The following is a 72,089-nucleotide window of genomic DNA, read 5'->3' on the forward strand; positions in this document are numbered from 1 at the left end:
GAGAGTTAATACAGCCAGCTCTCAGGGACAATCAGCTCTATCGTGCACACTGAGGTAAACATAAGGTTCATGTGTTCACATCTATCTGGTGAATACTGCTACAGTTCAACTGTAGAAAAACTACAATCAAATCATAGGAAATCATGTTTCCTGGGTGAATAAATGCAAAGACACAGGCTAAAAAAAGATATGTTACAATACCATACAATACCACTTATATGTGGAATCTAAAATATGATACAAGTCAACATATCTATGAAACAGAAACAGTCTCACAGATATAGAGAACAGATTTGTGGTTACCAAGGGGGAGGGAGGGTAGGAGAGGGAAGGACTGGGAGTTTTAGATTAGCAGAGGCAAACTATTATATACAGGATGGATAAACAACAAGGTCCTACTGTATAGCACAGGGAACTATATTCACTATCCTGTGAGAAACCATAATGGAAAATAACATGAAAAAGACCATATATACGTATAACTGAGTCACTTCGCTGTACAGAAGAAATTAACACAACCTTGTAAATCAACTATACTTCAATAAAAATTTTTTAAAAAGATACGTTACAATGATTGGATTTTTTTTCCCCTTTCATAAATAAAAGCCTGTAGGAATCCCTCCTTGAGCATTTTTGCCCATTGTCATAGCATTCTTTTTTTGCTTTCACTCAAAAACAAAGGTAAATCTGAGTATCATCCAGCAGACATAAGCAGTTCAGATTCCTTTTAGAGGAACAATCCACTGATTTCTCTTGCATAGCCTGAGACCAGAGGGTTGTGGTAACATTTTCAGCAGACCCAGAATACTGGGTCATCACTCCAAACTAGTCCTCTTTTCTAGCTCATTCCTAAGAATCAACATTCTATTTTATTTTATTTTATTTACAAATAAGAAAAAGAGTTTATTTAGAGTCCTAAGAATTGCATTTCTGGAGACACCGATTCAAATGGCAACTCAAATGTACTCCGGGATAAATAGAAAATAGTGGGGGCTTACAAAGTCAACAAAGATATTCCTGAGAAATTACATAGGTTATCTTTAGAGAACTACAATTGCTGCTGGCAGGCATTTTCACCTGCTGGCAGCAGATTGGTTGTTAAGCCGTGGTCTCTAGGGAGTAAAAAAGACAAGTTCCAGGTGGTCTGAGGGTGGCTGCATCCAAACTCTATGCTGTGTTCAGGGGTGGACATGTGTTAAGTTCTACTTCCTCCCAGCTCCATCTTAGATCACTTTGACATAAGTGACCCCACTGTTAATTGATTTAAGGCACTGATACTTAAGCGATTTGTGTTACACTGCCTAGTACACTCAACTAACCCATCATTTATGGCCCCTCCCACATCCACTGTTCTCAGCCTTGGAGGCCTCTCCCTCCTCCTTCAGCTCCTGCCTCCAGAACACACAAAATCACAAATTCAGTCTTCCACAGACTCTGCCTTCTTAAGCAGCAATCAATGTGACTGCTGATCAGGGCCTGAAAAGGGGAAAGGTTACCTTGGACCCAGGTATGTCCACCAATCTTCAGCCCAATTTGATTTCAAAGGCTATCCCAGGTGCATCTCTCAATGAAGGAAAGGAAAGGAAAGGGGGCCTGAAAACAGAACAAGTCTGAGACTGCCTCTCACAGGGGACTCGGATTCAGATCATAGAGTCTTGGAGATTGTGGTAGTTGAGAGGGATCCTGAATTAGCTTCATCCATCAGATTAGGGCAAAAGCTGGGCCCTGTCTTTAGAACTTGTTGCAGAGAGGTGAGTCACGGCAGCCTCTAAAATTCACAGTAACATTGAGATTAAAGAGCTTCATAGGAACACATAGGCTGCTACAACCCTGGCATCCATAGGAAATGGTGTCACCTTCGTAGACCTTCCTAAGAAAGTGCTGCTGTCTGCCTGGAGTCTGGCAGAAGCTTTCCCCAGTCTCGCAAACCCCACTGGTGTTGACTCGACACTGGAAAGACTCACTGCCTGATGAACGTGCTGAAGGCTGGTGTGATTTTTGGTGTTTGGCTTATCCCTGGGAGGAGGCATATACGCCTCTAGGCGCAGGGTCTGCACCTGAGCACCGAGGGCTCTCTCCCTGCCCTCCCAGGGATGGACTGTGCTGCTGGAGGAAGAAAGTAAAGTCCGTCACTGCAGCTCCACTGACCCCACTTGCCAACCGATTATCACCCCAACACCAGGCGGACACCACTGAAAATGTCCTATGCGAATGGCATCTGCAGGAGCACAACAGGCAAACGGAGTTGTATAAGGAGTCAGCACTGCCCACTCCTGCTCTGTCCTGGCTGCAGCTTCACAAAGCCTCCCCTCGCCCTCCTTCTCACCCTCCACTCTCCCTTTTCATCTAAGGAGTCAGGCTCCGAGGAGAAGCCCAGGACTCAGCCTAAAGGGAGAGATGAAGGGGGCAGGGAGGGGACAGAAAGGATAGGTGGAAGGAAGGGGGACGGGAAGACAAAGAGAAGATCAGAAGAAAGAGAGTGAGGCAAGCCAGGGGGAGACTGAGGAAAGGAGAAGAGAGGGAGCTCTTTTAAAATTTTTAATATATCATGGTTTAAATATTTCAGGGACTTTTCCTACAAGTCTCCAGCAGTGATGCAAGAAATCTGAGACAGAAGAAGAAGGAAACAACGAACACATAAAGATTAACATTCAGCTAAAATAAGCTTCATTGAACGAACTTTGGGTTATAAATTGCTTTTATTCTCTGGGAGTACTTGTGACTGTTTGGATTTCGCTGATTTTTTTCCTTCGATTCTCATCAGGGTGACCTGGATAGTGTATGAGATGTTTAGCAAGTTGTTCAGTAGGTAGGAGGAAGTCACTAATTTATCCTCCCTACTTTACTGACTACCAAGCAAATCCACTTAGAGGTGAAGCTGCAGAAATGCCTTCTACATGACTGACCAGCAGTTTGACAATGTGGATTCTGGGACAGGATGATGTCAGCAGCCTGTCAGGCCTAAACTTTGCTAATGTTTCTCAACTTTGCATAAGTCATTTCAACCGTCTGTCTCGCTTTCTCTTAGTGGCCAGGGGAGGAAAAAGACAATGATTAAAATCTACTCCATGGGGCTTCCCTGGTGGCACAGTGGTGGTTAAGAATCTGCCTGCCAATGCAGGGGACATTGGTTTAAGCCCTAGTCCGGGAAGATCCCACATGCTGTGGAGCAACTAAGCCCATGCACCACAACTACTGAGCCTGTGCTCTAGAGCCCGTGAGCCACAACTACTGAGCCTGCCCACGCTCCACAACAGGAGAAGCCACTGCAATGAGAAGCCCGCGCACCACAATGAAGAGTAACCCCCGCTCGATGCAATTAAAGAAAGCCGACGTGCAGCAACAAAAATCCAGGGCAATCAAAAATAAATAAATAAATCTATTTTTAAAAAAAGAACTACTCCATGCATATTTATAAAACATTTTGAGAGTCTCCTAATGGAATTTTTCTACAAAGTGCATAATACTAAATTATATTAACCATCTTTAATGCTATGTCGAGGGGGAAAGTTATTTAACTATATTAAATTTGTTATATTATAAATTTATATTATATTAAATTTATAATATAACAAATTTAATATAGTTAAAGAGGCTATGTTGAGGGAGAAAATTTATATATAATATGCATGACACATATTATTTGATGCCAATTGAGACTTTCCTTAAAAAAAACCATAGTGTCTTAAACTTATCTTTTTTTTTTTTTTCTTAAACTTATCTTTAAGAAAGTGAGTCTACTTAGAAAGGGCATAAAGATTCATTGAGGTGGAGAATGTTTTGTAAATAAAATATGGTTCAGTGTGAAATTCCTAACAATTTGAACAAAAGTATAGGAAGGAACTCACGTGAAGACCTCAATTTCAACATCTTAAAGCACAAGTTTTTTTCAGTCAGTGCTTTTGGTTTTTCTTAAAGTGAGTGTGAAGTGATATGGAGGATAGTGTCTGCTGTCTGGCATAGGAATGGGTATTTACTTCTTTAAAGCTATGATAGTTTTGCTAGGATTTAACTTCTATGCAGAGTGGTCCCGTCCAACTCTAAGATTCTATTAATGGCTCTTTTCCTGCGTTTATTTGTATCTAACACCTCAATTTAAATGATGTGACTTTTCCCCAGGAAGTCACAGATTATCTGAAGATGAGGAGTTGTCTTTACAGTGACAGTGGCTTTTAGATAGTGAAACCCACTCTTTAGAACTACTTTGCTGCTGCTCGGTAACTGTTGTTTTGTACCATCCCCCTCCCCTGCTGAAATGTATACATTCCCTTTAGCCCTTTCCAGATGAGCTAAGATATGATTTTATTTCATTATCAATTCTAAAGGGACCATCTACTGATCCTTAAAGGAGCTGTCAAACTAGACTGAGTTTTCCTGTTAAAATCCTAGACCTCTTGCATACCTTTAAAAATAAAAATAACACAGAGGTGACTGGAAGATTGATCCCTCCTCCATAACAAGATTAAAGGTCACAGTTTTCAGAGAATGGATTCTATTTACTAATAAAATTTTATAGTAAGAGCCAGTGATATTCAATTGCCCTGTTGTGTGTCCAGTCACTTCTCATGATGAAACTTTTGTTTTATCCTCCACAAGAAAATGCAATTAGATCACAGTATAATCTCCTACATAAAACATTTTAATGCTCTGAATGCCCTATAGAATAGAATCAGAACTCCTTAGCATATAATATAAAAATCAAAAACATAAATGCTGTTGGGCTGGAGGTTGATGACTGTCCTGAGGGAGGACAGGCCTGAGGCAAACTGGGCAGTACACACGTCATGTGTGGTGCTGTGCTGGAACTAAAACAGTATTGCCAGACCCTCTAGATTTTCTAGAAAGCTTGGAATCCATATTTTTCCATGTAAAATATTCTAAATTTTAAATGTTGACACCTTATTTAAGAAAAATACTGAATGAGCCAAACAAAACCAATCTAATTTCCAAATTCAGGCCGCAGGGCCCGCTTTGCAAGGCTGGACTCTGATGTCTGCCACCTGTAGGGCTTCATCTCTCCTTAAGCACATACCCTGTCCTCTGGTCATAGTCTGAGAAGGGCACATACCCTGTCCTCTGGTCATAGTCTGAGAAGGGCAGCTCTGTAAATGCACTGCCTTCAGTCCCATGTTTGTAAGCCTCTTCTTGCGCCCTTTTCTTGCCTGCGAACATGGAAGTCATATTTCATGATTCAGCTCATTGGCCTTTCCTCAAGACATCCCTCACCCCTACTTAGGCCATACTCACCATACTGTGTCTTATACCCCTCTCTCCAAACTCTATATAACTTCTCAATTACATTTGTAATTTACTGCTCTTTTTTATTTACCTGACTCGTCCTAAGAGACTCTAAGCTCCCCAAAGACAGGGACAGTATTTTATCAATCTCTGTATTCTTAGTACCTAATGCAGTGCCTGGTACATCACCATCATCACTAACACATATAGTACTTAACTGCATTCCTAATGCCTGACAAGTATTAACTTGAACTCTCACACCAGACTGGTATTATCCTCCTCATTTTTCAGATGAGGAAACTGAAGCACAGGGTGTGACAAGATGCAACACCAAATACCCTGGAGTTAGAGGCCACACTTCTAGACCATATTTCCTCCCATATGGAGCAGTGTTATTTGCTGGAAATAAAATTAAATCTAAGTGTCATTTCCTAATAGTTGACCACTCTTTAGTATTTCTAATCCCTTTCTTATGTATCTTTCAGTTGCCAGTCAAATAGAAAAGCTGAGAGGCTATTTTGCCAAGAAGGCAAAACTTCATTAAAATAATGGTGTTTAAGGAATCTAAACTCACCTAGCCTTCTGAATTCATCTGCCCTTGATTCAGCCTTGGTGAAAAACAGAGTGCAGCCTGACCCGGTGATAACCCCATTAGGGAGTTTCTTTTGGTGCAAACAGCAATTTAAGCAAATATGCCCTTCTGTTTTTTCTAGTGCTCTTTGTTAGTGTAGTAAAATCCAAGTTGACTTTCATGTGGGAAATCAAAAAACCAACGACAGGGACCTTTCATTATATGCAGAAATGCAATAAATGCTTTTTATTCCCATTCAAGCCCTTATTATTTACCTGCACAGCTAAGGAATGGAAGGTCTAAAAATAAACTAAGTGCTAGACTGGCCTCTGCTCTTTTACCCAGATGGAAATTTCACAGGCCTGTCTGAAGTTTCAGGGTAAGTGCTGTCACTCTCAAAAACGAAACTGAGCTATTTGTAATGAGGTGGATGGACCTAGAGTCTGTCATACAGAGTGAAGTAAGTCAGAAAGAGAAAGACAAATACCGTATGCTAACACATATATATGGAATTTAAGAAAAAAAAATGTCATGAAGAACCTAGGGGTAAGACAGGAATAAAGACACAGACCTACTAGAGAATGGTCTTAAGGATATGGGGAGGGGGAAGGGTAAGCTGTGACAAAGCGAGAGAGTGGCATGGACATATATACACTACCAAACGTAAAATAGACAGCTAGTGGGAAGCAGCCGCACAGCACAGGGAGATCAGCTTGGTGGTTTGTGACCACCTAGGGGGTGGGAGGGAGGGAGACGCAAGAGGGAAGAGATATGGGAACATATGTATATGTATAACTGATTCACTTTGTTATAAAGCAGAAACTAACACACCATTGTAAAGCAATTATACTCCCATAAAGATGTAACAAAACAAAACAAAACAAAAAACCAGTAGGTCTGCATTTTCCTTTGCAGTTCAAGTACTCAAACTACAGACATTGTTACTGTTTTTAATCTGATTATAAATATTCCAACTAAAGTAGTTAAATGTTTAGAAAAGGTGAAGACACGGTAATACTAAGAGACTGAGGTACTTTGTTGACACTTAAATAAGGTAGCCAAGGACAACGTAGGAAGTCACTTAGTGCTATTAATCAGTAATCTAAAAGCATTGTGTCTACGGTGCATGTGTCTTTCTCTTGGCTAACATCTGTGAAAAGATCACTGAAAAATCTGATAAAGGAACATTGTAAAAGTACCCAGTAAAATCCAAATGATTGCCATCAATTACAGCTCACCTTTTGTAAGGCTCAAACTTGACATTTTAAAACATTTTAGTTATCACCTTGCTTCAAAATGAACAATGTACTCATGGTTAAAATTCTATCTTCCTTTCATCAAGATATTTGTGACTAGAAAATTCAATCCTCTAGTAAGTATTTATTTTACTTCTGTAATTTTTAAAATAAAGATTTCATGCCCTGTATATCTTTTTTCTCCAAAAAAAATGCTGTTCTATATTCCTGACCCATGAAAAGTGCTGCCATCTGCTGGCCATCTATATAAGAGTTTGGGGTCCTTGAGGAAAGAACTCTGAAAAACTCTGTGCGTTGTTCTACCAGCAACTGAAGCTGAGTACACTTGTCACTTTAGAATTGCCCTTTAAATTATAACACCTCTCTCACTCTCTTTCTCATATGTTGACTTGTAGGGTTAAAAACAAACAAAAAAAGGTAATGTTTGCTGCCCCCTGCTGTTCAAATTCCTTAGCATTTCCGAGCTTTTCTCTCTTGCTGACACTAAAAACATAATAATTAATGCATTTGTTCCTCCATTCATTCACTCATATAGCCGTTCACTCAGTTATTCATTCGATGAATGAATATAAGCCATCCTATGCACCTACAAACCATGACGTATGCAGATGACTGGGACACAAAACCGACCAATGTGACAAGGAAAGAACAAAGAAGAATTTCAAGGCAAACTTACATGAAATCTGTTTTTAAATGTCCCTAGAATCCATCAATTCAGTTGTAGAAAATCTGTGATGCCTGGGCTTCATAACAGTCTGAGGGCTTTTCTGGTGGCGCAGTGGTTGAGAGTCCGCCTGCTGATGCAGGGGATACGGGTTCGTGCCCCGGTCCGGGAGGATCCCACATGCCGCAGAGTGGCTGGGCCCGTGGGCCATGGCTGCTGGGCCTGCGCGTCCGGAGCCTGTGCTCCGCAACGGGAGAGAGCACAGCAGTGAGAGGCCCGCGTACCGCAAAAAAAAAACCTAATAAAATAGTTTAATTCATTCAGTTATTTACCACAACCAGGAGTGTTAAAGAACTTGGGGTGCAGATAAATCTTTTATATACTTACCAAGCTATACTAATTTTTAAAAAATAGAATGTTACCTTAAGGCTGGCCTAGTACATATTTGCATATCTTTTACTTCTTATCCTAATAAATACCAGGCACTGTTTCCTTTTAAGAACTGTTTTTTTCTTCTCGTGGCAGGGGAAAAAGAATTTAAGTATTTAGAGAACTGCCTATGGAAAAATTTCTCTGAACACAATTTTGTTAAGGTTTGTTGTGTCTATTTGACTTTTTTTTTCCCAATGACTATACTGTATGCAATGATGACATTGCAGTCTTTGAATCTGAATTTATACCAGTTGAGACATCTCTGGGGTCTTCATGGGCTTGCCTGACTGGGATTTGAAGGGGCAACAATTTTAAAAATTTATTATTATTACTATTGATTTTCTTACTGTCCTCTTAAGATTTTTTTTTTTTTTTTTTGCGGTACGCGGGCCTCTCACTGTTGTGGCCTCTCTCGTTGCGGAGCACAGGCTCCGGACGCGCAGGCCCAGTGGCCATGGCTCACGGGCCCAGCCGCTCCGCGGCATGTGGGATCTTCCCGGACTGGGGCACGAGCCCGTGTCCCCTGCATCGGCAGGCGGACTCTCAACCACTGTGCCACCAGGGAAGCACCCTCTTAAGATATTTTGTTATCAATGTTCTGCTACATCCAAAGTGGCTGCTTGCTAATACAATTTCACCTTTTTACCTAAGCTTCCAATGCCAAACTCTAATCCACTGACAAAAGTGGTGGCCAAAATGTCCCTACCCATAATATCTGTGACACAAAAACATTGTAAAAAGATCTGAGTCACACAGAATTGGGGATCTGCAAGGACACACTCAGGTTGTTCAGAATTTTTATTTCAGCAAATTTCTACAAGGTGGTGGGGAGTTATGTGAGTTGCTTCAGCCATGACAACTTGACAGCTTTAACATTCCCAGTTGAGGAAGGGTTACCACCAGCCTGGGTCTATTTTGTAGTACCCATCCAGCACTGACACACTGGTCAGTAGCAGAGATGTGACCTTCAGTGGGAAAGCTGATATGGTCAGCTGAGATGATATATTTCATGCATTTGTGTGAACATTTCTTCTTCAATATTTGATGCTCCTGGAATGATTTAGAAAAGTCTTTTAAATTAGCATGTAATTTAGTCATATTTAAAGACATAAATCATTGTAGGTTTTTCCCCGACAAGGGAACGTGGGACATGGAAGGACCATTGCTCAAGACCTGGTGTGGACAGCTATTGGCAACACCATCTCAGTACCTTGTTGGCTAGGTGATAGAAGCTGGCAAGGTATGTACAAGGGATTACATGAAAATAGAGAAAGCTATTGAAATATCCATGTAGTGCCATAATCAGAATTGTTGTAAGATGGCATCGGTACTTTTTTACAATTGTCTTCAGAAAGACAAGGGTACAGGTAAACAGTAGGAATTTATAGGCCAGAACAGTAGGGCAAGATGCTACTTTCATAGACAGACCCTTGAGACTCCTATTGTCTTGTTGAAGATTCTTTATACCAATCAAAAAGGGAGACCACTGATTATTAGAAATTTTGCCATACTTTGATTCTGGGGATTGTTAAGAAAAAATTATCTAAAACTTGGAAATAAGCCAAAAAGATTACTGTCTGCCTTTTCAAAGACATATTAAAGCATTGTTCAACAAGTCTGCCCAAAGGTCATCTGCTTCTGGGAGGGGAATGGCAAACAACAGCCCAAGCCCTGCTCAGCCAAACCAGCTCTCCACCTGTTTTTGCATAGCTTCAAATGAAGAATGGTTTTTACAATCTTAAGTGATTGGGAAAACATCTAAAGAAGATTAGTCGGGGTAGGAAGGTGGCGGAAGAGTAAGACGCGGAGATCACCTTCCTCCCCACAGATACACCAGAAATACATCTACACGTGGAACAACTCCTACAGAACACCTACTGAACGCTGGCAAAAGACCTCAAACCTCCCAAAAGGCAAGAAACTCCAAACGTACCTGGGTAGGGCAAAATAAAAAAGAATAAACAGAGACAAAAGGATAGGAACGGGTCCTGCACCAGTGGGAGGGAGCTATGAAGGAGGAAAGGCTTCCACACACTAGAAGCCCTTCGCGTGCTGAGGCTGCGGGTGGTGGAGTGGGGAAAGCTTCGGAGCCGCGGAGGAGAGTGCAGCAACAGGGGTGCGGAAGGCAAAGCAGAGAGATTCCCGCACAGAGGAGCGGGGCCGACCGGCACTCACCAGCCCGAGAGGCTTGTCTGCTCACCCGCCATTGCGGGCGAGGCTGGGAGCTGAGGCTCGGGCTTCGGTTGGAGCGAGCGCAGGGAGAGGACTGGGGTTGGCAGTGTAAACACAGCCTGAAGGAGTTAGTGCACCACAGCTAGCCAGGAGGGAGTCCAGGAAAAGGTATGGAGCTGCCGAAGAGGCAAGAGACTTTTTCTTCCCTCTTTGTTTCCTGGTGCGCAAGGAGAGGGTTGATTAAGAGCGCTGCTTAAATGAGCTCCAGAGACGGGTGCGAGCCGCGGCTAAAAGCACGGACCCCAGAGACGGGCATGAGACGCTAAGGCTGCTGCTGCCGCCACCAAGAAGCCTGTGTGCGAGCACAGATCACTATCCACACTCCCCTTCCGGGGAACCTGTGCAGCCCGCCACTGCCAGGGTCCCGGGATCCAGGGACAACTTCCCAGGGAGAACGCACGGCACGCCTCAGGCTGGTGCAACGTCACGCCGGCCTCTGCCACCGCAGGCCCGCCCTGCACTCCGTGCCCCTCCCTCCCGCTGGCCTGGGTGAGCCAGAGCCCCCGAATCAGCGGCTCCTTTAACCCCGTCCTGTCTGAGCGAAGAACAGACGCCCTCCGGCGACCTACACGCAGAGGAGGGGCCAAACCCAAAGCTGAACCCCGGGAGCTGTGAGAACAAAGAGAAAGGGAAATCCCTCCCAGCAGCCTCAGGAGCAGCGGATTAAAGCTCCACAATCAATTTGATATACTCTGCATCTGTGGAATACATGAATAGACAACGAATCATCCCAAATTGAGGAGGTGGACTTTGAGAGCAAGATTTATGATTTTTCCCCCTTTTCCTCTTTTTGTGAGTGTGTATGTGTATGCTTCTGTGTGAGATTTTGTCTCTACAGCTTTGCTTCCACCATTTGTCCTAGGGTTCTATCCGTCCGTTTTTGTTTTTTTTTAATTTTTTTCTTAATAATTATTTTTCATTTTAATAACTTTATTATATTTTATCTTACTTTATTTTACTTTATCTTCTTTCTTTCCTTCCTTCCCTCCTTCCCTCCTTCCTTCCTGCCTTCTTCCCTCCCTCCTTTCTTTCTTTCTACTTCTACTAATTATTTCTTTCTACTTTTTCTCCCTTTTATTCTGAGCCATGTGGATGAAAGGCTCTTGGTGCTACAGCCAGGAGTCAGTGCTGTGCCTCTGAGGTGGGAGAGCCAACTTCAGGACATTGGTCCACAAGAGACCTCCCAGATCCACATAATATCAAATGGTGAAAATCTCTCAGAGATCTCCATCTCAACACCAGCACCCAGCTTCACTCAACGAACAGCAAGCTACAGTGCTGGACACCCTATGCCAAACAACTAGCAAGACAAGAACACAACCCCACCCATTAGCAGAGAGGCTGCCTAAAATCATAATTAGTCCACAGACACCCCAAAACACACCACCAGACGTGGACCTACCCACCAGAAAGACAAGATCAAGCCTGATCCACCAGAATACGGGCACTAGTCCCCTCCACCAGGAAGCCTACACAACCCACTGAACCAACCTTAGCCACTGGGGACAGACACCAAAAGCAACGGGAACTACGAACCTGCAGCCTGCAAAAAGGAGACCCCAAACACAGTAAGATAAGCAAAATGAGAAGACATAAAAACACACAGCAGATGAAGGAGCAAGATAAAAACGCACCAGAGCTAAAAAATGAAGAGGAAATGGGCAGTCTACCTGAAAAAGAATTCAGAATAATGATAATAAAGATGATCCAAAATCATGGAAATAGAAGAGACAAAATGCAAGAAACATTTAACAAGGACCTAGAAGAACTAAAGATGAAACAAGCAATGATCACCAACACAATAAATGAAATTAAAAATACTCTAGATGGGATCAATAGCAGAATAACTGAGGCAGAAGAACGGATAAGTGACCTGGAAGATAAAATAGTGGAAATAACTACTGCAGAGCAGAATAAAGAATAAAGAATGAAAAGAACTGAGGACAGTCTCAGAGACCTCTGGGACAACATTAAACGCACCAACATTCGCATTAATTATAGGGGTCCCAGAAGAAGAAGAGAAAAAGAAAGGGACTGAGAAAATATTTGAAGAGATTATAGTTGAAAACTTCCCTAATATGGGAAAGGAAATAGTTAATCAAGTCCAGGAAGCACAGAGAGTCCCATACAGGATAAATCCAAGGGGAAATACACCAAGACACATATTAATCAAACTATCAAAAATTAAATACAAAGAAAACATATTAAAAGCAGCAAGGGAAAAACAACAAATAACACACAAGGGAATCCCCATAAGGTTAACAGCTGATCTTTCAACAGAAACTCTGCAAGCCAGAAGGGACTGGCAGGACATATTTAAAGTGATGAAGGAGAAAAACCTGCAAACAATATTACTCTACCCAGCAAGGATCTCATTCAGATTTGATGGAGATATTAAAACCTTTACAGACAAGCAAAAGCTGAGAGAGTTCAGCACCACCAAACCAGCTTTACAACAAATGCTAAAGGAACTTCTCTAGCCAAGAAACACAAGAGAAGGAAAACACCCACAATAACGAACCCAAAACAATTAAGAAAATCGGAATAGGAACATATATATCGATAATTACCTTAAATGTAAACGGACTAAATGCTCCCACCAAAAGACACAGATTGGCTGAATGCATACAAAAACAAGACCCATATATATGCTGCCTACCAAAGACCCACGTCAGACCTAGAGACACATACAGACTGAAAGTAAGGGGATGGAAAAAGATATTCCATGCAAATGGAAACCAAAAGAAACCTGGAGTAGCAATTCTCATATCAGACAAAATAGACTTTAAAATAAAGACTATTACAAGAGACAAAGAAGGACACTACATAATGATCAAGGGATCGATCCAAGAAGATATAACAATTGTAAATATTTATGCACCCAACATAGGAGCACCTCAATACATAAGGCAAATACTAACAGCCATAAAAGGGGAAATCGACAGTAACACATTCATAGTAGCGGACTTTAACACCCCACTTTCACCAATGGACAGATCATCGAAAATGATAATAAATAAGGAAACACAAGCTTTGAATCATACATTAAACAAGATGGACTTCATTGATATTTATAGGACATTCCATCCAAAAACAACAGAATACACATTTTTCTCAAGTGCTCATGGAACATTCTCCAGGATAGATTATATCTTGGGTCACAAATCAAGCCTTGGTAAATTTAAGAAAATTGAAATTGTCTCAAGTATCTTTTCCGACCACAAAGCTATGAGACTAGATATCAATTACAGGAAAAGATCTGTAAAAAATACAAACACATGGAGGCTAAACAATACACTACTTAATAATGAAGTGATCACTGAATAAATCAAAGAGGAAATCAAAAAATACCTAGAAACAAATGACAATGGAGACACGATGACCCAAAACCTATGGGATGCAGCAAAAGCAGTTCTAAGAGGGAAGTCTATAGCAATACAATCCTACCTTAAGAAACAGGAAACATCTCGAATAAACAACCTAACCTAGCACCTAAAGCAATTAGAGAAAAAAGGACAGAAAAACCCCAAAGTTAGCAGAAGGAAAGAAATCATAAAGATCAGATCAGAAATTAATGAAAAAGAAATGAAGGAAACGATAGCAAAGATCAATAAAACTAAAAGCTGCTTCTTTGAGAAGATAAACAAAATTGATAAACCATTAGCCAGACTCATCAAGAAAAAAAGGGAGAAGACTCAAATCAATAGAATTAGAAATGAAAAAGGAGAGGTAACAACTGACACTGCAGAAATACAAAAGATCATGAGAGATTACTACAAGCAATTCTATGCCAATAAAATGTACAACCTCGAATAAATGGACAAATTTTTAGAAATGCACAACCTCCCAAGACTGAATCAGGAAGAAATAGAAAATATGAACAGACCAATCACAAGCACTGAAATTGAAACTGTGATTAAAAATCTTCCAACAAACAAAAGCCCAGGACCAGATGGCTTCACAGGCTAATTCTATCAAACATTTAGAGAAGAGCTAACATCTATCCTTCTCAAATTCCTCCAAAATACAGCAGAGGGAGGAACACTCCCAAACTCATTCCACGAGGCCACCATCACCTTGATACCAAAACCAGGCAAGGATGTCACAAAGAAAGAAAACGACAGGCCAATATCACTGATGAACATAGATGCAAAAATCCTCAACAAAATACTAGCAAACAGAATCCAACAGCACATTAAAAGGATCATACACCATGATCCAGTGGGGTTTATTCCAGGAATGCAAGGATTCTTCAATATATGCACATCAATCAACGTGATATACCATATTAACAAACTGAAGGAGAAAAACCATATGATCATCTCAATAGATGCAGAGAAAGCTTTTGACAAAATTCAACACCCATTTATGATAAAAGCCCTACAAAAAGTAGGCATAGAGGGAACTTTCCTCCACATAATAAAGGCCATATATGACAAACCCACAGCCAACATCGTCCTCAATGGTGAAAAACTGAAAGCATTTCCACTAAGATCAGGAACAAGACAAGGTTGCCCACTCTCACCACTCTTATTCAACATAGTTTTGGAAGTTTTAGCCACAGCAATCAGAGAAGAAAAGGAAATAAAAGGAATCCAAATCAGAAAAGAAGAAGTAAAGCTGTCACTGTTTGCAGATGACATGATACTATACATAGAGAATCCTAAAGATGCTACCAGAAAACTCCTAGAGCTAATCAATGAATTTGGTAAAGTAGCAGGATACAAAATTAATGCACAGAAATCTCTGGCATTCCTATACACTAATGATGAAAAATCTGAAAGTGAAATCAAGAAAACACTCCCATTTACCACTGCAACAAAAAGAATAAAATATCTAGGAATAAACCTACCTAAGGAGACAAAAGACCTGTATGCAGAAAATTATAAGACACTGGTGAAAGAAATTAAAGATGATACAAATAGATGGAGAGATATACCATGTTCTTGGATTGGAAGAATCAACATTGTGAAAAAGACTCTACTACCCAAAGCAATCTATAGATTCAATGCAATCCCTATCAAAGTACCACTGGCATTTTTCACAGAACTAGAACAAAAAATTACACAATTTGTATGGAAACAAAAAAGACCCCGAATAGCCAAAGCAATCTTGAGAACGAAAAACGGAGCTGTAGGAATCAGGCTTCCTGACTTCAGACTATACTACAAAGCTACAGTAATCAAGACAGTATGGTACTGGCACAAAAACAGAAAGATCAATGGAACAGGATAGAAAGCCCAGAGATAAACCCACGCACATATGGTCACCTTATCTTTGATAAAGGAGGCAGGAATGTACAGTGGAGAAAGGCCAGCCTCTTCAATAAGTGGTGCTGGGAAAACTGGACAGGTACATGTAAAAGTATGAGATTAGATCACTCCCTAAGACCATACACAAAAATAAGCTCAAAATGGATTAAAGACCTAAATGTAAGGCCAGAAACTATCAAACTCTTAGAGGAAAACATAGGCAGAACACTCTATGACATAAATCACAGCAAGATCCTTTTTGACCCACCTCCTAGAGAAATGGAAATAAAAAGAAAAATAAACAAATGGGACCTAATGAAACTTCAAAGCTTTTGCACAGCAAAGGAAACCATAAACAAGACCAAAAGACAACCCTCAGAATGGGAGAAAATATTTGCAAATGAAGCAATGGACAAAGGATTAATCTCCAAAATTTATAAGCAGCTCATGTAGCTCAATAACAAAAAAACAAACAACCCAATCCAAAAATGGACAGAAGACCTAAATAGACATTTCTCCAAAGAAGATATACAGACTGCCAACAAACACATGAAAGAATGCTCAACATCATTAATCATTAGAGAAATGCAAATCAAAACTACAATGAGATATCACCTCACACCAGTCAGAATGGCCATCATCAAAAAATCTAGAAACAATAAATGCTGGAGAGGGTGTGGAGAAAAGGGAACCCTCTTGCACTGCTGGCGGGAATGTGAATTGGTACAGCCTCTATGGAGAACAGTATGGAGGTTCCTTAAAAAACTACAAATAGAACTACCATATGACCCAGCAATCCCACTACTGGGCATATACCCTGAGAAAACCATAATTCAAACCGAGTCATGTATCAAAATGTTCATTGCAGCTCTATTTACAATAGCCCGGAGATGGAAACAAGCTAAGTGTCCATCATCGGATGAATGGATAAAGAAGATGTGGCACATATATACAATGGAATATTACTCAGCCGTAAAAAGAAACAAAATTGAGCTATTTGTAATGAGGTGGATAGACCTAGAGTCTGTCATACAGAATGAAGTAAGTCAGAAAGAGAAAGACATACCGTATGCTAACACATATATATGGAACTTAAGAGAAAAGAAAATGTCATGAAGAACCTAGCGGTAAGACAGGAATAAAAACACAGACCTACTAGAGAATGGACTTGAGGATATGGGGAGGGGGAAGGGTAAACTGTGACAAAGTGAGAGAGCGACATGGACATTTATACAATACCAAATGTAAAATAGGTATCTATTGGGAAGCAGCCGCATAGCACAGGGAGATCAGCTCGGTGGTTTGTGACCACCTAGAGGGGTGGGACAAGGAGGGTGGGAGGGAGGGAGACGCAAGAGGGCAGAGATATGGCAACATATGTATATGTATAACTGATTCACTTTGTTATAAAGCAGAAACTAACACACCATTGTAAACTATACTCCAATAAAGATTTTAAAAAAATAATAAAGAAGATTAATATTTTGTCACATGTGAAAAGTATATGAAATTCAAATTTAAGCATCCATAAGGTTGTACTGGAATACAGCCAGGCTCATTCAATCAGATATTGTTTATGTTTTTGAGTTTCACACACTCCTCAATTTTTGCCTCTTTGTAGGCAAGGTTTGCAGACCCTTTACCTAAGTGCTGTAACTTTGTTTTATTGTTTCTTACTGATAAGGGTTCAGACTCTGGTGGTAGATACCTTGCTTGTTAAGATAGATAAGTGACAATCTTTTTTCGAAGTTGAAGATGCAGGTGGTATCTGTTCACAGACATGATAACCCCGAAGGCTAGAGTTTTATTGCCTTGTAAAATATATACCAGTTTTGTATCTAATTTTTCCATCTTATTCTAACATTCTCTTTTCTGCTGTTGCAGCATCTTACATCCTCCTTTGAATCAGCTTTGTCATCCTGCTGGTTCCTTTATTAATGAGTTAAATACATCTCTGACATGTGCCAACTATTTATTTGAATGTTTTTAACTTTCTGAAAACTTAATTTGACATGTTCTTCTAAAATCGATTCTTTTATTAAGAAAACTCTACAGTGGTTGTTGTCAGTTCAAATTACCTACAGCAGGCCAGTCCCGTGCTTCTAACATTTGTATGCTCTTTTCTCAAAATGCATAATGATGAAAACTGCTAGAGTCCCCTTGGAAGGGGGATCAATTTGTCTTGAACTCCATGCCCCATACACAAAGAACAAAATAGTGCCTTACAGTCAGCTGGTGGGTGGGTGCCTGTTTTCTGAGAAGTTAAAAAATTGTTTAAATTTTGTCTAGAAATGCTAATTTCTTCCCAGAAATGGCTTATAAATTACATCACTCAAAAAACCAGACCAGACTTGGGACACTGTTCCCTTCACAGACATCACAAGTTCAAGAGCAAATGCTTGAGCCCTGTCCTGAAATTTAAAGTAGAAAAGTCCAGAAGTCCAGTTTAGCCCTGTTAGAAAGAAAACCACAAGCCCAAAATGGCATCACTTGCTTGTGCTAAAAGCCCATGAAACCAAACTTAGACTCAATACCTAACCTAACCGCAGTTTCGACCTTCCTCAGAAATAGTTTGAAATTTTCTGATCAGCACCAATGAGGTAATCTGTCACAAGGGTCCTCTCCATCCATCTCTCCTTCCTTCCCTCCCCCACTACTGAGGAAGAAGAGGCAATATGCATGATAAAACCCTTGCTGGTCCTTTCCATCCAAAAAGATGTCCTGGCCTAAAAATAATCATTTCTTTTCTTTTGCTAATAGCTCCCTGCCCCATCCTTCTTCCTATAAAAACCTTCCATTGTGTACAACACTTCTGAGAGCACTCTAGTTCTAGCTAGGTGGGATGCTGCCCTTATGAATTGCCTAATAAAGCTAGTCAGACTTCCAATTTACTCAGTTGAATTTTGTTTATAACCCTTCCAGGTTTCCAACTCCTTCTTTGTCTAGGGGTCTTCTAATGCTTACAGGATTTAACTTGTTTACAGGGTCTAACTCTCCTCAGGGAGACAGTGCTGAGTAGAAACTGGACTTGCTTGTCACATTAAAGCACATAAGTTGGTCAAGGTCCCCTAATTGTGAAGCAGCCATAAAACCCAAGTATCTGTGTCCCTGCAATGGTTCCCCTCTGAGTAGTGGGCTACCAACAATAGGACAAGCAGCAGACAGGCTCCTAGGAAATTACATTTGGGAGGAACTCCCAGCCTCCTGCTCTTTCAAAGGAGCACCCCAATCTTCTACTTTTATTCTTTGCTATTTCATTTTTTGACTTAAAAGAAATAGAAGAAAATTTACATTGCAAGAAAATTTAAACCTAGAGCAAATGATAAGGAGAGAGTGAAAGTCTTTACTGTTTAAGTGAACAGTATACAGGAAGCACCCAGTGATGTTTTGAATGAAATTATGCTTGCATCGTGTTTCAGTGTTTTACTGCTATAGGGAAAGAGGAAAGTTTACCCTTCCACAGCCATTCTCCCACCCCCAGAGTAATCTGCAAAGTTTCTGTATATCAGAACATCACTGTCACCCAGCATTTTGTTGAAGAGTTTAATCCATCCGGGGAGTTTAAATTGGATTATCCCAGTAGAGAAGGGATGAGGATTTTGAGAGTAAGGGATTATCCCAGTGAAGGGCTGGTATAACGGGGGTGGGGGGTGGGGGGTGGGTGACCAGCCAGTGTTGAGTGATGAAGACATGAGTCTGGATTCTGAATCTAGTTGGCTTGGATTTTGGCTGGTGTGGGTAAGGTTAAAGATGGCCCCGGCCCTGTTGACCCAGGCTGGGAGTTAGGTAATATTTTATCCCCTTGAAAGCCTGACCTCAAACGGCCAGAGTTTGTAGGTCAGAAAGGTTATCCAGCAGCACGTTACTCTGTTTATTTTCTTTTTGTCATCCCTGAGTCTTGGGTCAACCCCTCCCCTGCTCTGTCCCCCACGAATTAACAGAAAGGAGCAAACCCCCGGTTGGGTCACGGTGATAAGAAGAGCCAACCGCGCCCCGCCCCGCCCCGCCCCGCGTTAGTAGCTGGAGGTAACCTTGGCGAAGAGCCTGTTCCCCCCTCTCCACGATTTTCCCTCCCGCGAGAACTTCTGCACCGAGAATGGGCCTGGTTTTACAGATAAGGCCGAGCTTGCAGCTGAGACGAGGCGGAGCCGGGAGTGCTGCTCTTCCTTCTTTGTAGCGTTCTTGTGATGGTTAACGGAGCTGATTAAAGTGCAAAGCACAGAGTCTGGAACAACATAAGTACTCAATCAGCGGTCTCCATTATTCTCACTATCATGAGCCCGTTAGTTATAACTGGGGGTCGAAAAAAAATCAACGGAGAACCAGAAAGGTCTGCAAACGGGGCGGGACCCTGGAACCTCAAATTGAGGTGGGGGGTGGCGGGGGAGAGCCCACACCAGCAGCCAATCCAGCTGTCCCGGGGAGGAAGAGGAGGAGCCACAGCCGCCCCCGGGACCTCGTTGGTCAGCCCCGGGCCCAGCGCCTGAAACCGCTTCGCTCCGCCGCTCCACGTCTCCACCCCGCCCGAGGCCGTCGCTCCTTCCTCGCGCAGCCATGGCCTCAGGTGCCACTCCCGCGGCCGTGAAGGTAAGATTAGTCGTTCCGGATGCTGCGGTCCTCCGTGCCCTGTACGATCCCGCTCCCGCTCGGGGGGACCGCGCCTCTGGGCCGCGCGCCCAGCCAGTGCGCCCCCGCCGCGGCGGGGAGGGTCTGAGGCCGGTTAGCCCAGGGGCGGCGAGCGGGGGAGAGGGAACAATTGCAGAGTCGGCCCCCAACCTTTGGTCTCAGCTGCATCCGCAGCGCGCAGCGGGTAGGCAAGCAGTTAAGAGAGAGGGACAGCGGACCGGTGCTGCGCCCGCGCCCAACCCTTCCCGAGCACCTTTCTGGGCAGATGCGTCTGGCAGGGGCTAGCGGGTGTGCCAGGTGGGTGGGCACCTGCAGCCGCTGAGACGGGCTCCTTGAGCCCTGACCGACTTCAAAGCTTCCGCTCTGACTTGGCTCTCTGCCCGCGGCCCACGTGGGAAAACTGCATGCTTGCTCTTTTGCAAGCTTCCGGCTTTTTTGTGTGTTCTAAACTTAGGCCTTCTCTGCTTTAGGAACTCTTGAGAGTTTTTTACAACACCGAAATGGAGTATAGGAATGCTGGGCCACTCTCTGTTTGGAGGCCTCTGGCTTTAAACTGCTTTGTTGGCAATCTTGAAAGTTAGGGATCAGTTTCCTTGTGCCCTTGGTCCTCACAGGTCTCGGTACAAGGCATCATTGTGCAGTGGGAGCTTTGGCCGGAGGAGGGCACGAGTTCCGAGGATTGCAACAAGTTTCCCTGGGGCTTTGACGCACTTCTTCCTGGTTGATGTCTCGCAGGGAGAGACTGTAGAATTACAGTCCACAGAAATAAACAGGATCAAAGTTAAGATCTCTTCCAGGCTGTTTATGATCAGATAAAAACTCAGTTGACTTGTTTGGCTGTAGAAATTCCTGGTCGTGAGATAGGAAGGCCCGTCGCCTTCAAGTCTCTCTCTTGACTCCGCGTTTTGTGTTCAGTTCCCCCGGAGAAGGCAAATCTCTGAGATCAGTGTGTAATCAACCAGAGTGATTAGCTTAGTAGGCCCTTGCAGCTTTCAGACACTTGATGTCAGGGGTGGGCTGGGGAGAGCTGCAGTCACATTTAGATACTGTATTCCCTTTGCCATTTTGAAAAGAATCTTGCATTAAACAAATATTGTAGAATGCCTCTTCCTTATCAGTCATGGAGAACAAAGCAGAATTTTTATGAAGCTCTTTTTCATTTCAGTAAAATGGGAACATTACTGCAGGGTTTGCTGGGACCTTAGAATTGTATTGTCTTTCTAGCACATGGCTGAAACTTATTAAATGATAGTGCTTCTAAGTGAGGGAGATGAGATTAATTTTGAACATCTTTTCTCCAAAAATTACATTATGATAGGCCACAGTTTTCAGTGGGCAGGCAGGAAACTATTGCCTTTCCTTTACAGGAATACACTTAAAGTGACATTAAAAATAGAGAGCAGTGGTATTTAAAACAGTCTCACTTTAACCTGGTTTTGCATTCTCCCTACCACAGTTTCCCTTTAAAATTAGTGCAGTGCATTTAAGTGCAGAATGGGCACTGTGATCAGAGCCCTGATGTAAATATTGAATGATGTACATTTTTGTTCTTGGCCAGCTGCTGAATATAAAATTAATAGGTACAAATAGTGCTAGGCCTGCCTGCTGATTTCTCTTTGGGGTTAGAACAGGTGATAATTTTGCTGTTGCAAATCCATGATTCCTACATCACTTCTGCCAGACTGCTGAGGCAACATCCTATATAGAAAACATGAACTGCTAGTGTCCAGAGCAAAATAAGCTAATGGAAACCATATCCTATCCCCAGATCATAAAATATAGAGCTGGAGTGTTCCTTAAGACCATATAACCACACAAACCTCTTTTTGTGGACATAAAGCTGAGGCCCAGAAAGGTCACCTAAGGAGTCCAGAATTATAGTTGGACCTAGGTAGTGATAGAATTGGCCTAGAGCCTGGCATTCCACCAACTACATGTTGTGAGCCATTTCTGAAATCTGACATGTGGTCCCGGTGCCCTGTTTTATTCTGTTGACAAAGGTCATGCAGACTTAAGGAAGGGGGAGTGTAGAGTGTTTGCATGAAGCAAGCTGCCTGCCGAATGCCCAGTGGATACTCTCCCATAGTATTAGTAGCAGCCACTGTCTGGGAGGACCTCAGGGAGGCAGTGTCCTCCGGCAACAGCCACGGGCAGTGGCATGCTTGGCCATGCAGAGGGCTGAACCGATCTCTGGAATTCCGGAGGGCTCCTGTAATGGGCCATGGCTCCCCTAGGCAGCTGCCCAGCTTTTACTCTGAGGGATTAAAAATAACTCTTGTTTACACGGTTGCTATGACAAGGAGGGGATATGGTCCCATCATAGTTGGGTAGTGGGCTATAAACAAAATGGTATCAATATTAAGGGGGATGGGCAAGTCTAGACTGTGGAGAACAGGCCTTTGAAACTCTCCTTTTCGATGGCTGAGTGCGGCCAGCAAAGGCCTTCACACTGAAAGTCCTTGAGTGACCTTCAGAAACTGGTGGACAACCCACAGGCCCCAGTCAGAAACCAAATGACCAATGAGCCTTCATTTTTTGCCTAGAGACACAATGCCATTTGGGGTACGACAATTCCTCCCTTAGTATAACTGTCCTGAGCATTGTAGGACATTGTACACATCCTGGGTCCCCTCTCCCCACAAAATGCTGGTAGCACTCCCTCCAGTCATTGTGGCAGCCAGAAATTTCCCCGTGGATTTCCAGGCACCTCTCAGGAGAGCCTCAGCACTTGGTTGAGGACCCCTGGGCTATAAATCCCTGAGACAGAGACTGCCTGGTGAGGAGATGAAGAAGCAGCCAGGTTGGTGTCCTGAGCAGCAGAGAAAAACAGAGATGGGGGCTTTTTTGCTGTTGTTACTTTGAGAAAGGGGTGTGTGTGTGTGTGTGTCTGCTTTGGGTCTTTATTGTGGTGCGCGGGCTTCATCTTGAGGTGGCTCCTTGTGAGGCACGGGCTCTAGGCACACAGGTTTCAGTAGTTGTGGCACGTGGGCTCAGTAGTTGTGGCTCATGGGCTCTAGAGCTCAGGCTCAGTAGTTGTGGCTCACGGGCCTAGTTGCTCCACGGCATGTGGGATCTTCCCAGACCAGGGGTTGAACCCGTGTCCCCTACATTGGCAGGCGGATTCCTATCCCCTGCACCACCAGGGAAATCCCTGAGGAAGGTTTTTTGATTGTGATTATAATCATGGTATTCTAGTCTGTGCCTCAAAAGCATCTAAAGCAGTAGTTCTCAAAGCCTGTGCTGCATCTGCACCCTCCTGGGAATTTGTTAGAAATGCAAATTCTTGGGCCCTTCCCCAATCCTGCTGAATCTGAAATAGGGAGGTGGGCAGCAAATTGGATTTTCAAGAGCCTCAGTATATTCAGGTACCCGCTAAAATGTGATAACCATTGGCCATGGAGCTTTGAAAAGGCTGGGCATCTGCATTTTTAACAAGTTCCTCAGGTGTTTCTTAGTGAACTAGTTTCCTTGGCTGCTCTCACAACCACCACAAACTGGAGGGCATAGAACAACACAGGTGTAGTCGCTTAACAATTCTAGCAGTCACAAGTCCAGGATGAGTCCTATGGAGCTAAAATCAAGATGTCAGTAGGGCAGGTCCTCTTGGAGGATCTAAGGGAGAATGTTTCCTTGCTTTTTCCGGCTTCTAGAGATCACCAGCGTTCCTTGGCTCTGGGCCCTACATTACATCGCCTTTTCTCCCCCTGCTTCCATCATCACATCGCCTTCTTCCTCATTCAACCTTATTAAAAGGACCCTTGTGATTACATTTAGGGTCCACCCAGGTAATCCAGAATCATCCCCCCCATCTCAAAATCATTAATCACACAGGTAACATGCACAGGTTCTCGTAATTAGAATGCTGACAGGCTCTCTTGCAGGAGCCATTATTCAGCCTATGATGCTCAGCTAGCCCAGATTTTAGAAATTGATGATCTGGGCCCTAGAGCAAGGGTGCTCAATTATGGCTACACATTAGAACCACCTGAGGAGCTTTAAGAAAAATAACAACTCTGTCTTGCTCAATTAGAATATCTGGAATCTGGGACCTGGGCTTTGGTACTGAAAGCTCCCCTGGGGATTCTAGTATCCAGCAGCTGACCCAGGAGGAGCACCAGGAAGAACCCTATGCTCTTCCACAAGTGAAGGAGAGTGCTACAGAGTACAGCAAGCTTTGAGGAAAATCCTCCTCAAAAAGTCACTGACCACTTCCGGAAGTGAACTGTATATTCAAAGAGGGTGTCTGCCCATTAGAATAATATCTTGACTTTGCAAGGAGAGGTTGGTTAAATTAAAAACTACAGATGTTCTGAACCTGAAGTTATTTTGGATTAGCACTCCCCCCAAGACCTCATTTAATTTTAATTACCTCTTCAAAGACCCTATTTCCAAAAATAGTCAAATCCTGCCCTTTGATGATGGCTAATCATCAAAGAAAGGCAAATCAAGACCACAATGAGATCATCTCACACCTGTCAAAATGGCTATCATCAAAAAGTCTACAAATAACAAATGTTGATGGAAGCAACCTAAGTGCCCATGAGCAGACGAAAGGATAAAGAAGTGGTATATATATACACAATGGAATATTAGGCATAAGAAAAGAATGAAATTCTCCACTTCATGGGGTGCTAGGTTCCTCCATGTAGTATAAAGTGATGGTGAACGGCTGTTGAAACCAAGTGGGGTATGTGAAATCTCCTGTGGCTGGTACCAGGGGAAGTGGACACAGGGTAGGGGTTGGTGTGAACCCTTTTGGCATCGTTGGAAGTAACCATTCTGGCTGGGTAAGCCAACATTTAGATAAAATGCTTACACAGTCTCAGGAAGTCAAACCATCTCTTCTTTTTGAGGAGTTTGACTTGGTGGTCTGCAAGTGGAAAAGTGTGGGATGAATCAACTTGCTGTTAAAATCTAGCAATGGCCTTGATGGACCAGGGGGTCCTTATTTCAGAACTTTATCTTGTGTAGTGAAGAAGTCCTGGCTGGGCAGAATTGGCCTAGAAATTCCATCTCAGACCTTGAACACTTTTCCTAAGCATTCCTAGGACTGCTTGGACTGAGGGCGATGCCTCTGGCCTAGGAAGCCTGGTAAGTATGCATGAGATCATGCATGGACAGCCCCCTCCCTTCCAAGGTGGTTCACTCAGGTGCCCAGAGTTGCTGTTTCCATGCTTGCTCTGTGACCTTGGTCCAGAACTTGAACTCTGAGGACCAGTTTCTTCATAACATGGAGACAAATTTCTAATAGGTTGTGGTGTTTATCAAGGATTCCAGGGGATACTGGGAGGTAGTACATAATAGTGGTTGAGTATGAAAGACCTGGGTTCCAATCCCAGCTTTGCTCTTTATAATTTGCTCTTTGGACAAATTTCTTTTAAGTTTTGTGTTTCTCTTTCCTCTTTTATAAAATGGGTGTTACACTATAGGGCCCATCTTACAGGGTGGTTGTGAAAATTAAATGAGGTAAGGCCCCTGGAGAACTTGGCCACAGTGCCTGTGACATGTAAATGCAAAGACACAGTTACTTTATCAAGGCAGGTACTGAGTTGACCATTTGAATTTAGAGGCTGGAGGGGAATGACAGGCCACTGGTGCTTGGGAGTTTCGTCCCATAGTTATACTTTACCATGGAGCCAGCAGGTGGCGACATTGCCATATCTTGGCACTGCTGGCCTCCGTCTGCAGCAAGAAAAAGGTTAGGGATTGAGTTCCCTGGTGTGGCTGTACTCAGTTGCTACACTTGTCCTGTGTCCCTTCCAAGATATGGGTTTTGAGAAACAACTTGAGCCAGTTTGACTGGACGGGCTCTCCTGCAGATAACTCCAGTGCCAGAGAACACATCCTGGCCTTTCTGATGAGCTGTAACGGCTCTTGTTTTCACACCCAGTACTAAATATTCCTCACTGAGGGCTGAGTTAGCAGCTACCCAGTGCATGGTCATCATGCAGCCAGAGTGGTTTGGGCTGAAGTTTGGGGCTGCTGAGGGTGGGCTCCAGGGCACTGAACTTCAGCAAGACCCCAACTGGCATTTCTTATTCACTGCTGTGAGGCTGGGCTGGCTTGCCTAAACAGAGGGTGGTTTCAAAACCAAGTCTGGTTTGTTTTGTATATACGAGTCTGAGTCCAGTGTTAGATCCAGAATGCGAGATGCCATGGCCCAGGGGAACGGCCAGAAACAGCCAAGGCAGAGTGGTAGTATTTTTTTAAAAAAAGGAAGCAAAAACACCAGACGTTTCCATGAGTAGTAGAGTCCCCAGAGGGTAGGCTGAGAGTAATTTCAAAGTCAGCAACTCAGTTCGGCAGTCTGAGGTGATGACATGGGCTGGACAGTTCATTGCACCCCCTACCCCATCCCAACTATGATCTGTGGTTCTTCGGCCTTACATGAAATGATAAAATAAAGACACCAGCTAGAGGATGGGTTAGGATTTCATAAAATAGTGCGATTTTTAAAATTTCTACTGAACTGAAATGAATTTAAACCCACTGACTTAAGTGAACACTTCTGTTGATTTGAAAACTGCAGTCCTGTATTGATCAGTCTTTACCTACAATGTTAAGTTGTAACAAAGAAAAATGTTGACTTGCTGTAGAATATGTAACCTGCTGTGGTTTCAACAATGTACCACAAGGTGGCAGCAACTTCAAAAACTGGTTTAGCCACTTGAGGATGCTTTCCAAGTACTAAATCATGTAACCTGCAGTTCTTTGTAAAAATCTTACTCAATCGCCCTTTTTCTTATTTTGTTGATTTATTTTTCTAGGAAATAGGGCCAGAGAGGTAACTATTTTCCCACATACTAGTATAAATCAACTGTGTAACCTGATCTCAAAATTATTTAATTCAGATGTTCAGTTAATTTTTAACTTTGGAGTTTTGTTCTCAAGGAGCTACTTCCGCTGAGTAGAAATTTTACTCAAGTGACAATAGATTTAAAGCTGTTCATTGAAAAAAAAATGCTCAGGTGACTTTTTATTAGGTTTCTAGTTCATCTCTGTAGCCTGTTGCTGACAATTTAAATAGTATTTTTCCTTTAGGAAGTATCAACCCAGGGAAACCTTCCTAATGATTTCAGTTATTTCATTTTTAGTTAACAGTTTCGTTAATATATTTAGTTACCTTTGTAATTGTTTTTGTTCAGGTGTCTTAATCATCAAATTAGATTAACTCTATAGGGTAATATCAGGGTTTTTAGACTCAGATTACTTCCTGAAGACGAGGACAATTAAGTTAATGTCTGGAAAATGCAATAAGACACTTGAAAATAATTTGGAACTACAGACCTTTGAATTACTTACATTTACATGTATATGAATGACAGCTGGAGTTCATAAATATAGAGGCTAACTTTTCATGCTATTCCAGATTCCTCTTTCTGTGATCCCTTACAGCTCTGATTTTAGTGGCATAGGGAAGAAAATCTCTCGTTTCTTTATCAAGTGCGGTAATGAGGAGAAATCCTTACCAAATGGAAATGCTGAATATTTTCTATCCTAGTTGTTTTTTGAACGTTTATTCCATCACGCATTTAGTAGAGATAATAAAATTGGTTAGAAAGTACTTTCTCCAACCATATTTACCTATTTTTAGGTTTGGCTTTATGATTTAAACTAGTTGAAGTACGTTTCCATGCTAATTTGTTATTTAGATAGTCAGCAAGAACATGATTTAGTCCGAAAAGGTGACTCATGCTTTGGTTATTTCTGGAATATAGAAGGCTTTCGAATGTTTGCTGAATAAATGATTGCTTTTCAGGAATGTCCAGATTTTTAAAATAACTAGGGCTTACCAGGAATGGAGAAGAGCATATAGTATGGATAAACGAATTTGCTTAAAATAATGATTTTGTTTCTACTGCAAACTGATCAAATGTGATATCTTTTTATTGTCTCCTTCAGATTGGAATAATTGGTGGGACAGGCCTGGATGATCCAGAAATCTTAGAAGGAAGAACCGAAAAATATGTGGACACTCCATTTGGCAAGGTTAATATCCAGTTAGTGGAGACATACTAGCTTTTTTCTTTCTCCTTGCTGGCTTGATTTTTAAGTTAAAAAATCTTTTTAAATTGCTTTTGTCTTGGCAGCACAGGGCTGCCTGCCCCAGGCTGAGAGAGGCCAGGAGTTTCTGTTACTGGGCTCTGCCAACTGAGACAGTATCCCTGAGATTGCCTTGGACTTGACTACTGAGAACATGGCTTTTAAATGTGTACAAATAATTTCTTAATTATATCCCTAGAAGCCAGATGCTCATTTCAAACACAGGAACTGTACTCTCCAGATCACTGCATTCAAATCAGCTTCTAATTTGGGGCCTATCGGTCATACCACAGTCTTTAACAAATGGGAGGAAATATCTAATGGCCTTTTCTTAGTAAGCCCTGGCCCAAAGGGGGATTTTGGGGGAATGAGAACACAACTGCATAACTGAATTGGAAATAAAACACTCCTCCTTTTCTATTAAAAGGAGGCTGTTTAGTTCTCCCAGCTAGGGTGAGGGTGTCTGCCTTCTCCTAACTCCATAGGGCTACTTCCAAGTGCTGTGGTTCCTCTGATCCTCCTACGAAGATCCCTGTATTTGGCAATCCCAACCAAACCCTCCTTTTCAGCCAAGTCCTTAGATTTTATCCGGTATCCTCCAAGTCCTGCTGTCAGCTTGTTCACTTCTTAGCCTCATGTTTTCTTAACCTGCTAGGTTCTCAGACTTTTTCCTCCATTACCTGAGGTCATCTTGTGGCCATCTTAGACCTGGTTAACACAGCAAATGGTTCCAGTGCTGAGTTCTTAAATTCCCTGATAGGGGCCTCCTATTCCTTTTGCATTCCACTCTCACACCTGTTCTTGAACCTGCTAAATAGCCTTGACACATCTGTGTATGATCAGTGTGGCATCAGAGTCCCCAGGGGTGCTTGCTACAAATAGATCTTACTAAATGCTACCTACCCACGCACGCTTCTAAGTCTTACGAATCTCTGTACTGGTAGAGAGGGCTCAGTAAATATTGAGTGACTAAGTTGATCCATCAAATCTAGACTCTTTTACTTCTTTGAAATATACCCTCAGACCCCAAGTTTCTATGAATCCTACTACAGATGAACAATTGAAATGGCAGCTTTTTGATTGTTTCTATATGTGTTTTTAAATCACTGACTTGTAACAATTTTTCACTGTGTGCAGCCTTCTGATGCCTTAATTTTGGGGAAAATAAAGAATGTTGATTGCGTCCTCCTTGCAAGGTAACGTATTTCAAGCTTTTGAATGTTACTACTAAAGAACATTTTAAATTTTACTTAAATTGTGAAAAGAGTAATGATGCAGGTATGAGTTTTTAATGTGTTGGTGGAGCCATAGCATCTGAGTCATCTTTATCGCTTACAGTTTCAGGGTAGGTTTTACTGACTTTGGAGATTAAAGATCTTGCCTATCCCCCCTTAGGTTGGCAAAATGTTTAGAACAATCCAATGAGTGATGCAATGATTTGACTAAACTTGAAGCTCTGCTTTCAGTTCTAGCTGCAAGAGGAAATGTTTTCTTTTGTTCTTTTCTGTCTTTTATCTTCTAGTTAACAAGATCAAGAAAAACTGCTTCATTCATGACCCCTTGTGTAGTAATAGTTGTATATTTGTGGGGAGTGGGTTTCGGGTCACTGAAGTGGGTTCTCGGTGGTGTCTACACCCTTATTGCCTTGACAAGGCTCGTACTGTTCCCTAAAGAGAAGAGCAAGTCATTTTATCACAGTTAGAAATGAGTCAGACTGCATGTATTAGCTTTCTATTGCTGCATAACAAATGACCACAAATTTAGCAGCCTGAAATAGCATACATTATCCCACAGTTTCCAGGTAACCCGAGTGTGGGCACAGCTCATCTGCGTCCTCTTCAGGGTCACACAAGTATATATTGTGTCACATGGGTATATTTAAGTGCTTGTTCTTATCTGGAGCTCCAGGTCCTCGTTCAAGCTCATGTAGGAGTTGGCAGAACTCAGTTCCTCAGGGTTGAAGGACTGAGGCCGTCAGCTCCTAGAGGCTGTCCATGTTCCCTGCTTTGTGGCCCTCCCCGTGGGCAGTTCACAAGACAGCAGCTTGCTGCTGCAAGGCCAGCAGGAGGGCCAGGTACTGCATGCTGGCAGGCTGGGGCCTGATCATGGGAGTGACTCCCAGCACCTTCCGCTGTGTTCTGTTGGTTGGAAGCATCTCAGGTCCGCCCACAGTCGAGAAGGAAGGAATTATTCAGAGCATGAAAATGAAGACCACCCTAGGGTCTGTCTGCCACACTGCCTTTTTGAAACGGAAGTGGCTTTGCTGAGTCCAGTAAAACTAAATTTTAGTTCTAGATGGTCGCATAGGGTTGATTTCAGGCAACCTTCTTTGTTGGTCTGTGGTCATTGCTGGAGAAACGCTTAATTTTTTCCAGACTGTAAGAGAAAATGGTTCGTGTTGTAGCCCCATGGTGAAGGTTTTATACTCTTGCCAGCTGAAATGAAGTGTGTCGGACTGTGAACCACTTCATGCAGTGGTTCTTAACTCCTTTTGATATGTGAATTTCTTTTGAAAATCTAATCAGAGATTTGGAGACCAGCCTTAGAAAAAATGCATGTACAGTAGTCCCCTCTTACCCACGGTTTCAGTTACCCATAGTCAACTGTGGTCCAAAAGTATTAAATGGAAAAGTCTAGAAATAAACAATTCATAAGTTTTAAATCTTGTGCCATCCCACCCCCTCTGCTCGGGTCAGGAATCATTCCTTTGTCCAGCATATCCACGCTGTGTACACTACCCACCTGTTAGTATAGGAAAAAAACATAGCATATATGGAGGTCAGTACTATACGCAGTTTCAAGCAGCCACAGGGGGGTCTTGTAACACATTTCCTGTGGATAAGCGGGGACTACCATACTTTCTGGGCATTCATGGACTTCCACCTTCTGAGAGGTCGTTTATGACCTTGGGGTAAAAACCCTCATATGCTAATGCTTGTCTGCAATTATGTACAAATTATTTCCATATTCTTAATTCTGTTGTTGGTGAAGAAGAGACATTAAAGTTTATTTCAAAATATCAATATGGAATGATACAAGGGATATTGGATAGCAACCCTGTGGTGCAGGGTTTTTTATTATCCATTTTACAGATCAAAAAAAAAAAATTGGGGGCTGAGAAAGCTGAGTGATTTTGATGAGGTCACACAGCTAGTAAGTGGCAGACCTAGGATTTGAACCCAGGCAGTTTTACTTCAAAGCCCAAACTTTTAATCATTATCGTACAAAGTGAGATTTTTGTGTGTTGTTACTTCCTTGAAAGCCTGTTTCTATATTATCACATGTGAAGACCACTGGTCTCTTGACACTTAGCCTTCCTGTGGCAGAACATTACCTGTGATGTTCATACTTTTTCAAGCAGCTCAGGATAATTTTAACTCTCTGTGAAATACTGCTTATAAATATACCCTCTAACGTGTGAAGTTTTAAAGATGATTTTAGAAGTTAAGTTCCCGTTACTGGCTGTTTCCTGGCACACTGGGTGTGTGTGTGTGGGTGTGTGTGTGAGTGTGTGAGAGAGATAGGGGGAAAGAGTGTGTGTGTAAGTACTCAGTTTTTCATCCAACAGATTGAACTACTCATATGGCAAGTCCAGTTCTAGGTACCAGCAGGGAAGACAGATAAGGGCCTCACCGTCTCAGGGCTGATGCTAGTGGGAAGGATGGACACTGAGAAGGAAATATATAGTTTGAGTGGCCAATAGGTGCCAGAAAGAAAAATAAGGTCAGGGGGTAGTGATGTGATGGAGATGCAGTGGTCATGGAAAGCACTCCTCTGGGGAGGTGATGTGGGAGCTAAGCAGCGAGGCCAGTGAGGCTGAGCCCCGGTGGGAAGGGATAAAGGTAAGGACTGACGTTGCTGTTTGTAGGCTGGGCCCAGATGATACGAGCGCCGTGGCAGAGTGTTTGGATTTTGTTTGAAGCGTGACATGAAATCATTAGCGGTTGTGTTAAGTGTGCTGGGGCTGCCATAACAAGGTGCCACAGACTGAGTGGCAACAGAAATTTGTTTCCTCACAGTTCTGGAGGGTAGAGGTCGGAGATCAAGGGGTCAGCAGGGTTGGCTCCTTCTGAGGTTGGGAGGGAAGGATCTGTTCCGGGCCCCTCTCTTTGGCTTGTACCTGACTGTCTTCTCCCTGTATCTTCACATGTTCTTCTCTGTGTATGTCTGTGTCTTTTTATAAGGACGCCATTCGTGTTGGATTAGGACACACTCTAATGACTTCATTTTAACTTAATTACCTCATTAAAGACCCTGTCTCCAGATATGGTCACATTCTTATGTACTGGGGGTTCGGATTTCAGCCTAAGAATTTGGAGGGGACATAATTCAGCCCATAACAGTAATGATGAGTGAGGTGATCCATTCTTGGACCATACCTGCTGATGTCAACATAAACAACTGGGAAATCTAATATTTTAAATGTTTCATTAATTTCTTTGGGTGATCAGGCAGAAAAGAATAGAGAGATTAGACTGGAAACTTGAGTTTCTATTTTGGGTGTTTCTTCCTTGGCACCTCTTGTTTTCTGTGTCATGGCTTATGAGAGACCAGATGCCTCAGATTCTGGGGTGTTGGTGCCCCACAGGATAGACATGGCATATTTTCCTGGAGAGTGAATTCTAAGTAAGCTATTACCTACTCTTGATAGGAAAGTAAACTATGAAATGTAAATTGAATCTGCACTTTATTTATTTTTATTTTCGGCTGTGTTGGGTCTCCGTTGCTGCGTGCAGGCTTTCTCTAGTTGCGGCGAGCAGGGGCTACTCTTCGTTGTGGTGCACGGGCTTCTCATTGCGGTGGCTTCTCTTGTTGCGGAGCACGGGGTCTAGGCGCGTGGGCTTCAGTAGTTGTGGCACGTGGGCTCGGTAGTTTTGGCTCTTGGGCTGTAGAGTGCAGGGTCAGTAGTTGTGGCGCATGGGCTTAGTTGCTCCGCGGCATGTGGGGTCTTCCCGGACCAGGGCTCAAACCCATGTCCCCTGCACTGGCAGGCGGATTCTTAATCACTGCACCACCAGGGAAGTCCTGAGTCTGCACTTTAAAACCACATAGTTTATACTTAAAGTAGGCTGGTTATTGCCTGGCCTGTTCTCACTCTTCCTCTGCCAAGGAAAGCATTTTGGTGGGAAGGGCTGGAAGGCACTGCTGTAAATGAGTTTTCTTTTCCAAGAGTATTAAAAATGCCCTGCTCGGGCTTCCCTGGTGGCGCAGTGGTTGAGAGTCCGCCTGCCGATGCAGGGGACACGGGTTCGTGCCCCGGTCCGGGAGGATCCCACATGCCGCGGAGCGGCTGGGCCCGTGAGCCATGGCTGCTGAGCCTGCGCGTCCGGAGCCTGTGCTCCGCAACGGGAGAGGCCACAGCAGTGAGAGGCCCGCGTACTGAAAAAAAAAAAAAAATGCCCTGCTCACTCCTCTACCATATTTAATATATTTACTCTCTTTCCTTAGGCATGGGAGGCAGCATACCATCATGCCTTCAAAAGTCAACTATCAGGCGAACATCTGGGCTCTGAAGGAGGAGGGCTGTACACATGTCATAGTGACCACAGCTTGCGGTTCCTTGAAGGAAGAGATTCAGCCTGGCGATATCGTCATTATTGATCAGTTCATTGACAGGTGAGCAGTCGTCTAAAATGCTCAGGCTCCTCCTGTACAGTCCTTCTCAGCTCAAGTGGACAATGTGTGGGGACTTGTGGGAAAGGGGACACAGGCCCACAGATACAAAATAGAAGAATCATCATGAACTCTCAACTTCCTAATTCCCAGCTTCAACATTTATCAGTTTGTAACTTTAAAAGAACTTTTTAAAAAACAAATTACTTAGTATTTCCTTAGTATTAGATGTCTAGGCAGTGTTCTCTTTTTCCCTATTGTCCCACAGACATTTTTTTTGTAGTTGGTTTGTTGAAATGAGGGTCCAGAGAAGGCTTTTTTTATTTTTTGTCCTATAGTCTCCCCACATGCTGGATTTTACTGATTGCATCCTTAAGTCTCATTTAGTGTCTTCCCCTGTTCCCTCTGTTTACCGTAAACCAGTGCTTAACTCCGGAGGCCTGATCAGAACCAGGTTTGAATTCTTGGTGAGAATCTTTCTGCATCATATCAGGAGGCACGTAATGTCTGGTTGTCTTTTCGTGATGTTAAGATCAATAGTTGGTTCCTGAGCTAGGGATTTTCTGTTACTTAATTGCACAAGGAATCTATAATGTTCCTTTACCAAAATATTGAACAATAATGGACTGCCAAGATCCTGGGCTTTCTCTGCATTTAGAAGTAGTTGAAGAAGTCATAAGAAAAGGGGTGGTCTCCTAGGGATCCCATCCTCCTGCTGCCCCCACCTCCCATTCCTGGGGGAAGTAACCACTTCCCAGAATGCTCTGGATGGAGACAGGTAACTGCAGTCTGCTACTTGAGCCAGAGCGGTGGGGAGAAGTACCACAGAGGGTAAAGCACTTGGTATCTCCTATCAGCGTCCCCCATCCATTCACCCTGACCATCACCTCAGTCCATCCTACTCTTCCAGTCTGTTAACTCTGGGCTCGCTGTACCCAACGCCTCTCCTACCTTGACTGTTATGGAAGGAAGGTTTATTCAGTCCTGTTCTGTGTGTCTTCTGCTTTTCAGGTATTTAAATATTCCCTAGTCCATCAGAAGCATTGAATGTTACCTGATGAAATGACGCTATTAGCTTGAACCAAATGAAATTGCCTGTTCTGTAAGCTAGAAATGGTTGAATATCAGTAATTTCATGTGGTTCAACCTAATAAATAATGAGGATAGACTAAAATCATTACGTGCCCCTCCCCTTTCATTTTTCCTATCATTTTTCTGCACCTGACACTATATGTTTTTCATCTTCCCCTCTAGAATGTAAACGGTGTGAGGGCATGGACCCCATATGTCCTGTTTGCCACTTTATCCCCAACACCCACAATACTACCTGGCCTGTGGTTGCTCAGTCAGTATTTTTTGAGTGACTGAATGAACATGATTGTTCGAAGGGAGAGGGAGGCTGGAGTTTGTGTTTAGGGGACATCCTGATCAAAATCTCTATGGCCGTCAAAAACATGTGTTTGGGGGTAATGACCTAAGAAAATGGGTGCAATGTGGTTTTTTTAATAATGCAGTGCACAAAACTCTAGAATGATGTGGATTTATAAAGTATGGTAGATGGTACTGGAAGGAAAAGTTTGGCTTGGATACTAAGCCTGGGATTAATTTGTTACTTACGTGGTGTAACTGTACACTGTTGCATTTCCCAGATCTTTGTCTCACATGTAGTAAATGTAAATGTTTCACATACTGGCTCTCAAGAAAGCAGGTGGGGCACAAAGAGAATAGAAAGAGAACAGGCGTTGCCATCAGATCTGGTTTCTTTCTGCCTTGGCACTTATTAGCTGTGTGACCTTAAAATCTTCCGGTGTCTGTTTTCTTCTATGTGCCATGTCTATAACCTGCCTCCTTAGTCTTGCCTTGGGAGTTCTGAGTCCCTAGCGAGTGCCTTTTATGGATCTAGCCTGTGGTACCTACCCAATAAATGCCTTTACTGTGAGTCTGGGCTGGAGTATGTCTGCTAGTTAACATCACTTGGTAAAAACAGAAAAAAAGGTCTGTTGAAAGGAGGATCCCCTAAGTAACATTTAGAATGAGATCTCAAATTTTGTATCAATTATACATTGCAACAATAACATTTTTGATATATTGTTACATAAGGTACTAAAACTCATTTTACCTGTTTCTCTTATACTGTTTTGATGTGGGTGCTAGAACATTTTAAATTACATATGTGCCTTGCATTATTTTGCTATTGGAGAGCATCTTCTAAGTGTTACTGCTGCTGTTTGAGCTATGTGGTTTCTGTTACCCAGGCTTGAGAATGTCTTACAGGAGAGGAGAATCAGAACTTTTTGCCTTGTGAGAAATGCCCTACATGTGTTGTACTGACAGCACTTTTTTATTTTAACAAAGTAAATCCTGGTGTGTTAAGGCAGGCGTCTGAACCTCCACTTAGTCCTGTCATCAGGCATGAATGGTGAGCTGCAGGCTCTGCTGTTTACAGCCTCAGTGCCCATAGCTGTAACCACAGCCCCAGAATATTTGATAGGACTGCACCATCCTGCAGAGGTGCACAGAGGATTAGAGCTGTGGGGGCAGGAGCACTGAACTCTAGAAGGGTCATCTTGGCTCTGTTTGGCCTCAGGCAGATCACTTTACCTATGTGGGCCATGGTCCTTTCTTCAAAATTACAGGTTGAATTCTGTCACTTAAGCTCCTTTTCCTTGCACTGTCCATGGGTTCTTCTCCAGGGATTGATCTGGAAACACATTTTTGCTTACTACTGCTATAACTTTGCCAGCACATCATCTTAGAAAAAATATCCTCATCCTAAAGTATCTTCCAAGACTAGAGGGACTGTTTTAATCTCCCTGACATACATTTGTGATAAAGAATCAAAATGGAATAGTATGGCTATTCTTTTTTAATAGATGGCAGAACTAGAGCATCTTGCTTTCTTTGCCCTCAGTGCTCAGCATAGGGGGAAAAAACACCAACGTGGCTTGTCAACCATGCCATGCGTAACTTAGAAGTCATTAAGATTTAAGAGTGACAGGTAGCTTTGATTTTTATGGTTGTTTTTAAAATCATTAGATGCCTATAAGCTAAAAATGAAAAATACCCTTGAAGGTGTCTGACAGGCTGAAAGCTCTTTTAGGAAAATAAGATCATTCTCTTCTGAAAATCATTGGGTTTGCTCATGCTACATTCCAACCTGTGAAAACTTGAAAGCCTCGGCATGAGAAAAGGGGAATCCTGGGTGTGGCTGACCTGGAGAAATCAGGACAGCAGACAGGTGGGGAGAGGAGTTGGTTCCAGTATTTTTGGGTGTGTGTACTCAGTCCTTTCATCTGTTTCTCAAACATGCAAGGAAATAACCTTTGCTAATATTTAAAGTGAAAGTAATCTTTCATTTGTGATTAGGGCTGCTGTAGAAAGGAAAATGTATGTGGATCTAGAACTTAAATGCTGAAAGAATGTGTTCTCTGGTCATTTTCCCATGTGTGTTGCACAGTGACAGGTTTCCTGACTCTTCCCTTATCCTGGACCCCATGTGCAATATTCTTCACAAACCACAAATTTTAAATAGTAATTTATACCAAGAATTTGTAAGAGGCTCACCCACAGTAAGTGTCCTCAGTGCCTGCTTTGGGCCTCCTGATATACTGGGGGATTTTTGGTTTTTTTGTTGTTGTTGTTTTGTGGGTTTTTTTGCAGTACGCGGGCTTCTCACTGGTGTGGCCTCTCCCATTTCGGAGCACAGGCTTCAGACGCACAGGCTCAGCCGCCATGGCTCACGGGCCCAGCCGCTCCGTGGCATGTGGGATCTTCCCGGCCCGGGGCACGAACCCGTGTCCCCTGCATCAGCAGGTGGACTCTCAACCACTGCGCCACCAGGGAAGCCCACTGGGTTTGATTAATCCCTTTCTTCTACTTGGTGGAGGTCCCCACCATCAGAGCCATAAGCCATTTGGCAATTCATGATAAAACATGGTTAAGAATGGGGCTTGTTCTGCTTCTTGACCATTATTAAACAGTCCATGTGAACTGGGGAGAGAATGTGTCTGTCTGACCTTTCATCTGTTTTAGGATTGTGAGGCTATTTCTACTTTAAAAGGATCTTATAAGGGAGACACTCCCAAGATTCATAATTTGGGGTAGTTCTCCTGTGGTACAAACCTCTGCCCGTGCAGGGTACATCTGGCTCTCACGGTGTCTCTGGTGGGGAAGCAAGACTGTCCGAGTGACGGAGAGAAAAGACCTCATAGGGAATCCAAGTTGATTCCCTCCCCATAATCTGGCTTTGCACATGAAACAGAGACAGAAATCTGAAAGCTTAGCTACTCTCAGGGTTCCACTAAGGTTTTTCAAATTGTTTCTCTACTGTGCTTTATACCTGCCTGCATCCTTGTGTCTTCTGATCTCCTGTATCTATTTGCCACTGTCCAGGAAGCAGCTGGGACAGCCAGCGGCTTTACTTGCTCAGTGGTTCTGCTGTTACCTCCCTTCCTGCTGGTAGAAGCACCTCCCTCCTTTGAGCCCAGCAGGATCAGTGGTAGGTGTTTTATGAAGCTGGATCCTCCCTGCCTGTGGTTTGGTGAGGGCTCCATATAAGACTAACCAAATTCTGAGACAAGACTTAGAAATTTAGAGGCATAACTATGCATTTACTTGGCTTTTGTTTTGTTTTGTTTTTCCTTTTCAGCCTTGCAGGTAAAGACATAACCATCCCTCGCATCCCACCCCACTTTTAAGGCCTGACTTGGATGATACATTATAAAGTGGAGTATAGAAGTGATTTCTAATGAGATTTTTGCTATTATAGAGCAAGCAACACTGTTTCCCCTAGATGCTTTTTTCAAAGCATGAGGCATTTTGTTGTCTCTTCCTGTTTTCCTTCTGTTGCACATACCCTCCATTGTCGACCCAGTCGTTGTTAGATACTCCTAGAAATTCATTTGTCTGTGGGGGGTGGGGACTGATTATATGGCCTCTCTTCCACCCTAGACTAGTAACTTTCCGTGCCATGGAAGGTACACATGGGCAGGAGATTCTAGCAACTTCCACATATGACCTTTCTCCTTTCACCATCAATCCTGAGTATCATCATTGAAGGGAATTCAACTCACCTTATTTGTTTGTTTATTTATTTTTAAAGAATTAGTTTTATTTATATATTTATTTTTGGTTGCGTTGGGTCTTCGTTGCTGTGCACAGGCTTTCTCTAGTTGTGTTGAGCAGGGGCTACTCTCTGTTGCGGCGCGTGGGCTTCTCATTGAGGTGGCTTCTCTTGTTGTGGAGCACAGGCTCTAGGCGTGCAGGCTTCAGTAGTTGTGGCGCACGGGCTTAGCTGCTCTGCAGAGTGTGGGATCTTCCAGACCAGGGATTGAACTTGTGTCCCCTGCATTGGCAGGCAGATTCTTAACCACTGTGCCAACAGGGAAGTCCCTCACCATATTTATGAAAGGAACAACTAGATATGCAGAGTGTTTGGAAAGATGCCCACATTATATTAAGTTAAAAAAAGGGCTTCCCTGGTGGCGCAGTGGTTGAGAGTCCGCCTGCCGATGCAGGGGACACGGGTTCGTGCCCCGGTCTGGGAAGATCCCACATGCCGTGGAGCGGCTGGGCCCGTGAGCCATGGCCACTGAGCCTGCGTGTCCGGAGCCTGGGCTCCGCAACGGGAGAGGCCACAACAGTGAGAGGCCCACATACCGCGAAAAAAAAAAAAAGATGCATACTAGTAGGGTCCCTTAAACTGCTTCTGTCACTACCAGAAATATCTCAAGGTGAAGCTGGGTAACTTCTGTAAGGATGAGAATAAGATTCTTTCTTTTTAATAGCGGCCTCTATCAGGAATGTTTAAGGTGTTTGGGGGATTTTGTTTTTTGTTTTTTTAACAATGAGAAAAATATGGCCAAAAAATTAAGATTAAAAAAAGGCAGGATGTAATTCCTAATGCCAAGTGTTTTCTGCAAAATGCTGTTAACACGCTGGCCTGAGGCCCCTGGTTAGGTTCAACTAAAAGAATGTGGTGGAAGAAGCCCCAGCTTGGAAGTGAAGACATCCAAAATTGTATCCTGGCTCTGCCCCCAAATTCCTGTGTCACTTAGTGTCCTCATCTGCTAAATGAGGGTGTTGGATTGATTCCTAAGAGTTCTGATGCCCACCCTCTTAAGAGAATTATTTTCTCGCTAGAATCGGGAGAGGTTGGGGGTTGGGATGAGCGTTAGCTGGTGATGCACACTTACTCATCAGGAAAGTCCCGCTGTAACCACAGGGGTAAGGGATGATGTCAGTTTATTTCCCTCTCCCAAAGACATAACCCTGCCTTGGGCTTCCCCTAGGGTTTTACAGTGCAAAGTTCTTAGCCATCCTTGGAAGGTAGGCCTAGAGGTTGAGGTGTGTAATGATGTCAGTTCCTCAGTCTTTCAGCCTCTTGGGCACGGGGTTTGTTCTTACCAATAGAAATGGAGGTTTATGATAAAGAATTATACAGGAAGCCTTTGCTTAGCTCTTTCTCCCATTCCTGTCAGCAGCTACTTTGAACCCTTTCTGTTCTCTCACAGCTTCCTGCCCATATCCCTCGCTCTTGGTTGAGAACATTGCCTCTTTACAAGAAAACAGATGGTATTAGGCACAAACTCGCCATCTTCCTTCACCCTCCCTTTCGCCAGTTACTTGCATCCCTGTTCTTCTTTGTCACCTTGCTGCTGTCCTTGAAGTGGGAGCAACTGTTCCCTGTGTGAGGTTAACTCTGTTCTGCAAACTACCTTCTCACCTTATATCCTTACTGTTATTTAAAAAATGCTGTAAGCTCCCAATGTTTGAGTTCCTACCAAGTACCACAAATCAATTAACCCTATTTACCACATATATGGGTCGTTTCCTCAGTTTAAATTGAGGAAACTTAAGCTCAGAAATATTGGTCATTTGCTAATAAGTGGGACCTGTGGGGTTTGAATTAGGTTCATCTGCAAACCCTATGACCTCAACCACTCCTGACACATGGACTTCCAGCTCTGGCCTCCACCTTGAGATCCACACTGGCTCCTAGATACAGGACAAGGTCCCAAAGACACCTCACACTTTGTAATTCACACTTCATTAATTTTCCCCCTTGGTTGTCTTCTAACCCCACACCTTCCCCCGTCTCGAGCTCCCTCTTCTCCACTTGGTAAGTTGCTAAGTTGGTAATACCATCGCACTGCCATCTACCGGGTGATCGCTGCTGTGGATCTGTCACCCCTACATCCAGTCGGTCTCTAAGTCGTGCCCATGTGTGCCTTGAATCCACCCTGTCATCTGTCACCACTGCCCTCATCTGGGTTAGTTCTTAACATTTTTACTTCTCCCAGCTTGACTCCCCTCAAAGCTGGTTGCCATACTACTCCCAGAAAATATAACAGGAAGGAAGACACAGTCACAGGAGTGCTGGAAACCAAGCTCAAACAACTGCTACCCTCTGGGAGGGCTTGCCCCGGAATCTGTTACTGAGCATCAGCTCATATGCAGACTTCTGAATGAGCAGCACAGTCCAGAGAAGGGCTGTCCCTGGGTAGAAGACCTCAGCTATTCAGCTCTTCCTGTAATTTGATGTAATTTTTTCCTAGTTCCTTTTGTCATTGATGGTAATGATCTTTGATGTGTACTTAAAACTATCTTGTCCCCTTTGTGGTGGTTTCTTCACTGCTTTTGTACTTTGCATCCCTGCTCATTTCCCTTTCCCCAGTGAAGTATTAATGTTTATTATCTGGTCATCTCTGGTCTTTTGAACATGAAGTCAAGTTATTTCTGGATAATTATGAAGGGAAAGAAAAATATTAAGTTCTTCCCATCTGTGAGATGCTGTCAGGCCCTGGATAATTAACGCACATACCTATTACTGGTAGAGATGGTTAGAATCGTAATAGAAGGCCATCTGACACATTACTAAAGTTTTCAATATGCATGCCTTTCCAACCAGCCTTCCCCTTTTGCAGCTTGCAGTGCTAAGAGTAAATGCACCAAACGATGCATTTTTCACTTAGGGGCACTCATGAGATAGACTGTTTGGGTAGACTTTAAGTGATATGGGTAGAATCATTTCCCCGAAACCAAGCTGCATATGAGCAGCCCTTGGCCCCGCTTTGCCAGTAAATTAACCGCCTCGTGTTCCTGTGTGCTGAGGCTCGTGGACATGTGCTGTGCTCCAGAACCACCTTGGAAGTGTGCAGGTGTGTTTGCTTCTGCTGTGGGAAAAGTGTTTTTCCTCATCTTGTTTGCAACTCAGCATTTCCTCAAAGGAAAACTATTAACAAATGGCTGTCTTTGTGCCAGTTCAAGGATCTTGATCCAGAAAGAACCTACTGGTCAGTCTTTCTCTGGGCTTTGTTCCCCCACTGTGTCTGAAAGTGCCCGGTATTCTCTCCCTGATGGCCTTGAACTCATTTCTCTTGCCAGTACACAACATCATTTTGTCTTCTTCACTCTTCCATACACAGTTTGTTGTTTGTTTTGCTAACTTTTCTCATCACATATCCCCGTTTTGGGGGTACCCTTGACTTGAGACCCGAGTACGTCTGCTCTGAAGTTGGCAGACGAGAAGTACAGAAGCAGATTTTCTACCAGCAGTAGTTACTCGGGCTGAGCACTTGCTTCATGTGTTCTTATTCAGTCTTCACACAGTATTTACCCTTCATACTTCCCCATTTAAAATATGAGAAGACTGATAAGGTGAACACAGGTCAGAGTGACTCTCTCCTGGAGGCACACAACCAGCCAGGGAGCAGTAAAGCCAGTCAGTTGGGCAGTCCCTGAAGTCTACTTCCAGTGGATATATATCCCAGGCTGATGGTGGAGAGGGGGGTGAAATTAGCAGTCCCTTTGCCTCGCTAGGAGGCTTCAGCAATTGAAGCAAGAGTTAGGGGCAGAGTTGCATTGCGTTAAAACTGTGTTAAACCATATGAGCACATGTATTAGCTTCCTATTGCTGCTGTAACAAGTTACCACAAACTTAGTGGCTTAAACAACACAAATTTATTATCTATTTCTGCAGGTTAGGAGTCTAACATGGGTCTCAGTAGGCTAAAATCAAGGGCTGCATTCCTTTCTGGAGGCTCGGGAGAATCCCTTTCCCTGCTCTTTGCCACCTTCATTCCTTGGCTCCTGGCCCCCTTCCATCTTCAAAGCCAGCAATGGCGGGTCAAGTCGTTTTCATCACTAGTATTGACCCTTCTGCCTTCTTCCACATGTCAAGACTCCTGTGATTATACTGGGCCTACCTGGTTAATCCAGGATAATCTTTCTAAGTCCAGCTGGTTAGCAGTCTTAATTCCACCTGCAACCTCTGTTCCCCTCTGCTATGTAAGGTAACATATTCATATGTTCTGGGCATTAGGGTGTGGATATTCAGGGGTGTAGGGGGGCATTATCTTGTTTGCTGCCACATGCCACTTTCATAGCTTGGTAGGACAGAGCCGCCACCCCTAAACTCTCATCCTTGGTCTAGGTTGCTTCTGGAAGGTGTGTGATCCTTCCTGTTCTTCTCACCCACAGCCTAAAACACAGCTTCCCAATGGATCCAGCCAGTCGGACGTTGTCTAAGGCTAATTTTTTTCCTGTGGCCCAGGAAGAGATTCCAGTTCTATCTCTTGATGGGAGGAAGAAGAGATCTCATTAAGGGCCCCCTTTATCAGGGAAAGGTGCTCACCTAGGCACGGCTGCACACCTAGTTTCTGCCCTCAAGAAAAATCTGCAAGTGTCTTCCATTGATGAGCTCCTCCATGTGCTTGCTTCTGCTAAGCCTGTGTCCATTGGTAATGTGACCTGGGTGAATACTGTGGGCCAGATGCTGCATCTGTTCCCTCATTGATCCTCAGGGCAATAGTAGTAGCACTTTGCAACAATTACTGTTTATCCCCAAACGCACATTTGACATATAAATGGAGGAGTTATTGCATCACCCTATTGGGATGTAGCTACCGGAGGTTTTTTGCGGCCCTGTTATAAACAAGGGTGTAAGTGGATGTTGCTAAATACCTTATGAAGAAAGAATTCAGGGAGGTTAAGTAATTTGCTCAAGGCCACACGAAAAATCAGTAACAGGATTGAAATCCAGGTACAAAACTACATTTTCTATATTTTCTCCATATCCGTCAGAAAACTCCACTTGAGAGTAGACTGCTGTTTTGTTTATAGAAGAGCTCTTTTGACTGGAAATTGGGAGTGAACAGGCAGGAACCCCCTTTAACACAGGCTCAATGAGGTAACAGTCCCCACCGTGTGGGACGTCCTTTGCTTCTTGCTACATTACAGAAGCTCTCACTTCTCCTTAAAAGCTCTCAGGGGGAGGACAGGAGATCTTAAAATCACATATATTTTCATTTTAGAATTTCACTTGGGTGGTGTCCTTCAGTCACTTCACTTGTGATTGCAAACCCCATTGCTCTTGGTCTGAATTTCATTCAGCATAATCATGCCTCATTATTTTATGCAGCATAGGAGTACTTATAGTGATTTAAAATTAGATCATTACTTTTCCTTGAATATGTCACTGTTTGAGTTATGCAGAACACCACAAGTAGGTGGGCAGTCTGTGTGAAGAGATGTTTCTTATTGGCACTTTCCCTCCTGGGATCTTAACAGCATAACCCTGAACCTATTAGAAATACTGGTATTAAAGTCCCTATTTCTTCCTCGGGGCTACCCCTCCTGCAAGGTTGGGTGCTCTGAGACCCCATTCTCAGCTACAGCTTCTCCTTGGTGCTGACTCCCAATTCAGTCTCTAGCCCAGACCTCAGTTCTGAGCTGCCGTGGGATATCTAGGCATCAGGGCTCACTTAATCCTTATAACACTCTTATAAATGGGTGGATGAACACTACATTTTGTAATTGGGAAATGAAGAATCAAGAAGATATGGTGGTTTGCTATAAGCCTTAGAGGTGGGAGTTAAGGAGCTTTGTTTAAAGAGAAAAATGTAAAATGTTCCAGTTGAGAGGGAATTAAAACTGTACGCAGTTAGTATCACATGTATATAGCATAACATAAGGAATAACTCATACATATTATGTCTTAAGGTAAATGTTCAAAACAGAGAGAGGAGTAATTAGGCAAAGAAGGGATGGAGATAGAGAGGGACAGAGATAGATAAGATGGGGGTGTTACTGCATAGGTATCTATTGGGGTATAGCCACTGAAGGGTTTTGTGGCCCTGTTTTCACACTTAATCATGGTTGTAAGTAGGATTTTTGCTAATACTTGACTCAGTGAAGGCTGAAACCAAGCCAAAGCTGGAATATGTGGAACCATTTTATTAGTCAGTTTTACAAAAAGAGAAAAGCCTCTGTTTATATAGGCTGGAAGAGTCATTTGACCTGTTCTTCAATGCCATCTGACATTGCTTTGGGGTTAACTTAGCCTTTCCCTTAAGACCCGTATACGATAAGGGGTTGAGAGGAGAACAGACTGGGTTTTCATTCCTCCCAATCTCTGAGGCCTGATCTCTGAGCAAGGTGGCTTTGGTGCCAGCTAGTGTCACTGTTTAATATGTGATGGGGAGGAAGTAACAGGTTAACTTTGATAGGTGGACATGCCAGCTGTGTAAACTGAACCAGAATATTTCTCCATGCCGTTGCCTACCCTCCCACCCCCGGAAGCAGAAATGAAGTGATTTGCCTTCAGCTGTTGGTTTTCCCTTGCCGTGTCCCTCCCCTGCTCTCCCCTCTCTAGGGAAATGAGGACTTTCTTTTCTATATTACTCATGAGTTCAAGTTTAGAACAATATAATGGATATAGGAAGTGCTTTATTCTGAAAACGTTGAGAGAGAAGTTGCTGGGTGACTTGCCACTGGCTTAATTTTACCCTCTCTCCTACAGATTCAAAAATGTTTTATCAGAAAGTTAACTTTAGAACTTTCATGAGACTTTAGAACTAATTCTGGCGGGTAGACGCATAAGCTTAAGTAAGGGAGCAAAGAGACAAATGATTCTGAAATGTGGAGCTGGATGAATGGCTGCTTTCTTCAGTGGGTCAAAGGCATGAAAAAATAAGGTTGAGGGCAGAGGGCAGGAATTACTCTCAATTTAGTGACAGGGCAATCAAATGCAAAGTTTGGACTGTGTTTGAACATGAAACTAATCAAGCAACGGTTTAAAAAAAGATTTTTTTTTTTTTTGAGGACACCAGGGAAATTTGCCCATGGTCTATATATTAGGTGATACTGAGGAATTAATGTCATTTTTATCAGCTGTGATAATGACATTGCTGTGGAAAATACTCCACATATTTTGGTCCTTCTGAAGTAGGGGTGAAGTGACAAAGTCTGGGATTTGCAACAGATGAAGCAAGTTTGACAAAATTTAGGAAACTGTTGAATCTAAGTGATATATATGGGGTTCACTATACAATCCTCTACATCTGAGATGATGGAAAATTTTCATATTGACTTCTTAAGTGTTTTACCTGGCCTCCTGAGCCCGCAGTTGAGTTGCATCTACAGTTCAGTGTGGTTATCCTATCACAGCCACCAGACCACAGACACTTTAATTCCTGTTGGGAAGCACGTTGCCACCAACCCAGAGCCAAAAAAGCCAAATACCATCCAGAAGCTCTTTTTCTTGTTGTTGTTGTTTTTTTCAAAAAAAAAAAAAAGTTTCCTTCAGCTTATCCAGAACTATTGATTCTGGAGTGAGGACCAAGATATCGACCTAGATACAACTGATTACCAGCCCCCAGAGGGTGGGAAGGTGGCTTTTTAAAAACTACCCTTTTTTATTTTATTTTGTAGGACTACCAGAAGGCTTCAGACCTTCTATGACGGAAATCATTCCTGTGCCAGAGGAGTGTGTCATATTCCAATGGCTGAGCCGTTCTGCCCTAAGACAAGAGAGGTTCGTAATATTTCTGGAAGGTGCACCAGAATAAATCATGAGGGCTTGGGGTGGCATCTAGACATAGAATTAACTGGCCAAGCATGTGGTCTCTCTTCCCCTCTCTAGCTTGCTGCTTACTCAAGGTTTTATGAAGAGTTGTTTCCCTTTGCTAATAATGTCTCCCCTACTCTCAGTCATTTGTAAGATGAATCACTCAAAGTTGCAACCTACTTTTCTTTTTTTCTTAACTAAGTTTTGATTTTGCTGTCAGGATACCTTTTAAAATAATTTAGGGTAGCATAGTATGTCTAGAGTATACAATCTGGAACCAGATTTCTTATGATCAGGTCTTTACTCTTCAGCTTAATTGGTGTGTGTCTTTGGACCAAAACCTCGGGTTTGGTTTCCTCGTTTGTAAAATAAGGTGATGATAACATGTACCTCGTAGGACTGTGAGGGATAAAAGAGTTATTTACTTATAAAGTGCTTTGAGTGCTGCCTGTTAGTTATAAGACATCCAGTGACTGTTAACTGCTTTTATGAATTAAGTTATTAATAATCTGTAAATTGTCAGATTGGCATCATTTGCCTTTGAGCTGAGTTTGGCTGTTACTGTCCAGCTTCCTCTCCAGGATTATAGTAAGATCTCAGGACTAAAGGGGCAGCCCTACAAAAGCCAATGGTGATATAAAGTGAGGAATCACAGCCTTAGCTTTCAGAGAATAAAAATGGCTACCACAATTCAAAAGTCCATCCATGGTACTTTTCTTATAACTCAAGATTTGAAAGTCAGGTGCAACCCAGTAGGTCAGAAGTTATTGTCAGAGACAAACTGCCTAGTAAAATCTACTTTATAAAATAACTTAGACGATACAGATACCTAAACATGTTAATCATTCAGGTGATTTTAACACCTGAATGTGGAAAGTAGTATATGTTCAGCCTTGTATAATCATGTAAAACTAACTTCCTTACAGTTAAGAGCTAGGGCACCTTAACCTCACTCTGGTCTCAGAAATCTAGAATCCAAAGCCAGGCGTTGGAGCCATTTCAGATATATCACTGCATGTTGATTCTCTGTGACTTCTGTGAAAACACCTTTTTTACTTCTTTAAAACAAAAAAAAGGGCAGGTTAACTTTTAAGTGTGAGTTTAGAATACATTTGACCCTTGAACAACAGGGGTTGGGGCACTGACCTACCATGCACTTGAAAATCTGAGTATAACTTTACAGTTGGCCCTCCTTATCTGCAGTTCTGCATCCAAGGATTCAGCGAACCACAGATTGTATAGTATTGTAGTATGAATTTATTGGAAAAAAATCCATGTATGAGTGGACTGCACAGTTCAAACCTATGTTGTTCAAGGATCAACTGTGTATGTTCCTGGGTAGTTATCAGCAGAATATATCAGAACAATGTAAGTCTGAAACACAGATCTGTCCACAGAATAAATTTGCTCTCCAGAGGAAGGTAGATGTGTGCAATAACATTTTTGTCCACTTCAAAATGGGGGCAGCTTGGGAAGAAATAGACTAGGGAGAGAATATGCATGTTAGTGGGAAATCAGAGGTACTGCCCAGTGATTTGGGTACTAGGAGTAGAGGTGGGTAAGGGAAAAGTGCTAATGATGTATGCAGAGCACATGTAAATGTGGTGGCTGGATGATAGTTTCCAGTAATGCAGTTTGGCCTCCCTTGAGACTGAATTAATTCAGCTATTATTAGTCTAGTCAAGCTAAGGACCCTCACATAAAGATTTTAAAAGAATGCTGGGGAGGGCAGTTTAAGAAAATGGGAAAATAAGGCCTTCAGAGTATTACTTTATTCTTATATACCCTAAAAGAGATTTTAAAATATTGTCCAAAAAATGTAAAGAGTGGGTGGTGTTGCCCCTTAGTAATTATCACTTTAACTTTGAACATCATTTTGTCCTTTCGTGTACCGATGACAGATTGTCAAGTGGCAAGCAAGGTACACTATGGTTGTACTATATCTTACCACTTGTGTTGAAATGTATGTATATAAAAGAGATAAATATGAAAATATTTATATGCAGATAGAGTGTTTCTGGAAAGTTGACCGAAGAACTGGTAACAGTGGTTTCCCATGGGGAAACTGGGTCACTAGTACACAGGTAGAAGAAATACTTGTCACAGAATAATATCCTTTTGTACTGTTTACATTTTTGTACCATGTGCAAGTGTTACCTATTCCAAAAATAGTACTTCTAGTCGAAAGGTAATCTGAAACACATTCTTCTAAAGTCCTGACACAGTAAAGAGACCTCTCAGCCTGTAGTTTATATTTCTGGCACCTTACAGTGGCGTTATCTGTTTGTGTGGGAGTGCAGAGTACTTGCCCAGGTGGCAAGGGCCCAGGGTCTGTCACTGGCTGGCCCACCCAGGCCGATAAGCCTCTACTTCCTCCTCCCCATCGTGGCACCCACCACCCAGGGTGATGGTGAAGACGTACAAGGCACATTGCCACTGGCCTGCGATAGTTGTGATCTTCCTTCACACACCTCTAGAAGCACTCTGAAGTTTGGCTGAGACATATAGCTCAGTTATTTGGGATTTTTAAAGACATTTAATGAAGACAGGACTGGGCTGGTTATATCTTAATTTTGAAAGTGGGGGGGGGACAGCAGGGGAAAGAGTGATTTAATAAGCCTGTGTATTTATACCTATACTCCTTAAGGAAAAGTTTTTATTTAGCAGAACCTTATTTTCAGCATGTATAGGATAAATAAACATGATGTAGCATCAGGTGGTCATCTAGGGCTTGTCATGGTTCTAAATTTGGAGTTGCCGAAGCTCTTGTTAAAATTCTTTCTCGTCTTGCCATAGCATAATGTGTTATTTTTAAGGAAATAGGTTAATTTGCTTATGTGGTTCAGACATGTGCAGGTAGGACTTTGGCCTAGATTGGAGCCTTCTATTGACTTTGAGTCACTCCATCTTATATATGGTATCATAGGAAACTTGACAAATTATTTGGGAAATGTGTAGAAGCTGCCAGTGTTAATAATTAGAAGACCAGTTAAGCATTTAGATTCCTTGCTATATATATTCCTTAGCTCATTTAATATTCACGGTATCAGGGCTTCCCTGGTGGCACAGTGGTTAAGAATCCGCCTGCCAGTGCAGGGGACACAGGTTCGAGCCCTGGTCTGGGAAGATCCCATATGCTGCAGAGCAACTAAGCCTGTGTGCCACAACTACTGAGCCTGCGAGCCACAACTACTGAAGCCCCCGCGCCTAGAGCCCGTGCTCCGCAACAAGAGAAGCCACTGCAATGAGAAGCCCACGCACCGTAACAAAGATAAGCCCCCGCTGGCTGCAACTAGAGAAAGCCCACATGCAGCAACGAAGACCCAAAACAGCCAATAAATAAATAAATAAATATATTCTTAAAAAAAAAAAAAAAAAACTTCTCAGTATCTCTGAGTTTTATAATATTATTATTCCCATTTTACAGATGAAAAAACTAGGACGTACATAAGGGTAAGTGAATTCTTGGCAGTGCTTTAACAGTTAAGTTTAAAAGACTAATTTTGTTTTTTAATTAAAAACGAATGTTGAAGCACAGGCTAAGAAAATAATGAAATTAGATTAGACATACGTTATTAGACACTAAAAAAGTGATCAAACTTTTAAATAATGTTTCTAAACTCATATGTGACCTTGCCTCTAAAGGGATGCCAAGATAAGTTTATCTCTGGATAGAAGAAATCAGCACAGCCCCATTCTGTTTTTTACTGTATGTCTTTAGAGAGGCAATAGGCAAAAGAGATTATGAAATCACTTTCTACCCCCAAAAAGCTTTCACAAAAGCCCTCAGGTTTTGTATAAAAGACCAGTGAGAATGAGTTTCTCAGGAGCTTGAAAACAGTTCACTCTGCACATCTCTGAGATGTGAATGAGGAAGGCACCTTAGTGTAGCCTTGGAGGTTAAGAGCTCAGGCTTAAGCCCCCATTCACAATCCATGATAGTCTCTTAAAGTTGTTAAGAAGTGAGATTAAAGCATGTAAACAAATGCCTGGTGTGTAGAAAAACCTCACTGTTTGCTCTTATAGCTGTGAGCTAGGGGCTGGGGCAGGACAGAGCACTATGTAAGGGTCTAGGAAACACCCTTCTGTGATTTCCTAGGTTCTCTTTGAGGGCCTACAGGTACTAGGTATTTATAGTAACAGTCTTTTAAAGAATCAGAGGAAAAATAAATTAAGCTGAACTTCTGTTTGTATGTTCATGTGTTTTGAGTTTGGTTCTTTGCATTCTAGGTCCTCATAGAGACCGCTAAGAAGCTAGGACTCCGGTGCCACTCAAAAGGGACAATGATCACAATTGAGGGACCTCGTTTTAGCTCCCGGGCAGAAAGTGTCATGTTCCAAACCTGGGGTGCGGATGTTATCAACATGACCACAGTTCCAGAGGTGATTCTTGCTAAGGAGGCTGGAATTTGCTACGCAAGTATCGCCATGGCAACAGATTATGATTGCTGGAAGGAGCATGAGGAAGTGGTAAGTGAAATTCTTTTTGGAACTTGTATGGCCTGGGTTTCCACGTGCTGTGTGAGCCAGTAAGAGAGTGTCTTAACTCTTTGTTTATATTACATTAGTTCCAGAAAGTGCCATTCTACCAGGTTTTAAAGTCAGCTTTTTATACACTGTCATTAGGTATTAACAGATTTTTTCTGTAGTTTCCACTGGAAGAACAGAAATCTTCATAGAGAATAAAAAGACACTTTTATCCAAGGATCAACAGGGGAACAGTACATTGTAAACATGTAGGTGTGTTGGGAATTATATTGAGACTTGGCCCTTACTTTAAGGATAAAGACTTGGTTATAAGTTCTGTATGCTGTGCTACTGTTTATTATGTAGGGTGAAAACCCTACTATTACGTACCTCTTCCTGGTAAAAGGACTCTGTATTCATGTCTGTCTGTATTCCTGTTTGTCTCACCTACCTTGGCTGGGTACTGTGCTTGGTAAAATAATATGATAGCAGACAGACAAGTCCATAAGGAGCCAACATTCTGGGTTTTGTGGGGCTGGGTAGAGGCCAAGCAAACCAATGTGAGAAGGCTCAGGGTTATAAAGAAATAGTGTGATAAGGTACAGAAGTACATATCAAATTGGCCCAACCAAATACTTGAAATCCAGGAAGGCTTCCTGGTTTAAGTGTGATGGGAAAGATGGCCGTGCCTGAGTTGAGTGGAGAGGAGAGGAGGGAGAAGAGGGAGGCAGGGCCACGTAGGCTGTGTAAGGATTTCAGATGGGAGGTCAATGAGGGTTTTTGGCAGGAAAGACAGCAAGATCCAGCTGGTATTTGAGGACACTGGGCCACTGAGGTCAGGCTTCCAAAACAAATATTTTCTTTGTGGAAAACTTTGAACATCTACAAAAGTAGAGTCTAGTATAATGAACCCCCCAGTTACCATCACTGAGCTTTCCCACAGTTATCAGCCATGTCAAATCTTGTTTTATTTATATGCCCCTACCCACTTTTCTCTCCCCTACCCTAATTATTTTGAAGTAAATTTTTCTAAAAGGCCTCTCTTTTAAAATAATTTTTTAAAGCCACACCATTGTTGTATGAAAAAATATTGATATTAATTCCTTAATATAATTAAATGTCCAGATTTGTCACATTTTCCCTCGTTTTATAATTTTTAACTGTTCAAATCAGGATCCCTTATAATCCACACATTGTATTTGAACGATATGCTTCTTAAATCTTTTACTGTAATATTCTCCTCCCTTTTCATTCCTTGCATCTTACTTGAAAAAACCAGATCATTTGTCTTGTCATTTATCTCATTTTAAAAAGAGAAAGTGATAAAACTACAGCCAAGAACTTTTGAAGGAAGAAGTGCTGGTGTGGCGGTTCTGAACACACTTAGGGAAGGTGACATCTTCTCCAAAGGGACCTTACCACCATCTCAGGCTGCTTGTTTCACCATCCAATTTCATGTAAAATGGAGTAAGATATTCTAGCTGCCTGTCCATCCGTGGGTATGGATTTTGGGTCATAGATGAACACAGATTCTTTGCATGAATGTCTTATCCTGACTCCGCAGTGTAATAAACTGTTGCTGACAACTAGGATGTTTGTTATGTAAGAGATTTGCAAATCCTGACTCAACAAAGTCTCTGACTTGGCAGCTTTGGTCACCTAAGGGACAGCTCAGCCTCATGATGTTGAGAAGCTGCTTCCAATTAATAGGAGACTCCAGCCTCTGCCACTCCACAAGAGCAGATTGCTTCCTGCCTGTGGCTTTCTGCTCGGTCTAGTAACATTTGTCCCCCATGCAGAGCGAATGGTACTTTCGTTTAGTAGCCCACATGAGGTTTGGAAAACAGTCAGTTGGAGCTACTTCAGTTAAAAGCAAAAAAAAAAAACAAAAACCTAAGCTCTTTGTAAGCAGTAAGGCACGAAAGCAAATAATGTTAAATGCCACCAGGAAAACATAGACAAAGATGGCATCATCTCAGTCAGCTATGTGTGTCATTGTGCTTTAAACCAGATGTGTAGCCTGGCATGGCAAAAAGGTTTTAGAGTTGCCTAAACCCTTCTTCAAATTCCTGTTGTTCTTTTTACTTGTAATACTGGTTTGAGTTATTTAACCTGTTCGCATGGGTGGGGGTTGTGTAGTTACATTTCTGACCTTGCAGATTATTAGGAGATTTATTAGGAGATTAGATTATTAGGAGAATTAAGCCATATGATAAATGTAGAGCATCTAGTATAGTGCTGGCTCCTGAGAGGGTGGTCATCAGATGGTAGGTGTGATGGAATGGGGGAGGGGGATAGTTTCTGAAGAAAACTTCTCTGAGATTTAAGCTGGATGTTGAACAGAAGGTTAGAATTTATTGTGAGGAAGTTAGTAGAAAGGACATTTTGGGTGAAGAACAACAGCAGAAACAAAGAGAAAAAGGAGATCAGAATCTATATTAGTCACAAAGTGTGAGGAAAAGAGTAAAATACAAGGTAAATCTCTTGGATGCTTCGTGACCCTGCATTTGAAGATTCATAGCTGGCCAGGCACCCAGCTAGCTGGTCACCACCTTGTGCTGTGATCCCCTCGCACAGTGATGGGACTCCCCTCTGCTACAGTGCTCATCATTTTGTTCTAAACACATCTCAATGTTGTGGGAGGGGTCTGGACTTGATACTTCAGGAAACAGAAAGGTGTAATCATTGTGCCCTGCCCCTGAATTTTGGGTTTCTTCTAAGCATAGTGAAACATGACAAGTACTCTTTCTGATCATCTGTTTTACACTTAACTTTTTTCAGCTTTCTTATGAAACAACTTTACTCAGAAACAGACAATGGTAATGAACGTCCAAGAATCCAACATCCAGCTTCAATCATAAACATAACAACTTAAGGCCAATCATATTTCATCTATACTCTGATCCATAATTTTATCCATAAACATTTTAGGAAACATTTAACATAACCACATTACCGTTATCGCATTCCAACAATAATTGCTTAATACATCCAGGCAAAGTTCGATTTTCTAGTTATCTCAAATAGCATAAGTGATTTTTTTTCTTCCAGGTATTTTTTAGAGAAACCAGGTCATTTGTCCTGTAGAGTTTTCCACCATCCGAATTGGTGATATCATCTCCTTAGGGTGGTTTATCCAATTTCTCAGTGCTCTGTTATTTTCTGTAAATTTGCAGTAGGATCTAGAGATTTGATCATATTCGGTCATCATAATCCACAAGGAAGCTCATTAAAGTGGACTGTTTCTTTGTTTGGTTTGGGTTTTCTGTGATGTTAACAGCCCATCCATTAATTCACTGGGACTGTAAAATGGTTGATGCTTTGATTCCATCATTTTTCTTTATTAGCTGGAAGACTTCTCTAAAGAGAAATGTGCTTATCTTCTGATTTATCCAGTATAGCAACAGTTTTTAAAACTGGAATCCATTCTATGGACATGAGAAGAGCCACAATCTTTTTAGGCCATGCTAACACATTATATATCTGAGAAACTTTCTTGGATGCCATACTGAAAACCAGTAGTGCTTTTCAGAGATGTCATTGGGTTTCTCCAAGAGCTCTCCCTGATACATGCAGAGCTTGCGCTCAGGGGATTGAAAATGGGGTAAACTGACTTTAACAGATCAGGTAGGAACTCAAGAAAATGTTCTGTGAAAAGCAGTGGAATTTTAAATTGCTGTTAACATCCCGTGTTGTTGTTTCTCTAGGTTTCTGTGGACCGGGTCTTAAAGACCCTGAAAGAAAATGCCAATAAAGCCAAAAGTTTACTTCTCACTACCATACCTCAGATAGGATCCATGGAATGGTCAGAAACCCTCCATAACATTAGGGTAAGTATCCTCAGCCATCTGTAAGCAGACACTTCCATAGACCCTCAGCTGCCTTTTTCTCTTCATTTGCATTTCACCCTTGGTCCATCTTCTTATGTATTTTATACTAGACTAGATGTTTTCTACAAGTTTTCATGCTATTTACTACTACTAACCATAAATGGAATAGATATACATTTTGGCTGGTAATGCAAGAGCACTGGAAGTTAAGGTGGGGAGAGTTTTATTATGTAGTCTACCAGGTTCTTAACATTGTCCTGCTTTGCAGTATATCCCTAAGTTTTACTTCAGAAGATTGGTAATATTTGCTCTGTACATGGATTACACTGCAGACAAGGCTGTTTTCTCTTTGGCAGATCCATGCAAAGTGTTGGCAGCCTTTAAAGCCAAAACGCTGACAACAGCAATACTGAAATGGTGCCAGGGAATGTCTACTTAACAGTTAATGCTGCGTCAAACTAAGATAGTAATTAATGATAAACAAGTGATGGGTTGCAGATTGGTAGCTCTTCAATTCTAGTATTAATTCCCAGAATATAATTTGAACTGACTGCTGAGCTCAGAGATGTGTGGTTTTTATCTGGACATCTTGAGACTCTCTTGATTAACCACCTTGGATAAGGAGTTGCCTGAAATTGATCAGATGTTACATTCACCTAGTAGCCAGTATATCCTGAGGTCTCCTAGAACACATCTGTACTTTTAGGTCTTAAGAAAAGTAGTTGAGAGAGGATTCGAAAAGTTGATAAAAGCCCTCTCTACCTGAATTACTACCGAGGAGCCCTGGAATGAGAGCCACTGTTTTAGTGTGACAAGGACACTATGTGGTAGTAAATGATTGCCAATTGCTGGGCATGGAGGTGCCAAGATTTGTAGTGTTTGCTGATTGCTGTGGTATAAATGCTCTTGCATGGCCAACTTCAAGCTACTAACATGAAGCCACTGGTAAGCTGGGAAGTGATGTACATAATCAGGTTTTTACAAGCTGGTACAAGCAGGCTCCAGCACACCACTGTAATAATATGCCTCTCAGCCTTGAGGACTGGCAGAGTCAGGAATATTGACATTTGTAATCTGTCTTCCCTACTAGACTTTAAATCCATAAGGAGCAGGAAACACATCCATTGGTTTCAGCCTATATACCCAGGAGATAAATGTTCTTTAATGAGTAAATGTTAGGCCCTTCCCCCCATGAAGTATTTCATCATAATTGAAATACAGGCAGCCCTTATTATGAGGATAAAGAAAAGGGGAACAGAAAACAAATTCTAAGAATTGGAGAATGTCACTTTAAACTAGAAACAGTTACATTTAGCTAAACATAATGAGTGTAATGTGATAGAGCAGCATGACTTTGGCTTGTCTAAATAAACACACTGTTGATTGGCAGGAAATGTGACTCTACTTTTGCTGCTGCTGAGGGTATAACCTGCAAGATGGGATGGTGTGTTTTGGGTTTTTTTTTTTGTTTTTTTTTTTTTTAGGTTTCTGACCCCATTTTGACCATAGTCCCTTGAACTTAAAGATAATTTGTCAAGCAATAAATTTATTATTTCAGCTGCATTTTTAAGTAAAGATGTATGGATAGTAGAAATTGGTGTTCTTTCTGTGACGCTTCTGAAAGTGTGTGTAAAATTGTGTGTTTCTGTATGTATGTATTTTTTAAGAGGGTCAATATGTGTAGAAAAGAGAAAATGAAGAATTGCTGCTCTAGACAAATTAAGAATCATGGCCTCCATTCTATAGCATTAAGGAACACCATACTAATAATCCCTTATTCCAGGGCAGTATTTTCAGCTCTCTCAGCACTGAAGTGTGTATCATTAATTCACTACACTTAGTGAGCACCCACTATATGTCAAGATATGTAAGACGCTGTAATGAAGAAGCTCCGATTCTATTTGGTGATACTAACGTAGAAATTTCAATGACGTTTTTCAGTGGAATAAGGCAAATGATGGAGGTTGCATAAACAACAATCCAGGCTAGAGGTTGGTGTATAAAATATGTCCTAGTGGATGTGAAGGCGGATGGAGATAAGTGAGAATCAGAACAGTCCTCTGAGATAAACATTCTGAACCTCACCTTACATGAAAGAAGAATGAAGAGCTAAAAGTTAGGAGTTACACTCAAAGTCCCATAATTTGTGCCTGCTTTCTTTCAGAAAATGGCCCAGTTTTCTGTTATGTTACCAAGACATTAAAATAGCATGGCTGCCCAGAAGACAAGGTAACCTTCTAACTCCAATCATTTGGGGAATTCCTGCTTGAGAAAACACAGAAGAGATATGCAGCTTCTGTGCCCTTGCCCCCTAAGGAAGAACAAGTGATAAGACAAGACATTGCTCACATCAGAGATGCCTTCTAAAAGACTTGGACTGCTTCAAATAACAGAAGGAAAGCAAATAACCAGAAAACGTGGGGAAATATTTACACATTAGAAAAAAAGAAGACACCTTTCACCATTCCCCCAAATTTGTAACAGTAAAGGTAAGCAGTAACATTCCTATGTTGCCAAGGAATGTGAAGAAATAGCTCTTAGACTATGTATTGATGTGACTGTGAATTGGTATAATCTTTTTGGAGGGCATTTTGGTAAAATGTATCACAAGGCTTAAAAAATACCCTTTGTACTGGTTACTTTACTCCTAGGAATTTATCTTTAAGAAATTATCAGAGATACATACAAATAATTATGTATAAAGAAGGATGTAGAACATAGTTTTAATAGCAGATATTCAAAACACTCTGAATATCCAACAACTGGAGGTAATCATGGTTAAGCTCTAATTAGATTGTGAAGCAGCCAACTGAACATCATGGTTTCACATAATATTTAACGTACTAAGGAAATTGTTGCTGTATAATATGAAATGGGGATATATAAGCATTTTACAGTACTAATTTTGTTTTAAATATGTACAAAGAATAGAAAAATATATACTCTTTTATTATATTTGGGGGGAGGGATACTGGATAAATTTTTAATTTTCTTTATATTTTTCCATATCTTCACATTTTTCTACAATGAATATAATCAAATAGTGAAGTTTTAAAAATAAAAATGGGGGCTTCCCTGGTGGCGCAGTGGTTGAGAGTCTGCCTGCCGATGCAGGGGACACGGGTTCGTGCCTTGGTCCGGGAAGATCCCACATGCTGCGGAGCGGCTGGGCCCGTGAGCCATGGCCACTGAGCCTGCGCGTCCGGAGCCTGTGCTCCGCAATGGGAGAGGCCACAACAGTGAGAGGCCCGCGTACCGCAAAAAAAATAAATAAATAAAATAAAAACTAAAAAAAATAAAATAAAAATGGGCTTAGAAAGATCCAGTTCTTGAAAACACACTTTCTGGTAATGCAGCAAAAGTTAAAATGGCAATACTAAGAGGAGTTCTGTTTGAGTTCAGTCTTTATTTTTGTTAAAAAAGATAATTAATGACTGTATAGTCAGAACAATACTTGGGTTTGCAACAATGTGAGAAAAGCTGGGTGTTTAATATGGAGCTAATCTTAAATTATTTAAGAGACTGTATACACACATTATAGTGTGTCAGATATTCTTTAAATTGACATTTGATTTTTTGTTTCTACTCCTTTTTATGATTTGATGAATTATTTTCCATGAGTTGGTGATTTTTGTTTTTTAATAAAGAAAATGGAAGCTTCTTACTATTTTTTATTGTCAATTTTTTAGGAATGTGGTTTGTTTTCTTATCACAGGGAGATCATACTTCCCTCAAAATTACTCCTTCTCACTGTGGTCTGTTACTGGGTCCTTTAGTGATGTATCTCGTCTGTTTAAAAAGATTGTAGAATGAATGTGTTTGTGTCTAAGAAACTGTCTTCAAGATAATAAGCTGCTAATTGTAAACAATAAACTAGTTACCCACCCTTCAGCATTAATACTAAGCTGTCTGGGTTACATGTGAGTATGGCTCTTGGATTCTCAGATGCAGTGGTTTCAACTCTGCATATGAGGGAGCCACAGAGGAACTGATGGGTCTGAACCTAAGGTTCTCTGGCTCTATACCCCATGATTGTTTTCACTACCCTGTAATATATGCTATGCCTTATTTTCCTTCATTTTTGGTAGGTGTCTGAGGATGTCAAGGCCAAAATGTGGGCATTTTTCTTGTTGCCTTCCCAAAGTACAGTGCTTCCCAAGTTAAAGAAGTTCTTTTCTCGATCCAGTAGCCTTTTCTTGCAGCCTCATTTTTAGACTTCTCAAATGGAGTACATGGTACTCTTGTTTTGTTACCCATCATTCACTCCTTAAACAAAGCCAATAATATAATTTTCCTCCTACCTCATTCTTGAGGACTTTGCTGACCATTTCTTCCCAGAACACTTCCACTTCTATGATTCTTCACTCCTTTTCTTAGCTACAAAAATAAGTGAACACTGTGATCAGTTTTGAGCATTTCGAAGTTTCCCCAGTGGATTATGGGCATAATGGAAAAGTTCTAGCTTAGTGACTTAGCCCCTTGGAAGAGTGCTGAGTTACTAATTAGTACATCTGCATCTATTTAGAAATGTGTATTGGCATTGTGAGCTGCTTATTTTTGTTCTGCATTGTTGTTCATGATTTTCACAATTAGATAACCAGAACAGTTCATATTCAGTGTTAACCAAAAAGAGTGGAGAAGGCTGGAACAGCAGGCTTACATTTGAGACCTGAAAATACTTCGCAAATTAGCCTCAGTGCATCCTGGAGTTGTTCATAATAGGCCAAAGCTTAAGAACGGCTAAAATTCTCAGTGGGGTGGGGTGGGGCGGGGGGGGGGAGGGGGGGTCTAAATAAGGTACATTAATTCAAATAAATAACATCTTTATGTGCCAGTAGAAAACAATGTCAGTGATAAAAGTGGAAACCAGAGAAATATGTAAAGTAAAATAATGCAGTTTGTGTGGGTGTGTGGATAGCATATTTATGCTTTATGTCCACAGAGTTTCTGGAAAGAAGCTGAGTGATAACCTCTGAGGTACAAGCCAAGGGACCTACTGTCTACCTCGTACCTTTCTGTACTCTTTGGACTTTTTACCATAGGCATCTTATCTACTCTTGGTTTATTCATTTTGAGGCATGGAGAGGAGGCATGGAGGCAAGGGGAGGCCTTGCTCTATAGCAGTTTATATAAAATAACCTCTTTAACCTGACATTGAATTCTGCGAGGTCATGTCCGGGACAGTGTGTCTACTTCTGGGCACAACACTTTCAGGGGAACTCTGACCACCTGAAAAGCACCGAAAGAAGCGTATGGGAACTGGGAAGACCATGCCACGTACATAATGGTTAAAGGGACTGAATATGTCTAACTATTTAAGAGAAAATCTTATGTGAGCATTTCAAATATTTAAAGGGCTGTTCAGTTCTGGACTAACCTCTCTCACTACTGATAAGCCTCCATAAAAGCAGGAAACATCTTTTTTACTTATTATGGGATCCTTTGTTCCTTGTACTTAGCACAAGATCAGTGAATATCTGCGTAAGTGAAAATCTGATCCTATTTTTCCTACATAAAACCTCCATCAGCTCTTCATACACCTCCTCCTGTCTTCACTTTCAGCAAGTGACTTCAGTTCTCTCTTCACTGACAAAACTGAAGCATCAGCAGACAACTTCCAGGCATACCCCCATTACCCTCCCCCAAGCTCTTTCCCCCTCTGTTGTCTTTTCTGACAATACACATATTAGCAGCACCTGGAGGGCTTCTTAAGCCAGACTGCATGATCCCACCCTAGAGGTTCTTTTTTAGAAGTCATCAGTCTGGGACATAGTAATCTGAGGTTTGTAGCCATCTTGAAATTGTGCACACATTTCAGTACTGGTGTCTCAGTCCCCCTTTCTGTGTTTTGCATCTTCCAGCCTCTGCTGAGCTTGTTGATTGCTGCTCCCAACATAACCCATTCCACTGGTGGACAGGGGATGGTTAGAAAGAATTCTTTTTCTTAAATTTTGAATTGAAGTTAATCTACCTGTAACTTTCATTTGTCCCTCTCTGGAACTACTAGGGAGCCATCTAATCTCTTCCACACAACACAGTTCTAATATTGGATGACAGCCTGTCCTTCCAAGAGACATTTTGCCTGAACATCTTTAGTTCTTTTTCTTTTCCAGTGTTATTGAGATACAATTGACATTAAATATTGTAAGTTTAAGATAGCATAATGACATATGTATATATTGCAAACTGATTAGTTAACATCCATCACCTCATACAGTTACAGAAAAAAAATGTTTTTCCTTGTGATGGGAACTTTTAGGATCTGCTCCCTTAGCATCTTTCAAATATACCATAAAGCGTTATTAACTATAGTCATCATATTGTACATTACATCCCCGGTACTAACTTATTACTGGAAGTTTGTACATTTAACCACCTCCACCTAATTCCCTACCCTCCACCTCCTGCCTCTGGCAACCACAAATCCGATATCTGTTTCTATGAGTTTAGTGTTCTGTTTTATTTTAGATTCCACATATAAATGAGATGAATAGTATTTGTCTTTCTCTATCTGACTTATTTCACTTACCATAATGCCCTCAAGGTCCATCAGTGTTGTTACAAATGGCAGGATTTCCTTCTCTTTATGGCTGTACCATATTCCACTGTTTATAAACATACCACATTTTCTTTATTCATCCATCAGTGGGTACATAGTTTGTTTCCATGTCTTGGCTGTTATGAATAATACTGCAATGCACATGGGGGTGCAGATATCTCTTCAACATGGTGATTTTGTTTAATTTTTTTGAGAACCTCCATACTGTTTTTCATAGTGGCTATACCAATTTACATTCCCACCAACCTTGCACAAAGGTTCTCTTCTCTCCACATCCTTGCCAGCGTTTCTTATCTCTTTTTTTTTTTTTTCTGATAGCCATTCTGACAAGCCTGATGTGTTATCTCATTGTGGCTTTGCACTGCCCTAATGTTGAGGACCTTTTCATGTACCTTTTTGTCATCTGAATATCTTGGGAAAATGTCTGTTCAGGTCCGTTGCCAATTTTTCAGTTAGATGATGATTATTATTTGCTATTCAGTTGTACGGGTTTTTATATATTTTGAATGTTAACCCCTTATCAGATACATGATTTGCAAATATTTTCTGCCATTCTGTAAGCTACCGTTTCATTTTGTTGATCGTCTCTTTTGACTTTCAGAAGCTTTTAACTTGGATGTGGTCCCACTTGTTTATTGTTCATTTTGTTGTTTGTGCTTTAACTGTCATATCCAAAAAATCATTGCCAAGACCCATGTCAACAAATGTCTTTCCTGTGTTTTCTTCTAGGAGGTTTGTGGTTTCAGGTCTTACATTTAGGTCTTTAATTCATTTCAATTTAATTTTTGTGAGTGGTGTAGGTATAAAATAGGGCTTCAGAGTTTCTGATTCAAGAGGTCTGGGATAGGGCCTAATAATTTACCTTTCTAATAAGTTCCAGGTGACCACACTTTGAAAACTGCTATCATAGATGTTTTTCCCTGCTCATCCACTTACTAGGTCTTGTAACTCTCACCTAGTCAAAGACATCACTCTGGCACTTGCCCCTTTCTCCATAATCAAACTGCCCCTCATTACTGGATCACTGCATCTCAATGCACAAATATGCTGTTATTTCTGCTATTAAAAAAATACTTCTTGACCACAATTCTACTATTTTTCTTAATGCTTTGACTTTCATTGAAATATAACCTCTTGAAGAGCTATTTTCACTGCCTCCAATTCATCTTCATTCTTTTTTTAAAAAATAAATTTATTATTTATTTTTGGCTGCATTATGTCTTCGTTGCTGCACACAGGCTTTCTCTAGTTGTGGCGAGCGGGAGCTAGTTTTTGTTGTGGCGCACGGGCTTCTCTTGTTCCAGAGCATGGGCTCTAGGTGCACAGGCTTAGTTGATTTGCAGCATGTGGGATCTTCCCAGACCAGGAATCGAACCCATGTCCCCTGCATTGGCAGGTGGATTCTTAACCACTTTGCCATCAGGGAAGTCCCATCGTCATTGTTTCTTCAGCCCACTCCAAATCAAATTTTGCCAGCATCTCACTTCCAATACCACAAAAATTATACTCAAGGTCACTTGTATTAAAGCTATTGGTCAATTCTCAGACTTCACCCTTCTCCTGTCAGCAGCATTTGATACATTTTATCCCTTCCTGCTCTTTAATAAACTTTCTTCATGTAGCTTCCAAAGACACCACACACGGTTTTTCTTCTACCTCAACAGCTGCTATTCAGTCTTCTTTGCTGGTTCCTCCTCTTCTCCCTGATCTCAATCTTTGGATTTTGTATCTTCACTCATTCCTTGGTGACCATTTCTCATCTTCCCCCCAAATCTGCTCTCCCAGCACAGTTGTTGGCAGTTTCATTCATCCAGTTCCTCAGACCAAAAACATGGAGTCATCCTGGCCTCTTCAAAACCCACATTCACACCAGGAAAACCTTATTCACTCTACCATCAAAACATATCCAGAAACTATTTCTCACAATAGCTACTGCTTCTACCCTGCTCTGAGCTGCTCTCATTTCTCACCTGAATACTGAAATAACCTTCTAACTGGTCTTCCAGCTTCTACCCTTTTCCATGGGAGCAGCACCTGTCCTTTCTCTCTCTGACTTCCTCTCTTACTAACACCCTCTAACTCACTCTGCTCCATACCACCAACCTTGCTTTTCCTACAACACACCAGGCCTTCTCCTTGAGTACATGCTTGGTGTCCGTTCTTCCTGGAAAACTCTTGCCCCAGATAACCACGTGGCTCATACTAGCACCTTCTTCAAATCACTGTTCAAAATATGCCTCAGTGGGTCAACCCCAACCATCCTACTTTAACAGAAAGCAAGAATCCTCACTCTACACGCCCAGCACTCCTGAGAACAATTACCTGGCTCAACTTTTTTTTTCCCCATAGCTCTTAACATTCCCAACATACTCTAGTATGTTATTTGTGTTTGCTTCTTTGTTGACCCTCCTGCTTTCTCTAAAATGTAAACTCTGCAGGAATTTTGTCATTCACTGATACACATCCCAAATGGCCGGAACAGTGTCTGGCACTTAGTAGCCTTTCAGCCAATACTTCTGAATGTACGGTTTCCCCTTCCTTATCACAAGCACTGCATGTTCTAACATGTTATGGCTTACTCCAGCCTCTTCTCTCACTTCCCATATCTCATGGCAGTCTAGATCAGAGCTATCCTATAGAAATATAATGTGCACCAATATATAATTGCAAATCTTCTAGGAGTCACATTTAAAAAGTAAAAAGAGATAACTGAGGACCTGTTCGGCAGCAGCTGCCGCCTCCTGCCTTCCTTTGCCACCGCCACCCCACAGCATAGCAGAAGAGACAGACCCTGGCACTGTAAGTGTGGATAGCCAGCCCTCAGCCCCAGCAGCTAGTTCACTGCCTCCAGCCCAACAATTCTGAAAACCATTCCTCACTGGAAAGAAAAATCCCTTTTGAGAGGAGACAAGAAGGTGGAGTAGAAGGAAGTGAGCTCACCTCTTCTTATGGAAACACCAAAATCACAACTAACTGCTGAACAACCACTGACAAAAAAAATTCTGGAACCTACCCAAAAAAATACTCTACATCCAAAGACAAAGAAGAAGTCACAACAAGATGGTAGACAGGGTGCAACTGTGATAAAATCAAATCCCTACACATTGGGTGCGTGACCCACAAACTGGAAAATAATTATACCACAGAAGTTCTTCCACAGGAGTGAAAGTTCTGAGCCCGCACATCAGCCTCCCCAGCCTGGGGCTCTAGCAATGGGAGGAGGAGCTCCCAGAGAGTCTAGCTTTGAAGGCCAGTGAGGTTTAATCACAGGATTCCACAGGACTGGGGGAAACAGAAACTCCACTCTTATAGGGTGCATGCACGGTCACGTGCACACCAGGACCAAGGGAAAAAAGCGGTAACCTCATCAGAGACTGGGCCAGATTTACCTGCTAGTATTAGAGGGTCTCCTGTGGAGGTGGAGGGTAGCTGTGGCTCACTGCAGGGACGAGGACACTGGCGGCAGTAGTTCTGGGGAGTACTCATTGGCGTGAGCCCTCTTGGAGGCCACCATTTTCTCACCAAGACTGGGCCCCACCCAACAGCCTGTAGGCTCCAGTGCTGGGATGCCTCAGGCCAAAAAACCAACAGGATGGGAATACAGCCCAACCCATCAGCAGACAGGCTGCTTCAAGTCTTCCTGAGCACACAGCTTCCTGCTAAACACACTCCCTGACACAGCCCTGCCCACCAGAGGGACAAGACCCTGCTCCACCCACCAGTGAGCAGGAACCTGTCCCTCCCATTAGGAAGCCTGCATAACAAGCCTCTCAGACAGCCTCATCCACCAGGGGACAGCCATTAAAAGAAAGAACTACAATCCTGCAGCCTGTGGAACACAATCTGCAATCACAGAAAGTTAGACAAAATGAGATGGCAGAGGAATATGTCCCAAATAAAGGAACAAGGTAAAACCCCAAAAGGACAACTAAGTGAAATGGAGATAGGCAATCTACCTGAAAAAGAATTCCGAGTAACGATAGTAAAGATGATCCAGGATCTCAGAAATAGAGTGGAGGCACAGATGGAGAAGATACAAGAAATGTTTAACAAAGACCTAGAAGAACTAAAGAAGAAACAAATAGAGATGAATAATACAATAACTAAAATGAAAACTACACTAGAAGGAATGAATAGAATAACTGAGACAGAAGAACGGATAAATGATCTGGAAGAGAGTGGTGTCTTTATTCTGCTGCAGAACAAAGTAAAGGAAAAAGAAATGAAAACAGTCTAAGAGACCTCTGGGACAACAGTAAATGCACCAACATTTGCATTATAGGTGTCCCAGAAGGAGAACAGAGAGAGAAAGGGCCTGAGAAAATACTTGAAGAAACAATAGCTGAAAACTTCCCCAACACAGGAAAGGAAACACTCACCCAGTTTAGGAAGTGCAGAGAGCCCCTGGCAGGATAAACCCAGGAAGGAACATACCGAAACATGTGATAATCAAATTGACCAAGATTAAAGACGAAAAAAATATTAAAATCAACAAATAACATACAAGGGAACTCCCGTAAGGTTATCGGCTGATTTCTCAGCAGAAACTGCAGGCCAGAAAGGCACAATATATTTAAAGTGAAGAAAGCGAAGAAACTACCACCAAGAATACCCAGCAAGGCTCTCATTCAGATTCGACAGGAAAATCAAAAGCTTTACAGACAAGCAAAACCTAAGAGAATTCAGCACACCAGACCAGCTTTGCAACAAATGCTAAAGGGAATTCTCTAGGCAGAAAAGAAAAGGCCAAAACTAGAAACAAAATTATGAATGGAAAAGCTCACCAGTAATGGCAAACTTACAGTAGAGATAGGAAATCATCTGCAGACAAATATGATATCAAAATCAGCAATTGTGAGGGGAGCACAAATGCAATAAACTGGAAATGCATTTGAAATTAAAACACCAACAACTTAAGACAATCTTGTTCATATACAGACTGCAGTATCAAAACCTCATAGTAACTGCAAACCGAAAATCTACAGAGATACACACACGAAAAAGAAAAAGGAATCCAAACACAACACTAAAGATAGTCAAATCACAAGAGAAGAGCGCAAAAGAGGATGGGAAGAAAAAAGACCTATAAAAACAAATCCAAAACAATTAACAAAATGACAGTAAGAACACACATATCGATAATTACATTAAATGTAAATGAATTAAATGCTCCAACCAAATGACACAGACCAGCTGAATGGATACAAAAACAAGACCCATATATATTCTGTCTTTTTAAAAGAGACCCACTTCAGATCTAGAGACACATACAGACTGAAAGTTAGGGGATGGAATAAGTTATTCCATGCAAATGGAAGTCAAAAGAAAGCTGGAGTAGCAATACTCATATCAGACAAATAGACTTTAAAATACTGTTACAAGAGACTGTTACAAGAGACAAAGAAGGACACTACATAATGATCAAGGGATTAATCTAAGAAGAAGATACATTTGTATACATATATGTACCCAACACAGGAGCACCTCAATACATAAGGCAAATACTAACAGCTATAAAAGGAGAAATCGACAGTAACACAATAATAGTGGGGGACTTTTAACACCCCACTATTATCAGTGGATAAATATCCAGACAGAAAATAAGGAAACACAGGCCTTAAATTATATATTAGACCAGATGGACTTAACTGATATTTATAGAGCTTTCCATCCAAAAGCAGCAGAATACACATTCTTCTCAAATGCACATGGAATATTCTCCAGGATTGATCACATGCTGGGCCACAAATTGAGCCTTGGTCAATTTAAGAAAACTGAAGTCATACCAAGCATCTTTTCCAACCACAATGAGATTAGAAATCAACTACAAGAAAAAAAACTGTAAGAAACAACAAAACACGTGGAGGCTAAAAATTATGCTACTAAACAATCAATGGATCACTGAAGAAATCAAAGAGGAAATGAAAAAATATCTAGAGACAAATGAAAATGAAAGCACAACGATCCAAAACCTATGGGATGCAGCAAAAGCAATTCTAAGAGGAAAGTTTACAGCAATATAATCTTACCTCAGGAAACAAGAATAACCTAAAATAACCGAACCTTACACCTAAATCAACTAGAGAAAGAAGAACAAACAAAACCATAAAAAATCAGAGCAGAAATAAATGAAATAGAGGCAAAGAAAACAATACAAAAGATGAATGAAACTAAAAGCTGGTTCTTTGAAAAGATAAACAAAATTGATAAACCTTTAGCCAGACTCATCAAGAAAAAGAGGGAGAGGGCTCAAATCAATAAAATTAGAACTGAAAAAGAAGTTACAGCTGTCACCACAGAATACAAAGAATCACAAGAGACTACTACAAGCAACTAAGTGCCAATAAAATGGACCTAGAAGAAATGGACAAATTCTTAGGTACAATCTCCTAAGACTGAACCAGGAATAAATAGAAAATATGAACAGACCAATCACAAGTACTGACATTGAAACTGTGATTTTAAAATTCTCAATAAACAGAAGTCCAGGACCAGATGGCTTCATAGGCAAATTCTATCAAACATTTAGAGAAGAGTTAACACCTATCTTTCTGAAACTCTTCCAAAAACTTGCAGAAGAAGGAACACTCCCAAACTCATTCTATGAGGGAACCATCACACTGATAACAAAACCAGACAAAGATATCACACAAAAAAAGAAAATTACAGGCCAATATCACTGATGAACACAGACACAAAAATCCTCAACAAAATACTAGAAAACTGAATCCAACAATACATTAAAAGGATCACACACCATGACCAAGTAGGATTAAAATCAGGAACAAGACAAGGATGTCCACTCTTGCCACTTGTATTCAACATAGTTTTGGAAGTCCTAGCCACGGCAATCAGAGAAGAAAAAGAAATAAAGGGAATCCACATTGGAAAACAAGACGTAAAACTGTCACCGTTTGCAGATGACATGATACTATACATAGAAAATCCTAAAGATGCTACCAGAAAACTACTAGAGCTCATCAATGAATTTGGTAAAGCTGCAGGATACAAAATTAATACACAGAAATCTGTTGTATTTCTATACACTAACAACAAAAGATCAGAAAGGGAAATTAAAGAAACAGTCCTATTTACCATTGCATCAAAAAGAATAAAACACCTAGGAATAAACCTACCTGAGGAGATAAAAGACCTATACTCCAAAAACTATTACAATTCAGATGAAAGAAATCAAAGATGACACAGATAGAAAAATATACCTTGTTCTTGGATTGGAAGAATCAATATTGTCTAAATCACTATACTACCCAAAGCAATCTACAGATTCAATGCAATCCCTATCAAATTACCAATGGCATTTTTCATAGAACTAGAACAAAAATTTTTTAATTCCTATGGAGACACACAAGACCCCGAAGAGCCAAAGTAATCTTGAGAAAGAAAAACAGAGCTGGAGGAATCAGGCTCGCTGACTGCAAACTATACTACAAAGCTACAGTTATCAAAACAGTATGGTCCTGGCACAAAAACAGAAATATAGATCAATGGAACAGACAGAAAGCCCAGAAATAAACCCACGCACCTATGGTCAATTAATATACAACAAAGTAGGCAAGTCTATACAATGGAGAAAAGACAGTTTTTTCAATAAATGGTGCTGGGAAAACTGGACAGCTACATGTACAAAAATGAAATTATAACATTCTTTAACACCATACCCAAAAATAAACTCAAAATGGATTAAAGACCTAAGTGTTAGACCTGATACTCTAAAACCCTTCGAGGAAAACGTAGGCAGAACACTCTGACATAAATCACAGCAATATCTTTGTTTTGATTCATCTACTGGAGTAATAGAAATAAAAACCAAAATAAACAAATGGGACCTAATTAAACTTAAAAGCTTTTGCACAGCAAAGGAAATCATAAACAAAATGAAAAGACAACACACAGAATGGGAGAAAATATTTACAAACAATGCTACCAACAGGGGATTAATCTCCAAAATTTACAAACAGCTCATCGGGCCCAATACCAAAAAAAGAAACCATGCCATCAAAAAATGGGCAGGAGACCTAAATAGACATTTCTCCAAAGAAGACATACAGATGGCCAAGAGGCACATGAAATGCTGCTCAACATCACTAATTATTAGAGAAATGCAAATCAAAACTACAATGAGATGTCACTTCACACCAGTCAGAATGGCCATCATCGTAAAGTCTAGAAACAACAAATGCTGGAGAGGGTGTGGAGAAAGGGAACCCCTCCTACACTGTTGGTGGGAATGTAATTGGTACAGCCACTATGAAGAACAGTATGGAGGCTCCTTCAGAAACTAAAAATAGAGCTACCATATGATACAGCAATCCCACTCCTGGGCATATATCCAGAGAAAAATATGGTTTGAAAGGTTACATGCACCCCAGTGTTCATTGCAGCACTGTTTACAATAGCCAAGACATGGAAGCAACCTAAATGTCCATTGACAGATGAATGGATAAACAAGAAGTGGTACATATATACAATTTGCCATTAGGAAGAAGGAAATAAGGCCATTTGCAGCAACATGGATGCACCTGGAGACTATCATGTTAAGTGAGAAAGACAAATAGTATATGATATCGCTTATATGCAGAATTTAAATAAAAATGACACAAATGAACTTATTACAAAACTGAAACAGACTCACAGACTTAGTGAAAGAACTTATGGTTACTGGGGTAGGGAGGGTGTGGAGGGAGGGACAGACTGGGAGTTTGGGATTGACATGTACACACTGCTATATTTAAAATAGATAACCAACAAGGACCTACTGTATAGTACAGGAAACCCTGCTCAATACTCTGTAATAACCTAAATGGGAGAATTTGAAAAACAATAGATACCCGTATATGTATAACAATCACTTTGCTGTACACAAACTAACACAACATTGTTAATCAACTATACTCCAATAGAAAATAAAAATTTTTTCAAAAAGTAAAAAGAAACAGGTGAAATTAATTTACTTAACCTAATATATCCAAAATATTATGTCAACATAAAATTAATATTAAGAAGTTACGAAATTTTACACATTCTTTTACAAATACTAAACCTTTGGAATCTGGTGTGTATTTTATACCAACTTTACACCTCAATTTGGGTTCTAAATTGTCATCAGAAATATTTGATCTGTATTTAAATTTAATAAAATTTACTTTCAGAAAGTAGGTTCACATGTTGTTAGTTGTTCCAAGTATACTGAAGCAGATGTTAATTTTTAAGCTTAAGTTAATAAAATTAAATAAAACTAAAATTCAGTGTCTCAGTCGCATTTGCTATATTTCAAGTGTTCAACAGCTGCATGTGACAAAGGGCTACCATAGTGGACAGAGCAGTTCTTGGCCTTGCAGCTCCAGTCTGCGCCCCCTCTTGCCTCTGGCCCTTTTCAACTGCAATCTCTCCACCTGGAAGAGTGTCCTCTTTGCTCCATCACCACCCCTCTTCATTTGGCTCATTTGCTGTCTGTCTCTCCTCTGTGTTCCACACACACCCTGTTCGATTACAGTACGTTGTCACACTGTTATTATGGATTGGCCACAAAGTTCATTCGGGTTTTTCCTTAACATCTTAAGGAAAAGCCCAAACGAACTTTGTGACCAACCCAATATAATTGTCTGATTCAATGTCTATTTAGCGTAGTGACTTACACATGAGAGTTACTATGTATAACTGTTAAATAAATGTATAAGCCCATGACATTTCTGCCTACTGAAATTTCAGTCATCCTTTCATTTCTAGTTCAAATCACTTCTCCCTAGGAACTCTAGGCAGACCAGCCCACAGTAAACAGTCTCTCCTTTGTACTCCCAAACTACTTGAAGTCCATATTACTCACAGACCATTTATTAGAATGATTTTACTTATGTACAAATTCTACTCCCCCAACTAGATAACGAACACTGGAAGAGCAGGAATTCTGGAAAAGAAAATTACCTACATATTAGGTGTTCACAAAATTATTAAATGTATTGCCTGGTTTGAATCTTGTGTCTGGTAATTGCATTTTCCTGGATAATCCAATGAAACTTTTTTTTCTTGTTTTAACTATGATGTTAAAGCCTACTTTCTTTCAGGGACTTCCCTGGTGGTCCAGTGGCTAAGACTCTGCGCTCCCAATGCAGGGGGCCTGGGTTCAACCGCTGGTCAGGTAATTAGATCCCACATGCTGCAACTAAGAGTTTGCATGCTGCAACTAAAAGATCTCACATGCCGCAACGAAGATCATAGATCCTGAGAGCCACAACTAAGACCCGACGCAGCCAAATAAATTAATTAAAAAAATAAACCCTCCTTTCTTTCCACCTTTTGACTGGATTTTAAAAGCAATATTTCATAAAGAAAAACTACTTTCTGAATGACTCCATCTATCTTCATGTATATGTAGTAAATCATTCATCAAAATATCTTTTGTCTCACAAACCTCTTCATTTATCTGGAGTTGGTCAGATCT

The 72,089-nt window shown here is 41.6% G+C and overlaps 1 protein-coding gene across 1 annotated transcript; it reads left to right on the forward strand.

Moving 5' to 3' along the window:
• The first annotated feature begins 19,716 nt into the window (after nt 1-19,716).
• MTAP (methylthioadenosine phosphorylase) lies at nt 19,717-58,732 on the forward strand. Its single transcript, XM_032635877.1, has 8 exons — nt 19,717-20,232; nt 28,174-28,260; nt 29,452-29,510; nt 33,763-33,930; nt 46,639-46,741; nt 51,005-51,244; nt 54,949-55,071; nt 57,236-58,732. Exons 1-8 carry the CDS (start codon nt 20,200-20,202, stop codon nt 57,272-57,274), a joined length of 852 nt encoding a protein of 283 aa, XP_032491768.1. The 5' UTR covers nt 19,717-20,199; the 3' UTR covers nt 57,275-58,732.
• Nucleotides 58,733-72,089: the final 13,357 nt, after the last annotated feature.

This window comes from Phocoena sinus, chromosome 6 (genome assembly GCF_008692025.1).
Source record: "Phocoena sinus isolate mPhoSin1 chromosome 6, mPhoSin1.pri, whole genome shotgun sequence".
In the NCBI taxonomy this organism is placed as follows: domain Eukaryota; kingdom Metazoa; phylum Chordata; class Mammalia; order Artiodactyla; family Phocoenidae; genus Phocoena; species Phocoena sinus.

Excerpts from the sequence above, each read along its gene's own strand:
- MTAP (XM_032635877.1), top strand. The coding sequence starts at position 20,200 with ATGGCCTCAGGTGCCACTCCCGCGGCCGTGAAG. Across the intron at positions 33,931-46,638 it reads ATTGATCAGTTCATTGACAG|GACTACCAGAAGGCTTCAGA; the intron begins GTGAGCAGTCGT and ends TTTATTTTGTAG. Across the intron at positions 55,072-57,235 it reads AAACCCTCCATAACATTAGG|AAAATGGCCCAGTTTTCTGT; the intron begins GTAAGTATCCTC and ends GCTTTCTTTCAG.